We start from the raw sequence: 58,101 nt of genomic DNA on the forward strand, positions 1-58,101 counted from the left end.
TGTCATTTGCTCATTTTAAATGCAGAAGTTGCCAAAATCTTTTATGGTAAACCATTCTAAAAAAAGTGTTCTAAACCAAGTCTTTGGAACAAGAAACTCTAATTTGGGCACAGAAGCACTTCTCATATAAAACGCGGGCACACTGGAAGGAGCGACGCCGTTTGAGGGCAAACTTGGAAAATCACAATATAAAGCTTCGAAGGCCCCAACGGTTCTATCTTCTCCCATTCACATAACGTCTGTGAAGAATCTCACTCCAAAAGCTCGACGATTCTCTCTCATTCTCATTCAATCTCTCTCAAGATCGGTTGAAAGTGTTAGGAATCTTGCAAACATATCTCGCGCAAACCTTATTTTGCTAAAAAATCTCTCTCTTCTGCATCTCTTGTTCAAATTTGAAATTTTAGTGAAGAGGCATCGTTCATTAGAAGCACCATTGTTCAAATCGTCCAACTCCGTTAAGGTACTTTCTCTGCAACTCAGAAGTTCTAGTTTCATGGTTGAAGAAAATGAATGGAGGTGCTTGTATTTGTTATTCTATTCTGTCCATTTAACTCTAGCATGTTCTTCTACCATCTTCGTCCGTGGTTTGAGCTCCTACAGATCAAGTCAGGTTTGTTCATGGTTTTGACTTGAGCTAGAACTGGTTTGGGAGGTCATGGATTTTTGAGGATACTTGTCTGATGTGATCGTACAAATTCCGCCATTAATTGGTTCCCCAGAGAGACAGAGTAAGAGAGAGCTAGAGTGCATAGGGAGTGTTTGAATAAATGTCAGAATGAAATTTTTTGTGTTGGAATGTCTAATAGAACCTTTTGGTTTAAAAAAAAAAATATTCCACTAAATGTCATAATGAAAATTTGTGGTTTAGTGTAGATCCTTTGAATGCTTTTCTTGTCAATGGCAACCATGCTTGCTGTTGGAGTCAAACAGGACTTGAAATTATGTCTAGGAGTTGGTATTATTGAAATCTTGAATGTAGTAGTTGCCATCTGCTCCTGCCTCTATTAACCCAAATACAAGGCCACTTTCAGAAGATGAAAGGATTAACTCTCATTGTTGATGGAGATGTTGAGGTTGTAGAAGAGGTTAAATCTATTGCTCATGTCTCTGCTGGTGACAAGATTAGAGTTCCCAAAGATGGTTTGCCAAAAGAGAAAAAGATAAAGCTCTCGGAAGATCCTGTTGGTTGGGGAAGGAGATTTCTCATTCTCTACTTGTTTGGCCAAGGTTTTTACTTATGGTGGGAACATGGTTGCCACTTCTATGGATTCATAAGGTATTTTAGTTTACATTAAATCAAGATCATAATGATAGTTAATGTTGGTGCTTCTGTCCTGACTGTTATTGGGTTTGTATTTCAGATTTCTTGAAGAAAAACTACAGCATTTCATGTCTGGTTTGAAGCGTAGAGAGTGTGTGGTCCTTCATGAAGTTGATGTAACAAATATATTGTCCCATGATCAGTTCCTCAAGGACATGAGATTTGATCGGGTCGTCTTTAACTTCCCTTATGCTGAGTTTTTCAAAATGGGGCTCTGGCATGGAATGTTCAATGCATTTCCACCGAAGGCACTCCTCCCTTTTGAGGAAAAGAGAAATCAAATTGGTTGTTGATATAAAGCTTCATCATCAAGGGCTGTTTGGATCTTGCTGTGTATGTGATTCCAATCAACAAATGCTCTCATCAAAGCAAGCCTGTCAGAGGCTGAAAAACAGCCTTAGAAAAGAGGAAATTGAGAATGCAAGAAGCTGTTTGCTGGTGTTGCCTATTGGTGGGTGCATCTGATTGTAATACACCACTGTTTACCTTGTAGATTGCTAATATTGCTTTGCTGAGAAGTTCGCTAATATTGCTTTGCTGAAGAGTTCACCTTTTTTTTCACTTGGACTACATGAAGGAGTTTTTTTTAATTCAATATCTTATATTAATGATTCTCCATTGAATGGATTAATTTATCTTTCCTCCTCTCTTCTTTATTTTCTCATTTAATGTTTTTTTGAATGGCTGGATTAAATTCTCCATTGGTGTTTTAGTTCAATTCTCTAAAAAAAAAAAAAATATTTCCAAAATTTTATCCACTCTCGTGATTTAAGCTTCCTTCAAAATCTAAAATTTTATATGAAAAATTTCTTAAATCACGAGAGTGGATAAAATTTTGGAAATATTTTTTTTTAAAAGAAAATTGAACTAAAACACTAATGGAGAATTTATCCAAGAGAGAGAAAACGGTTCCTAAGTTGATTAAACTTGCTCTGATGCCATGTTAGAAAACAAGCATTAAATAATCAAAACAGCAGCTGAATTTGAACAAAGAAAAGAGAGAAGAAGAAGAAGAAGAAGAAGAAGAGAAGAGAGATGAAGAACTAGTAGAAGAGGCTCGTGATTCTTGCTTTAGAGTCTAGAATCATAGAGCCCTTTTATTTATAGCTTCCAATGAATCTAATACAACTTGAGAGACAAGTAATTGTCCTCTAGAGAAATGAAACAAAAAATTACAACTTTAGTAACTTCCTAGCTCCTAAAATAGAAAATTTTGAAAATAGAAACTACTACCAAAATAGAAACTATGCTTTCTAAAAACTCCCAAAACTTATGTAGCAAGACTCCAACATTAGAAATAGAAAGTAGAGTAGCATCACTAGCATATACTTTTCATGTAAACAGTAACACAGATTTTATTGTTCACGTGAACAGTACCGTGAACAGTAAAAACATATTTTTTACTGTTCACGTGAATAGTGTTGTGAACAGTAAATAGCCCAAGTGTATATATTTCAACACTCCCCCTCAAGCTGGAGTGTACACAGAGAAAACTTCAGCTTGCACAATAAGAATAAACTTGAAAAGTAACACCAATCTTGAATCGTGTAGCAATAGCAGATGTCGATAAACACTGAGAAAACTTCACCCAGGAGATAATCAACACCAACTTTAAAAAAACTTTAATTCTTCATGTCAATAGAACCATCCAATATTGAGAACAATCGACGATGTTGAAGACGAACAAAGTCCATAAGTATAGCAGGATCAAAGACACTATCCATATAATGCCAGTAGTAGTGAGAAATATCCACACTAGATCTTCAAAATTGTAACTCCAAAGTCCATATAAATGCTTCGCAAGAAGGCAAGTAACATATAAAGTATAGGTAGGTAAAAGGCAATATTGATTACTGTGAACCAAGTAGGTAGGTAAAAGACAATATAGGTTACTGTGGACCAAGTAGGTAAGGTAGTATGGGTTACTACGGACCAAGTAAGTAGGTAAAAGACAGTATGGGTTACTGCGGACCAAGTAGGTAGGGTAAAAGACAATATGGGTTATTGCGGACTGAGTAGGTAGGGTAAAAGACAATATGGGTTATTGCGAACCAAGTAGGTAAGGTAAAAGACAATATAGGTTACTGTAGACCAAGTAGGTAAGGTAGTATGGGTTACTACAGATCAAGTAGGTAGGTAAAAGGGCAATATATGTAAAGATAGGTAATGATTTCGTTGTAGAATGCCATAAGTTGAGGACAAAGATCTTTACAAATAATATCCATCAGCACATCTTGAATAGATATAGAATAAGGTACCATTCTCCCCCTCACGTGTAGCATTACACGTGGACAATTAATGATGACCAGTGACAAGCATCTTAAAGTATGAGCACAAAAGAAACCCAAGAAGGAAAAGTAGCAGCCACAGAGTAGTGTATTATTCACCAATAAAGCTGATCAAGCAGGTAAATCGTTTAACAGGACAAACTCGTGTTCACCAGGGGAAAAAAAAGTTCTAGACCACCACTAACCCTCAAATAGGGCAAAAGCAAATTAGATTAGGAGAAAATTACTGAACCAGCTTGGAATCTCAGAATTGCAGTTGTCGCTGTAGCAATCCACTCAGAAGAAGTGCAATAACAGTTGTTGCAGTAGCAGATAATATCGGATCTTGGACCATAGCAGCAAACTTCTGCTAGATTTGAAACTCTAACAGATCTCGATATGAAGGAAAAATAGTCCTCTAGGTCTTTGTAGAAGTATTAGATAAAAAGAAGGCTAAACTTGATTCTGAAATAAACAACGGAAGAAGTAGCAAAACAAAGAAGGTAGCAGCAGAATTTTTCAGAAGAGAGAAATTCAATGAAACAGGGGTACTAGTATACGACTTGCAACTAAACTTATAGCACAAACAATGGAAGACATTACTTAGGTCTTGCAATCCGAATTATGGGCATATCTTTGCAAGAATCAAGAGGAATCCCAAGACATCAGTATAGTGCAGATTGAACTTCAGATTTGCACAAAAAAAAAAAAATGTAGTAGCAGCCTCAGTTGAATCAAATAGGTAGACATATCCCTAGAAAGCTTAGGGTCTTTTTGAAGTATTAATATACATAGATACTTGGTGCTTCAAAAGTTAAAGAAGAAGGACAGCCATGCACAATTACTGCAGCGAAGGTTGGGGCTGCCCTAGATAAGAAAAAGGAAAAAAAAAAAAAGAAGAAAAAAACTAGGCAGCCAAGAGAGAGAAAACGGTCCCTAAGTTGATTAAACTTGCTCTGATACCATGTTAGAAAACAAGCATTAAATAATCAAAACAGCAGCTGAACTTGAACAAAGAAAAGAGAGATGAAGAAGAAGAGGAGAGATGAAGAACTAGTAGAAGAGGCTTGTGATTCTTGCTTAAGAGTCTAGAATCACAGAGCCCTTTTATTTATAGCTTCTAATGAATCTAATACAACTTGAGAGACAAGTAATTGTCCTCTAGAAAAAGGAAACAAAAAATTACAACTTTAGTAACTTCCTAGCTCCTAAAATAGAAAATTATGAAAATAGAAACTACTACCAAAATAGAAACTATGCTTTCTAAAAACTCCCAAAACTTATGTAGCAAGACTCTAACATTAGAAATAGAAAGTAGAGTAGCATCACTAGCATATACTGTTCATGTGAACAATAACACAGATTTTACTATTCACGTGAACAGTACCATGAACAGTAAAAACAGATTTTTTACTATTCACGTGAATAGTGTCGTGAACAGTAAATAGCCTAAGTGTATATACTTCAACACAATAATGCATTTCAGGTTAGTTTATATCCACAAATATTTTGAATATGCAAGAGTAGACTACATGCAGTAATTGATATGCCTTTTTAGTCTTGTTGCAATGCATTGGCAAGATTATCATGTTTACTTTTGCATAGAATAGGTTTCAGGTGGTAAAATAAGTAGTTATTTAATCATTTAGAGGTAAGATGATCATATTCACTTACAATGGTATCTTTGTGAATAGTTTTTTGAGATTTACTTGCTTGGATCAACAAAAATTTTGTTCATTCTTCAAGTAAGTATTTATTAAGGTTTATTTTTTATTTTTCATGTCAGTCTCTGATCTATCATTATTATTCTCACCTTTTATGATTTCTAAATCTTCTAAACCAATTAATCTTAACTTATTGTGATCAATTCAAGGATTATAGGATGGATTTTGTAGTAGTTGATTTGAAAGTTTATTCAATGATTTTCCTTTTCCACAAAGAATTGATTTGCATTCACATAAAATTCTTTATTATTACATGGATCTCACTTGAGATTCTTAATTGAAAAAGAATTTGGTTGCATCATCGAGGGCTCACACTAGAAAGTTAGCAAAACAGCTCATTCAACTTCCTTCAAATTCAGTTTATTGTATTCTTGGTTCTTTGCTTCTTCTCGGTGTTTCATAATATCATATGCATGTGTGGTAGAATTGGTTATTGTCATTATTGTTATTCTTGGTTATTTTCTGATGTAATTCACCATTTTCATGATTGTTTAAGGAAGTATCAGTTCTCTTGTTGATTGAGCATTAGGATGTGCTTAGTAAACTATCTAATCTCCATCACCAAAGACCCATGGCACTCCAAACAACCCACTTATTACCATGCTTAGAATATGATATAGCTATTGAAAGAACTAACCTACAAAGAGAGCAGTTTCTTTTATATCTAAGGCTTGCACAAGCTTATCTAGGTTCATGGATTCAACTATTGTAGACATGATGTGATGAAGCTTTCCCTCGTAGATATTTATTTGTTTTTGTTTGATTTATTTTTCTTGCTTGTTTTTATAATTTTTTCTTCTTTTGATGCCAGGTTTGGTTATTTTATTGGTATACTTCTTCAGGAAAGAGCTAACAAATTAGGCAAAATGTACGTACAACAACATAAATATCTATGATGGTGAGTGATTACGACCAAATCTGTGATTTTTGTGTGGAATGAAAACATTTTTTTGTTTCTTATTGGGATTAGGGAGGGGAGAATGATGGTTAATATTTTAGAGGAAAATTCTTTTAACTCTTCAGAATTACAACAAAAAGCATATACTTGCTTATTAGATAGTTGACTTGCAACATTAGATGCAAAATATTGAATAGAAATGGCAAAATAGCAATACAAAGTGAATTTCTATAAGGATGGCTGAATCTTCTACCAAATTATGTGCTAAATGGTAATTATTTTTAATAGATTAAGTTTAGCTATAAATATACAACAAATTTCAAAAATATTGACTATTGATAATGGAATTAAGTAGAATACTTCTAGATTACTAGAGGCACGATTTCATCATAAGTTGCTTGTGGGTTTCTTTTGGTAGAAATAGGGTATTTATAGTGATCAACTGTGAAAAATTAGTCAATGTAGGGTTGGTAGAGTGGTAAGATCCATATTTCTCAGTGGAGAGGTCATGGGTTCGATCCTTGTGGACAACAAAGCCCCCCCCCCCCCCCCGAGGATGAGGTGCGCATGCTGGCCCGGATGAACCTCAGATACAAAAAAAAAGAAGATTTTTTTTTCTTCTTCATTGTTTAGGGTTCAAATACAATACACATATAGTGATATTTTGACAAATTACTAGTATCATAAATACCTAAATTTTGACACAGTCATCAATCATTATCATACCTTGATCAAATAACAACTTTCTAAGTCAAATATTTAAATTTCAAAGTGTGTTAGCTTCATTTTTAGAGATTACTACACTCTAAATTTCGACGACAACAAGTATTACCCTTCAAAATGTGTACCCTGTAGCAAACAAATTTCTACATTATTGCTGAAAAACCAATTTAGTTTTAAAGTATTCAATATCTTTATTTGTTGCACACGTTAAAAAATATACGGGATCATGTGCAATTTGTAAGACCAAAGACCTAATCACATCAACTTTTGGTGTTAAGTTGACATCTGGTGAGTAACATATATATGCAACCCGACCTGCCATAAGTTCTGAAATTATGAACAATCAAATATATTAAAATAAACATGACAACTAATAAAGACTACTCATACTTAGATATACTCAATATATGAAGAATTGGCATAGGATTCCCTTAGCTGTAGACCAATTGATCAACTACCATTTAAAAGAGTAGAGACAACGACGTGCATTTGCACGTGTGAGGTTCTAATTAGCATATATATATATAGATTATATGAAGTATGAAGTATGATTGATTTCTTAGTATTTTTTAGTTTTAACAATTAAGGTGTTCGGACCAGCACACTTTGATATATTATTGAGGGATGAATTTTGATATTAAGAGATAAAAGTATCAAGGAGATTGGAATTTGCGGCCTCTTCACCCTCCACATGTCTATACGGTCACGTGTTTTCTCAAGCTATTTGTATGTCTCATGTGCTTCTATTTAGTTAGACACAAGTATTTAAGAATTGCATGCGAAAACTGCAAGATTTGCTCGTTGCAAAGTTTGTCGTTGAATTGTTTTTATTTAAATCTCTCATAACATGTTAGAGATTCCCTCTAAGAGAGTGACACCTCACCCTACTGGTGATCCATATATATTTAAGCCCTTATCCAATTGACATAATAGAAATTAATGTTCCCTTTGCTTAATCCGTCTCCAGCATTAATCTTTGCTAACTGATATTTGGATTTTGTGTAATGAAACCGAATTTGATAAACTATTCGTGACGGAACTAGAGAAAATGGCATTAGCAAATAACCAAACTTTCAAACTTATATTCAGTTTTGTAATTAACAGAATTAGTAAAATCTAGGATATTGGTTTGGCATGCATATAGAAATTATTCAAGGATACTCACATGCAGATGCTAGATCCCATTCTCCTAAGAAAATAATTTTCCTAAAAAAAGAAGTGTTTCCCCCACTGTATTGTTAGGTCACTTGTCTATGCTTTGTCTTCTAGCTAACCATCAAGTGAGATATGAAGATTTCACACAACTTGTCATCTTTGCCATATACAGTTTCTGCTCTAAATTTGTGTATAAATAGACTTGAGAGATGAAGAGTTGCAAACAGACAGGAGCCAAAAAAAATAGAGAATTCAGTGAGAGGGCAAGAGTCAAAAATGGAGCAAAAAATCTAGAAAGAGAGAGAGAGCAGCAACAGATTGCTAGAGAACTCTCATCATCACGAAGAGGAAGTAACCCCAAAACCCATAGGTAGACGGCATCTCCACCTTCATTTCCTACCAATGACAAGAAGCATTTCCAAGAACAACATGATGATCCTTCTTATGAGGTCTCTACTCTTAGCTACCCTTTCTTCTCTTTGAACTCTTTAATTTGCTCGCCGTTTTTAGGCAAGTTTTTTAAATGTTTCCAGTAACTGTACCAACTTTAATGAATAGAAACTTGGTTGGATAAAATTTCTTGCCTTTATTGGTCTTGGTTACCTTGGCTTATCTTGACCCGGGCAATTGTAAGTACCTCCCCCCCCTAAAGACACTCTCTCTTTGTCTCAATCTAATAGCATTGTTATTGTGCATGCAGTGGAAACTGATCTTCAAGCTGGAGCTAATTATAGATATAAGGTGATCATCTACAAATGACAAGTTTTAAGTTCTAAACTCAGTAGAGAAACTTAGCTAACAGCTCTTTGTCAAACGCTATCAGCTCTTATGGGTAATCCTTATTGGGTTAGTGTTTGCACTAATTATTCAATCCTTAGCTGCCAATCTTGGTGTAGCAACTGGTATGATCACAGCCAAAGAAATCTACCACTTCAACCTCTCCACTTTCCAGTTGCTACTACTAATTAAACAATCTTGTCCCTTTTAAATGGTTATTGCAGGTAAACATTTGGCGGAGCTATGCAAGCTAGAGTATCCAAAGTGTGTGAAATATTGCCTTTGGTTGTTAGCAGAGGTTGCAATTATTGCCGCAGATATTCCTAAAGGTTTTCTCTCTCTTCTCTTCTAATATTATCTGGAACTCAGATAAATTTAATTTCTAGAAGAGAAGACTGAAAGTGGGTTTGTCTCATTTTATTGACAGTAATTGGAAGCCTTTGCACTCAATATAATGTTCCACATTCCGGTATGCATTGGAGTTCTCTTAACTGGTTTTAAGCACTCTTCTCCTACTAGGTCTACACAAATATGGCGTAATTATTCCTACTCTGTTAATTGTTATTTCCTGTGTCATCATTTGAGATTGATCTGATCTCGAATTGCACTACTTGTACTTGTTAATGTCCATCGATCATCAACCTTATGGTAGGTCCGGAAGTTGGAATTCTTGATTGCTCTACTTGTATTTCTGATGGCTGCTTGTTATTTTGGGGAAATGAGTTATGTAAAACCATCTGCTTCAAAGGTATTAAAGGGAATGTTTGTTCCCAAGCTTAAAGGCCAAGGCGCCATTGCTAATGCCATTGCAACCATATTTAGAACAGGGTCCAAAAACGTGTTAATTTTTTTTGTTAAAACGGGTCATAAGATGGATCATTCTCACTTAAAAACTCAACCTTCTAATATGAACCATTTATTAAGAATAAACCACGTGTCAAATTTTAATGTTGCACTGGTGTGCACAATAGAGGTTTTTTTGAACCTCATAATAGGGGGTTTTTCTGGTGGGGCATACCTGGTCCCAGAAGAAGAAGCTCAGACAGAAAAAACAAGTTTTCTTGGTGACCATGATCGTTCCTTTTTCTGGTTTTTTTCCCTTGTTTCTTTGCAACTCGTTCTGAAGTTCAAGATTTGAGACATTTTTCCTCAATTTTTTTGATATGAGCTTTCGTTCTTGAAATTTAGATCTAAGATGTCATTCTTTGAGAATGAAAGAATCTATGCGAACAATCCTGGCATCAACAGAGATGAAGAGCTGCATTGGCCAATAGTGCAATGGCGTCAGCAGTAGTGGCTTTGCCTTTAAGCTTGGGAACAAACATTCCCTCTAATACCTTTGAAGCAGATGGTTTTACATAACTCATTTCCCCAAAATAACAAGCATCCATCAGAAATAAAAGTAGAACAATCAAGAATTCCAACTTTCGGACCTACCATAAGGTTGATGATCGATGGACATTAACAAATACAAGTAGTGCAATCCAGGATGAGATCAATCTCAAATGATGACACAGGAAAGAACAATTAACAGAGTAGGAATAATTACGCCATATTTCTGTAGGCCTAGTAGAAGAAGAATGCTTAAACTAATTCAAAGAACTCCAATCCATATCGGAATGTGGAACATTATATTGAGTGCAAAGGCTGTTCCAATTACTGTAACAATAAATGAGACAAACCCACTTTCAGTCTTCTCTTCTAGAAATTAAATTTCTTTGAGTTCCACATAATATAAGAAGAGAAGAGAGAGGAAACCTTTAGGAATATCTGCGGCAATAACTGCAACCTCCCTAACAACCAAAGGCAATATTTCACACACTTTGGATACTCTAGCTTGCATAGCTCCACCAAATGTTTACCTGCAATAACCATTTAAGAGAAGGAACAAGATTGTTTAATTAGTAATGGCAACTGGCAAGTGGAGAGGTTGAAGTGGTAGATTTCTTTGGACTGTGATCATACCAGTTGCTACACCAAAATTGACAGCTAGGGATTGAATAATTAGCTCAAACACCAACCCAATAAGGATTAACAAAGAGCTGTTAGCTAAGTTTCTCTACTGAGTTTAGAACTTAAAACTTGTCATTTGTAGATGATCACCTCATATCTATAATTAGCTCCAGCTTGAAGATCAGTTTCCACTACATGCACAATAACAATGCTATTAGATTGAGACAGAGGGAGTGTCTTTAGGGGGGGGAGGTACTTACAATTGCCCGGGTCAAGATAAGCCAAGGTAACCAAGACCAATAAAGGCAAGAAATTTTATCCAACCAGGTTTCTATTCATTAAAGTTGGTACAGTTACTGGAAACATTTAAAAAACTTGCCTAAAAACGGCGAGCAAATTAAAGAGTTCAAAGAGAAGAAAGGGTAGCTAAGAGTAGAGACCTCATAAGAAGGATCATCATGTTGTTCTTGGAAATGCTTCTTGTCATTGGTAGGAAATGAAGGTGGAGATGCCGTCTACCTATGGGTTTTGGGGTTACTTCCTCTTCGTGATGATGAGAGTTCTCTAGCAATCTGTTGCTGCTCTCTCTCTCTTTCTAGATTTTTTGCTCCATTTTTGACTCTTGCCCTCTCACTTGAATTCTCTATTTTTTTTGGCTCCTGTCTGTTTGCAACTCTTCATCTCTCAAGTCTATTTATACACAAATTTAGAGCAGAAACTGTATATGGCAAAGATGACAAGTTGTGTGAAATCTTCATATCTCACTTGATGGTTAGCTAGAAGACAAAGCATAGACAAGTGACCTAACAATACAGTGGGGGAAACACTTCTTTTTTTAGGAAAATTATTTTCTTAGGAGAATGGGATCTAGCATCTGCATGTGAGTATCCTTGAATAATTTCTATATGCATGCCAAACCAATATCCTAGATTTTACTAATTCTGTTAATTACAAAACTGAATATAAGTTTGAAAGTTTGGTTATTTGCTAATGCCATTTTCTCTAGTTCCGTCACGATTAGTTTATCAAATTCGGTTTCATTACACAAAATCCAAATATCAGTTAGCAAAGATTAATGCTGGAGACGGATTAAGCAAAGGGAACATTAATTTCTATTATGTCAATTGGATAAGGGCTTAAATATATATGGATCACCAGTAGGGTGAGGTGTCACTCTCTTAGAGGGAATCTCTAACATGTTATGAGAGATTTAAATAAAAACAATTCAACGACAAACTTTGCAACGAGCAAATCTTGCAGTTTTCGCATGCAATTCTTAAATACTTGTGTCTAACTAGATAGAAGCACATGAGACATACAAATAGCTTGAGAAAAACACGTGACCGTATAGGCAGGTGGAGGGTGAAGAGGCCGCGAACAATCTCCTTATACTTTTATCTCTTAATATCAAAATTCATCCCTCAATAATATATCCAAGTGTGCTGGTCCGAACACCTTAATTGTTAAAATTAAAAAATAATAAGAAATCAATCATACTTCATGCTTCATATATATATATATATACAATTTTTTTTCGCTAGAAGGATCATTTATATTAAAAAGAAAAATTACAAACATACAATTAAAGAGCCAACCCTCAAACTCGCAACATCAGTTGCCTCCAAATACACCCAACCTCACTAGATCCAACTCACATAATCATAGAACACAAATCAAAATCTGAAACAAGAACGACCAGAAGCCTCTAAATCAAGTTCATTCCTTATCAATGCTATCTAGGGTATATTAACAACTGATGAACCCCGTCTTGCTGCCTGATTTGCCAAGAAATCAGCCGTCTGATTGTTTTCCCTATAACAATGCGAAATTTTTCAAGGACGACTCGCAAGAAAAAAATCAACACCTCTCTAGCGCTGCAAGAAAAACCATGGAATCTTCCTTTGCTGAATTAAAACCACAACTGCCACTAAATTACATTCTATCCATAAACATTGAATATCTAACTTTATTGCCCACTCTACACCTTGCATTAGGGCCTCCATTTCATCCTCAAAATTATTTTTGATACTTAAATAGGTGCTGAAATTTAACAGAATAGTTAATGATTCATTTCTATCCTTCTCTTTTTTTTTAAAATACCTTTAGTCTTGTACCAAAATTTTTTTTCTGTACTTATTTTTTGTAGAGATATTTTTGACATTTTAGTTTTTAATAATAAAAATAAAATACTATGATTAATCATGTTTTAATGTCCCTCGATCTCTCTCAATCTCCTCTCACAACGTCTCTCTCAATTTCTCTCGATCTCTCACAATCTCTTCCTATGACGAATTGGTGACGAATTGGGAAGATTTAAACTCTTAAATCGATCAATCTCTCTTAAGCTCCTCTAACTCTCTCTCGATCTCTCTCAATCTCCTTTGATGAATTGGGAAGATGAAGCTAGGTATTCCAATCGATCTCTCTTAATCTCTCTCGATCAATCTTGACTACGGGAGCCAAGGTTGTTCAGTTCCTTCGTTTTCAAACATATTTAAGAATGCTGGTTTTAAGAATGAGTGATTGCCCTTCTCCGACCCTTACTACCCAACCGGAGAGCGGACAGCTAATGCGTTCCACTTATTGAACAGGGTTCTATGGTCAGTCCGTGACCCCTGGACATACGCTCGAATGACCCCTTCTTATAATAAGAATGTACATAACCCTATTCTGGTCTGGTTCGGTATGGAATGAACTTATAATCATGGAATCAACTCGATCATTAGATTATAAGTTCATAACCCCAGCCCATTCCCATTTTGGGCTTACAATCATTTTTTCTTCAACTGAAGGTAACTTTTTCTTCTTTTTTAGTTCTCTTAGTTAGATCCCTAATTCGTTTTCATACAGATTTTGTGATTTTGAAAAGTTTGGTTCGTATGTAACATCTCAATCATTTCATTCGACTGGTGTAGGTGTTTGCTTCTTTGAACCTTCTATCTATAAAGATTTCTCTAATATCTACGATGCAGCTTGTGTTCTTAATTCATGAAATTAGTTCTCGATGCTTCTTTGAATTTTACAACGGATCGGTTGCATTGTTTGATTGTCGGTTTCTTTTGGAACCTTAAATCTCTTTATTTCTTATTTTTCATTTCAATGTATTATGTTGTTCACCTATTGGTTCAGTTGTTACCTATATAAGTTTTTTAAAATTCGTCTGTGTCAGGATTTTCAATGTTCATATTGTTGATGTAGATTAGATATTCATTGAAGCTGTTCTCGTATATCTAGATGTTAAAGAGCTTATATGGAATTTAATATAGGAATTTGTGGATTAGTTTTATTGGGATCATAGTACATTCTGATATGGCCTGGTTTTCTGGTTGGATCTTATTTTGATTTTCAATCTCCCAAGTAAGAGATTTAAAACCTGAATACTACTGATTATCTTCTTTTTCTCCAAGTTTGTTTTGTTATTGTGGTTGAAGCTTTATCGAGGTCTTAGCCTTTCATGATTGGTCTGGGATTATTGACCGTTGTTTATGTAACTGCTTATGGTGAATTTGCTTTTCTGAGATTATAATCTAGGAAAGGACACTATGTCCTTACATAGTGACAAACAAGAATACATTGCACTGGGGTGAATGCAGTGAATAATATAGCACACAACAAAGAATAAAACAACAATGACATCAAGAAAAATAGAGAGAGGGGGCGGGGGAGAAAGTCAGTCACTATGTAACCAAAACTGATCAATTCAACAACATTCTTTCACTCCTATAAATTGGCATATTCTTTTTCTCTTTTTAGTTTTTCCATAACTAATAGTATAGATGTTATGTTGTAGAGGACTCACAACCAAACGAATAATGGTTTTTAAGCCAAAAGAAGTAGAAATCTTTGACTTTCTGAAGCATAAATAACTAAATTGTTCAATAAAAAAAGTCATATTAATCCTTATTGCAATTACTCTGGATGGCAACATTTATCCATTCTCCAGCACCCAATTTCTAGCTAGAGTATTCCAGCTGCACCTGCTCAAGTTCATCCAAAGACCACCATGACATGTTGAGGACATAATGACTGCAATTGTGAAAGACCCATGTAATCTAGCTATGTGGAACCAAATGACAGCGGCAGTCAACCAATTGCAATATTGGATATGAAAATTCAGTTTTAGTTGTCTCCCTTCAAACTCAAGCACTAACTCGACCTAAAATGGAGAAGAATCGCCAATTTTCAGGTCGATTATTGGACTCATAGTGGGCCATACTTGGGAGTTGGGCCCACACTAAGAGTGATTGAACCAGTGCTTCTATAAATTTTCGTTTTTCAAGCTGTCTTCATTTTTATTTTTTGGGTATTTGGAGCTCGTTCTTCATTTTTATTTTTATTTGGATTCCTAGCAAATCAAAGTCCAGGGTTCTTACTCAACTACTTTGGTTCTGTTTGCATGGGCCTCTCATGGAGTTACTTAGTGTTTAATATAATAAGTTGGAAGTGGTTGGTGTTCAATTCAATTTACTTCTTGTGGTGTGAAGCCAAGAGGTTGACTCAAGTTTGGTTTTACAACCTGTTCTGCCATTAGAAGATTTAGAAGATTTTCTTTAGTCGTCAATCCTTTCTACTGTAAGTTTCAAACTAGGAGAGTCAATTGGTTGGTTTGATCCAGTTTCACTAAGGTTGAACTGAATTTGTTCATGTTATATGCCAAACTAGAACCAATCAGTTGTTTGGTGCAGTTCAGTCTTTTATTCATTTGTTAATCAGATCTTATTAGTCTGTTATTGAGTTATTGCCGGTTTCATTTTGTTTTTCATATATATGAAGAAAAAAAAAATACTTACATAGAAAACTCAACTATTTAATCTCTGTCTGTTTATAATCTATTTAATCAGGTTTAAACATTCTAATCCAATGGTACTTATTAAATTTATCCTAACTTGTTATGTCAAAATTTTGATCCAAATGCATGTGGGTGGGCATTTGGAATGAATATTTTTGACTTGAAGGTGTGGAGAAAACGAGATATCACTAGGATATATCACCATTGGAAAGATTGGTAAGGAAGTGTCATTCTTCTGTTTTGGGCCTTTACTCCACTGTTTGTTTTCTTCCTACTCAGATGACACTTTTTATCCAAATTGCACTAATATCATTTGCACAAGTTGCCTATTGTCCACTTGTCTTCTTTAGCCTTTTCTATTTTGGGAACATTACCAAGAGTCATTCTTGGATGTTTCTGGTATTTCCAACAATAGAAAACTTTATATGAGGAAGAAGGATGTCTCAAAACAACTCTTGTATGCATTCCTATTCATAGGTGGGGTGTTTTGTCGAATTAGGAATTCTCTTTACAGGAATTGGAAGCATTTAGCTGTGGAGAACTATTCCTTACTTCAAAGTAATGAGGAAGAAAGAGAACTCCATTCCCCTGCCTCCTAAGAGAAAACCTTTCCATCTCACAAAGGACCTATGAAATAATTACTAATAGATTGATGAGGCATTGTAGAAGGTAGTTGTTGTAGGATACCTATTTAGATGTAATGAAGGATGCATTTCATGGTATAATTTAAATCTTCCCATCGATTAGTCATTTCACTCAAAAGAAGCTCTATGTAGTGCTTCCACATTGATGATCACTGATTCGTTGCACTCGTGCTTCCGTTCTTGTAACTCTTCATTGAACTTCTTAGTACTCATGCTGCTTGTTGATAGAGTTCAACTAATTCTATGCAGAATGAAGACCAAAAGCTTCGGAAGCTTGGTTCATTCCCACCTGGATTGATTACATTCTACAATTTGACACATCCTCTGGATTGGAGCTGGCATGTGTTGGGACTTGGATATGATCCAGCGCTTAACCAGACAGAGATAGAGAATGTTGCTGTCATTCATTACAATCGAAACTACAAGCCATGGCTCCCCCTGGTAGTCACCAAATATAGGTCCTACTGGTCCAGATATGTCCAATTTAACAGCACTTACCTCTAATTGTGCAACATTAGTGAATAACCATTTTTTCTTTCTCCAGGTGAATAGTGAATAGCCATTCTTTCTTTCTTATATTGTGTGTATGTGCTATTTTTCTCTCTGTGACTTTGTATAGTTAGGTGTGCCTGGTAAAGTTCAGAAATATCATATTTTTTCCTGTTGCTATCTTTGGATTTTCTCATCAACCTGTTGTCATGATCACATTCTTGTTGTGATCTTTGAGGGAGCTATAAAGATGAGCAACCTGCAAAACCAAGCAATTCAACCATATCATTTGAGATGATATGATATACAACAAACCATGCATGGAACTACTAACAGTCACATATGGATACTTTGGGTCACTACAAGAAAACGGTCCTACAGCGGCACTTTGAATAAGGATATATCGGCGTTTTCAGAAAACGCCGTAGTATATTGACATATAGCGGCGTTTCTTAAAAAACGCCGTTGTATGGCAACGTGTAGTGGTGTTTCTATAAAGTGCCGCTGTATGTCATTTTGCACGGCGTTTTATATGAACGCCGTCGTATGTTGCTTTGTTGTTCTCCCTCTATCGATCCGGTTATGTATCACTTTTTTAGCGGTATTTCAAAAAAATGACATAGTCGTCGTTGCTCTAATTCTATGTCATTTTTTTAGTGGCATTTCGAAAATGCTGCCGTTGCCCTAATTCTGTACATTTTAGTGACGTTTGAAGAGCCGTCGTAAGTCATTTTCACGTTTTATTTTTTTAGCGGCATTTCAAAGAAGTGCCGTCATTGTCTTAATACTATCATCTTTTAAGCGGCATTTCTAGGAAATGCCGTTGTATATCATTTTGTTACGACAGTTTCCCTGAAGTGCAATTGTATCTTACTTTGTAACGGTGTTTTCTAAAAACGCCATTGTATATGATTTTTAACGGCATTTTTGAAAAACGCTGTCGTATATCGTATATTTCTGTCACCCCTTCTATGGTCAGAGTCCAAATGTGGCATTTTGATGTATATTACTTTGTAATGGCGTTTTCTAAAAACGCCATTGTATATGATTTTTAACGGCGTTTTTGAAAAGCGCCTTTGTATATCATATATTTCTCTCACCCCTTGTATGGTCATAGTCCAAACGCGGCATTTTGATGTATATTACTTTGTAACGGCGTTTTCTAAAAACAGAAAACGCCGTTGTATATGGCCTTTTAACGGCGTTTTTCAAAATGCCGTCGTATATGGCCTTTAATGGCCGTCGTATATCGTATATTCCTCTCACGCATTGTATGGTAAAAGCCCAAACGCGGCATTTCTCTCGCGCATTGTATGGTTAGAGCCCTAACGCGGCATTTTTGATGAAACGCCCTCATAAGTTTCCTCCAAAATAGCCCCGCCCAATTTTTGGCTAAAAACACCGCGCTTTTCTCAGTTTGGAAGACGAAGTTACTTCTTAGATCATCTCTCTCGCTCCCTCGATTTCTTCTCTTCTCAGATCATCTCTCTCACTCTCTCCGTTCAGGGTTTTCTCCTTCTCTTCTCATATCGTCTCTCTCACTCCCTCAGTTTAGGGTTTTTTCCTTCTCAACTCAGATCGTCTCTCTTGCTCCATATTGTAGTCATTCGCGGCCTCTGCTCGCTGCAGAAACTACTCGTCTTTCGCTGCAGAAGCTGCTCGACTCTCCACCTTCAGTCAAGCTGTTCATGAAAAGCTCGATTTGTTGTAGAGGCGAAAAAATGATTGCCAGCCTTCCCGGTACCACGCCTCTCCCTCTCTCTCTCCGGCATTTGCAGGGAGTGAATGTTTTGTTTGGTTAGTATTTCTTGTTTTTCCTTCAATATGATTGCATTTGGACATTGTTTAATATGTGCTTTTAACTCATTATGAATGATTTTTTAACTTTTTACTCTAGATTCTGGGAAGTTTCTTGTTTGCAACTGAACTTATGTTTGAGTTGATTAGACATTTCACTTTTCTTCTCTAAATTTTTCATAAGCATGAATCATAAAGTGATTGGATGATGCGATGACATATCAGTCTTTCACATTACTATCTTGAAGATCGATGTCAACCATTATTATTTCTGGTATCTTTTCATACCAGTGCAGATTTAATTGAGGAAGCTTTTGAGACTTTGTCAATTTAACCATACCAATGGATATGTTAATTTACACACTTTAGACTTTATCTTTTCAACTGAGTATGTTCTCTGCTTCCACTCTCAAACTTACCAATTGAAGCCAATGAAAATGGGTCAATAGAAACAGTATCAATGCTAACTGTAAGATCTAAAGATATCAGATATTGTCTGCAGAAAGAATATCAGTTCAGAGTTCACAGAGAGAGAGAGAGAGAGATTGTATGCCTTTAAAGATTGGAGGAGGTTGAGTTGTAGGATGTTACAGCACGAAGGTCCATTGCTGGCCTAGGCTGCTCATGAGGAAGTCATACAATGTGGGGAAGAGAGTATATTTTGTGGGAGGCGATCCTGATTAGGAAGATACATGTGAGAGGCAAGAGAATCAACATTCCATTTTCTTGGTATGACAGGAGATGGTCTTTTTTTTCATTGTTCAAGGGAGGGGAACAAAGTTCATGAATTTTGAATCTCACATTTTGAATCTGATGGTTCAGAGCTCCCTGGAATGTGCTATTGCTAGCAATCTGTCTTGTACGTCGGAGAAATTGAAAGAAATGAAGAAACTCTTTTTTTTTTTTTGGAGTCAAAGATGAAGAAACTCTATGGGATAAAAACTGTGTTAGAGTGATGGAAAGGAATTGTATTTCTTTGATTTATGTGTCCATCAAATTCAGTCTCTTCTGGTGTGGTTCTTATCTTGCATTTATAGATTGTACATTTTTCTGAGTTGAAAGATTGATTCCTGCATCAGCAAATGTCCTTTTTGGTGTCTCAGACTCTCAGGGTGAAGGTTTCCCATTTAACAGTTCTTGTGGTCCCTAAGGAAAAATGAATTATTTCTATTTTTTTCAGCTGCAAGTTTAAGGGTAGGAGTGTTCTGGGTAACACCATTTGTTTTTTTCCCCTGTTTTTATATGTCCGGAGTGGCTTATCTAATCCATGCTACTCAGACCCATTTGAAGAACATTTTGCACTGTGGAAAAAGGCTACTAGGTTGCTGCAGTTGTTAGTGGGTGGGTGGTGTTCTTTTCCTGTTGTGCACCTGGTTAGTTGTAATTGGCTCTCAAGGGCCCTATTCAACCCCTATCATGGTCGGGTGAAGGACAGACGAATATTAGAATTATTGCCGTTTGCCAGTGCTGCTGCTGCTGCTGTTGATACCGCCTTCTCCATTGTGGGACTGGTTTTGTGTAATATCCAGACTGACTTGGTGAACAAATATCCAAGTAACACTCCTTGGTGGGTCACGGTTGAGTAACTTGACCACGTAGACAGTCCTCACTCCATCCTTCTCTCTTCCCTCTTCCCTCTTCTTTTTCCCCTTCTGGTTTACTGTTTACAGCTATCCATTTGAACCTTAGTTTATTAGCCTTGTTGGCCATTAGATTTTCCCCCAAACCCAGCAACCAATCCCCCTCACAGCAGACCAATACAAACCCCATACTAGTCCTAGTCTTTTGTAAAGTCCTAAACTCTAAGCTCCAACTGCCTAACACCTGCAAGTATGGTGTGGTCCCATTCTGTCCATCAAAACTTAATAAGCTTTTAAGGGAATCACCCTCCCTACTGTACCTACCATTGATCCAAAACCTAGCCCCTGAAAGCCCTTAGAACCCCCATTTACAAGTTCTATGTCATTCCTAAATCCTAATTCTAAAAGTTAGATTCTATTTTAGTTATTCGTGCATGTGGCTGGATTATAGAGTTTAGTAGTTTCATTACTCTTGGTTTCTAATTTCAGATCAGGAAGTTTCTATCTTTTATTGCTATTGACTGCTAAACCCAACGGCTGAAGGAACCTTGCTGTTGTGAGCTAAATTCACCTATATCTAACTCTCTTGTTCAAAATCCTGCTGTTACAGTTCCTGAGTTGCAGCTGATGCTGAGACTGGAAAACTAAGTTTAGTTCACTCAATCACTCTCAAATAACCAGTTATAGGCTTGCTGCTTATGCTCCAATCGAAACATCCCAGATCTTGTAATCCATCCATTGGAGCTGAACCAAATATGGAGCAGTATTTCTTCTCCTTGTTGACTACAAACTTACACTGCCTGATTGAACTTCTACAATCTGGTCTGGTAAAACTGTTTGGTTACTCGGAATATGAAAACTAATCTAACTGTTTGATTACTTGAACTAAATGAATTCCAGTCTTCTCTCAGTGCAACCATGTGTTTAGTAGTTCTCTTTCTACAATTCTGTTCTTTCAAATGATATCCAGAAACAAGTGAAGAAATTTGAAGAGGATTACAATCCCTTAATAAATTTGAAGAGGATTACCCCTACTGTTTGCTTTTTGTCTACTCTATCTCTGGTAGTCTGGCTGTGTGGTTGGTGAGGGAAGGAAATTTGTATTGGAGAAATATTCTAATGGGAATAGAAACATATTTTTTTTCTAACAGGGAGCAGTCATCTCTCACCTACCTTGTTAGGTTTTCCTGGTACCCACCATGATTGACCATTCTCCTATTTCTGCGAGGGAGTGGGACTTTCTGTTCTCTATCTTTTCCTTTTAGATAAACATAGTATTATTATAAACCCAATGGACTCTAGATAGTGTCTTTCCTCTTATGTTTCTTTTTTCTTCTTTCCTTCCTATCTTCTAGTGGATATTATTAAATCAAGATGTTGATTTACTGCTTTTTCCCCCACTTCTATGGTAATCCATTGAAATGGGGTGATTGTGTTTGATTCTTTCTTATTTTAGTTTTCTTCTCCTATTGTCTCTTGCTTTCCGTGGGTTCAAAATATGGAAGATGATCTTTAGCTCACAACTAACACCAGATCTTTTGAGCTTCCAGGATTTGTGAAGGGTAAAGAATAAGTAACATGGATATGAATTTATTTAGATTACTTGAAGAATAATTGATAAAATCTTTGTGGAGGATTACAAAAACAGCTTTGATTTATCTTGCTATTTTTTTTGGGGGGTGGTAGTCATGCTGGTAAGTGATCTACTTCATTAGCAGGTATAGTTCTTTTTGAAAATAAAAAACAAGGTTTCCCCCAAATGGTTGTACAAATCAACTGAAATCTCAGTCTAATAATGTTCAATCCCATGATTTGGAATAGTGGCCAACTGAAAACAGAAAATTATTAAGTTACTTACATGTGACAACAATCATGCAGCAGCATCTATCTATGATGCAGGGGTGGTGTCAATGAACAACAACCCAGTATTACCAAATATCCCCTAGGTTCTATGCTTTTGGCATTACCAGTTCTGTGGCCGGGATTGCTTATAGTTTTGGAATTGGTCTTTAATTAGGAATTCTGAAATTCACCAATTTCCCTTTTCACACTAGTTTCTTTTTGATCTCCTAAAACTGCAATAGATTAAGCTTGGGCTTCCCCAAGAAAAAAGAAAAGCATAATTCCTAGATGTGTTCGAGGATCATTTGTTACATCCATTGACAGAAAAACACACTTAACTCAAAATCAATAAAAGCTATATATCTAGTTCCTTAATTTCCAAGGTAACAAGGTCCTGCAAGGCCGAAGATATTCCTCTCAGAGGTCATTATCTATGTAGTTCTGCTGTTTCTCTTCCTGATTTCTCCACAGAATCTGCAACTAACTATTTCATTGGTATGATTGGTATGAGCAGGGCTGTAAAATTGGTTTTCCACAGAATCTGCAACTAAGTGTAGGAGTTACACTTACTAGTCGTCACTTCACTCAGAAAGACAATGAGATGCGATTGGAAAGAGAAAAAAGTCAGCGAAAAATTGAAGAGTTGGAGAATGAGATCAAAGACATCATACATGAAATAGTGGAGAAGACAAAAGATTATAGTGAACTTCAGCTTGAATTGATCCAATTAACTCAACTTGTAATGGATAGGTTTGGTTCACAAGGTTCAATTCACTTATGTGAGTGTGAAATGTCTTTATCAATTTTATTGGTTTCTTTATGTTATAAGTTATTGACATTTTATTTGTACAGTTGATAATGGAAGCCGTTGAGGTCCTTGTTAGAGTTGGACTGCGGAATCCATAGAATTTTGAAGGTTATTTGCATCTTCCTAAACTGATATGTTAATGCTTAGTATCTTAGTTTGTATATTAAATTTGAAGGTTATTAGCATCTTCCTAAACTGATTGTATTTCGTCATTTTGTTCTCTTGGATAACTGCTTTTCTGGTTTTATACATAACCTGTTTGGGTCCAAGTTACATAGTTTATCCTTTCTATTTTCCAAGTGATGCTTTGCGTGCAAAATTGCTTATAAGTTGCTTGTTTAAGTACCGTTTTTCTTTTTACAGGAAAAAAAACTCTGAATTTTCATTTTGATTCTTTGCATACAAAATTGCATAATATCTATAAGTTTGACATTGAGACATACTATCTGCTTCTCTAGAACTCAAGTTGTTCGTTTCATTTTATCTAATTAGATTGATAGTCTAGTAACGTATGAAGCATCCTATCTATTGCAGAGATTGAGAATAAAGTGAAGATGGTTATCAAGGATGTGGAAGAGGGGAACATGACCAGAGCGGTAGATCCATGGTGGGAGATCTCGCTTTCGAGCGAGATCTCGCTACCATGAAAAACCGAGATCTCGACCATCTCGGCAAGATCTCGGTCGAGATATGCCATTTTTTTGGCGTCAACTCGGTAGCCCATCTCGGTGGGTTTTAGGGTCCCAGTTAGGCTAAAACTTGGTATTTAGCCTATTTGATGCCTTTTAAACACACTAGTGGCCTTGGATTTGTGAGAAAACAGCCCTAAGTATGATTTCTAAGTCTACCCATATTGTGAAACCGAAATGCTGTAGGATTAGAGAATGCAAGGTTATATAACATATAATATAAAACCATTAATGCTGTAGGATTAGAGAATGCAAGGTTATATAACATATAATATAAAACCATTAATGCTGTAGGATTAGAGAATGCAAGGTTATATAACTTGTAATATAAAATCTTAGGGCATATAAATGAAAATCATGTGTATCAAATACATCAAATAACTTAAATGTCATCAATATAACATTCATATGAGTATTACAATCTTAATTTTCGAGAATAGAATGATAAAAGTATACAACCGTTAGAAGTTTTATATAATTCATTAATGCATAAGTTCATAAGACAAGTAGAGGATGATTGAGCTTTCTATGATGTTGTAGATGTGCTAAGAGTAGTTGCAAGTGAAACTTTGGCTGAAATCTACAAAAAATTTGGTAAAAATTGAGAGTTCCAGCGAGATATGGCGAGATTTGGGGCGAGATATGGCGAGATATGGCGAGATATAGCGAGATATGGCGAGATATGGCGAGATATGGCGAGATCTCGAGCGAGATATCCCATCTCGCAGATCTCGCCCTTGATCTCGTCTCGGTTTATGAAAAAACTGAGATATCTCGCGAGATCTCGCCGAGATCTCGCGAGATCTCCCACCATGGGTAGATCAAGTTGACGAACTCAGGGACTTACACAGATATTATGAATCATGCTACATATATTATGATCGTTGTGCTACAGAAACAAAGAAGAGATTATATGACCGCAAAAAGAAAAATGTAGAAATAAGCTTCAAAAGTTGGACGGAAGCTTTAAACAAGAACTTGAAGCTGTAAATGGCCAAGCTGTTGACCTGAAGCAGAAAGACGCATATGGAGAGAAAGAAGCTTCGGGAGTAGGCATCCACAAAGCTTTGAGTAGTGTAGATGAGGGAGGGGGGGGGGGAAGTGATCCTTTGAAGATCTGGAAATCAGAACTGATCAGTTGAAAGAGAAGAATTTGACATTGTGGGTTGAGAATGTGAGAGCTGCTGATTTGACTCAGGGACTGGGTTCTTCTCAGGTTTGATGTTTGAGTTTAAAAGGCTTGAGAAGGAGAATTGGTATAGATATGGTAGATTAGGAAAGATCAATGATTTGACAGTGAAACAACCAAATATAATGTTGCCTCTAGGATTAATATGCTAAATATTTTGAAGGTTATTTGCATCTTCCTAAACTTCTTCCTCTTGTCTCTTCTCTATACCTTAGTCTTTCAACTTCTTCCTCTTGTTTAAATCAAGTTGATGGTTTTGCAGTAGTATTTCCATGTTCTTTGCCTGCCATGGCTACTCCCACTCCACTGCCTCTGCAAGAGAGATTCCCTCCTAAAAACCCCCTAAAGAGAGCCACAGAACTCACCATGTTCTTCCTCCTCCTTGCTCTCCTCTGTTATCGCCTCCAATCCATTAACAACAATGGTGTGGCTTGGCAATTTGCATTCCTTTGCGAATCATGGTTCATCTTCTATTGGGCTCTCACCATGAATCTTAAATGGAACCCAGTTGAATACAGAACATATCCCCAACGCCTCTTAGACAGGTATAATCTCCATTCTCCACCGAACAAATCCATGCTTAAATCACTTATTTTCTTTCCATCTCTTACTCATTTCAAGCTGTTAATTCTCAGGGGTATAAAGCTTCCCACGGTGGATTTGTTTGTGACAATGGCAGACCCTGTTCTTGAACCTCCAATCATGATGGTCAATACTGTTCTTTCCTTGTTAGCTCTTGATTACCCAGCACACAAGCTCGCTTGTTATGTCTCTGATGATGGCGCTTTGCCTCTAACCTTCTATTCTCTTGTGGAAGCATTTGAGTTTGCAAAACTGTGGGTACCTTTTTGCAAGAAACATGATATTAAAATTAGAGCCCCTTTTATGTATTTCTCCAGCGACAACACCGACGACTACTCACCTGAATTTAGACAGGAATGGAGGAAGTATTTTCAGAAACTTTAAAATTTGCATAAGATCAAATTTGTTACTCTGAGAGCATTTCTTGACTGAATCTATAACAGCAGTGTTTGGTAGGTATCAAAATGAAACATGCACCTAACACATGTTTGTTAAGTTCTTGTCTTTTTCTTTTGTTAGAATGGATATGAACAACTCTGCCAGAGAATTCAAATGGCGGTTCAGAAAGGTGTCTCATATGAGTTGACTGGAGACTTGTCAGTCTTTTCAGGAATTGAAAAAAGAAACCATCCAAGCATAATTAAGGTAATCATGCTGTTTACAAACCCAAATCTTCATTTTCTTGAAAACTTCATGATTATGAATCTGATTTGCAGGTTATATGCGAGAACAAGGAAAATAACTCAGATGGTGTACCACATCTGGTATATTTGTCAAGAGAGAAGAGGCCTAAACACCCACATAATTACAAAGCAGGGGCAATGAATGTGTTGGTTAGTTGTTGAGATTCACTTCAAACACATGTTACCAATTAAGCTTGAGTTCTGTGTTAAGAGACTAGTTATATGAAAATTGTTTTCATATGATCAGACTAGGGTATTAGGAGTGATGACAAACTCTCCTTTCAAGTGTGCTTCATGCGATGTCTCCTGCTTGGCTTTGAGAAGGAACCTGAAAGTGGGTTTGTTCAGTATCCACAGAAGTTCTATGGAGGTCTTAAGGATGACCCTTTTGGTAATCAATATGAAGTTGCAGCAGAAGTTAGTTACTAAACACTGAAGAATCATTTGTAGAAGAATCAGATTCTCTCTTTCTCAGTCTCTAACTCACTCAGGTACATATGTTTTGTTCTTTGAAATCAGAATTATGGAGTACTTCATCAAATTGATCAAGAAGAAGCATGGGAAAGACATCAGCAAGGACAATAGGGCAATTGAAAGCTCAGGAGGGAGGCTGAACGTGCCAAGAGGGCCTTGAGTAGCCAGCAGCAAGTCTGTGTGGAAATTGAATCTCTCTATGATGGCATGGATTTCTCTGAACCATTGACGCGTGCTCGGTTTGAGGAACTGAACAGTGATCTTTTCTGGAAAACAATGGGACCAGTGAAGAAGGCAATGGACGATGCAGGATTGCAAAAGAACCAGATTGATGAGATTGTTCTTGTTGGTGGAAGCACCAGGATTCCCAAGGTCCAACAACTTTTGAAGGATTACTTTGATGGGAAGGAACCTAACAAGGGTGTGAATCCAGATGAGGCTGTTGCTTATGGTGTTGCTGTACAAGGAAGTATTCTGAGTGGTGAGGGTGGTGAAGAAGCAAAAGGAAAATATCCGTACATTTTGGATTGTTGATTACATGATTCAACTATACGTTTTGGATTGTTGGTATATGTATAATGGAAAGTGGCACGTTTACATTTGTAAAATTGAATTTGGATTGATGGAATTGGATATTCATTTATAAAATAGAATTTGGCTTTTTGGAAACATTTTTTTTTAATAAAAAAAACCTATCCCGACTATTTACAAATGCCGGCATAAGTATTATATGCCGGCGTTTATTGAAAAATGCCGGCGTAAGTAACATATGACGGCGTTTATTAAAAATGCCGGCATAAGTAAAAACGACGGTAATAAAGTAGTCTACAGTGGCGTTTCATAAGCGCCGCAATAAACATTTTAGGCAATAATATGGCACTTCCACTCCCAACACTTGATAAATGCCACAAATAGAACCCTATAACAACACTTCTTAAACGCCTGTAAATGTGCCGATAAGATTGGTCGTAGATGATTTTGATTTATAAGCTATGGAACATATCTGATCATCAGCTGCACTATGTGGATAAAGAGTGAAATTTTCATGGAAAGTTACTGTAGAAAAATAAAAGGATAAATTGCTGTTGCCTCCATGCTTTAATTTTATTACTAGTTTATTTCCAATGTTTTTTAAAATTAAAAATCTAATCATTAACTTTATCCACAATTTTTTTTATTATTATTTTTTTATCTGAGGGTCATCGCGTTAGCTTGTGCTAGCCATGATGTATTAAATGTATACTTATATATGCCGTGGTGCAAACCCACGACCTCCCCGTGGGAAGGCGGGTCTTTTACCGCTAGACTAACCCTTCATTGGCACTTTGTCCACGACCTCCCCGTGGGAAGGCGGGTCTTTTACTGCTAGACTAACCCTTCATTGGCACTTTGTCCACAATTACTAATGCCCCCTACCATTAAACTCTGCTAGTTTACTAATGATGTGGCATATATGTTTTGTTTTTTTTTTTTGTTTTTAATTCTAAAAATAACATTGCAGTTATTTCTTTACTTATTTACCCTTTTGTCAAGTTATAACACTATCCTTAATTAATTATGGGAAAAATTAACCTTCAATCCATTTTCTTCGCTAAAATGAAATCAGCAAATAAAAGAAAGATGTGATTTTTTATTCTCTAAAAAGAAACTACCAAATAGAAAGTGGAAGTCTCCGTCTGGTTTTCTCTTCCACATCATGCTGCCTGGTGGATGTCCACCAAGCAACCACAACTTCCAACCTGCTGAGTCTACTCACAACAATGCTGCAAATCCACCTAAACAACCATCATGGGTGAACCTCTTTAAGGGAGGGACGGTTATGAATGGTTCCACTGTACTACCATACATTGAACACACCATTGAAGATGATGAGATCATTGCAGACTGCATTGATGATGAAGTTATTGCAGAGGAAGAACGATGGGATTCTACTCTCATTGGATATGTTTTTGGTGCGAAACCATCTTACACTAGCATGCTCAACTATGTGGATCTCCACTGGAAACATGTTGGAGAGGCGGTTGTTCACGGCCTCAACAACGATATGTTCGTGTTTGAGTTCAAGGAGAAACGAACAAGCAATCAAATAATGGCCGAAGGACCATGGACGTTTGGCACCAAACCATTAGTACTACGACTATGGTCGGCCACTGGTTCAATAGAAAAAATGGAAGAAACTGAACTACCCATACTGATTTGTCTGTATGGCCTCAACCTTCATCTATGGGGCTTGAAAATGTTAGAACGTATTGCCAACACACTCGGTACTCCTCTTTGCACTGATCAATTTACCATGCGCAAGGATTATCTTTCATTTGTGCGATTATGTGTATCGGTGAAGGCGGCGAGAGGCTTACCTAGTAGCGTCACTATTTGTTTACGAGGTGGCATGAAATACCGACAGCCTTTGGTCTATGAGTGGGTGCCAACTACAATGCTCATCATGCAAAATTTTTGGACACTTAATTGAAGCATGCACTCAAAATCAAACCCAACAAACCCCCAAAACGCACCCGAGCAGCCAATAAGTGTGATGCAAATCACTGAGGAATGGAAGCAACCCAACTGGCGTCAATGGGGGAGGTGTTCATAGCCGCCAGTGGAGAACATTGAGTCCGAACAGGGTACAACGTTGAAGAATACCAGGACTCTACCTCATGTAGACTTGCCAGCCAACGGATCTTTTCCAGATAGGATTGCTGTACCAATTGCATCCAATCAGGAATCAAGGAGATTAAATGAGATAGAGTTAGATGGTGGATCCAACTCCAACTCTCAATCTCTAGAAGATGGGAACCATGTTCTTATTATGGTGGCCCACTTTGACCAACCTAATAAAAAACAGAATCCAAATGTATATCAAAGACTCCATGTTGGACTCATGGTACATTGTGGCCGCGATATATCGCCGACACAGAGCGATATATCACCGAGTCACTGGGGGGCGACATGACTCTCCCCAGCGACACAAATTCTGCAAAAATTCGGCGAAATATCGTCGAAATGTCGACATTTTGGCGATATATCGCCCAATTCACATATTTAATAAAGATTTATTCGGGTTTTCACCGATTTTTCGTTCAATTTTTGCCAAAGTGATGTAGGACCTCTACAGGCTCCGGGGCACCTTGCCCACACATCCCGCTGGGGCGGCTTCCCCGGACCCCCGCTGGCTCATCAGGGAGCGGGACCCCCCGTGTCTGTCGACAACAAAATGTGAAGCATGAACCATACTCAACATAATTATATAATGAATTGTAAACTTTAATATATATATTCACTAGTTGCGCATTGTGTTCTCTTTGCATTGTTTACATTAGTTTATATGAATTTTCCAAACTTCCAGTTTTGCCTGCATATAGCTAGACATGTGCCAATCAAAATTTTAGATTAAGTGATGTTTCAGACCAAAAATAATGTTCCCAATGTATTTATTGGCCTCAAATTAGGTTACACGTCAAATGACCTGAAATACCCTTCGAAACACGGGTTCGATTTTTCATTGAACCCCAACCAAAAGTCGGCGACATGTCGCCCGAGTCGCCAGGGTCCGACACGGCGACACGGGCCGACATGTCGAACCTTGTCCAAAACCCAACATTTTTTCTACCAAATCCCACTTTTTTTTCTTCTTTATTGATCTTGACTTCCGTTTCTCTCTATTGGCCACCTCGGCTTCTATTTTGTTCCCTTAATCTAGGGGTGTCAACGGTTCGGGCTGAGCCGGTTTTGGACTGGGCCTAACGGTTTCGGGCTGAAAAACACTCGGCCCAAATACGATCCATTAGGAAAATAATGGTTTTGGGCCAGTGTGGTTTGGGTTCGGCTAATAGTTTAGAATTGGGTTTACTAACGGTATGTTTTGTGTACTTTGCTGATGTGTGGAATTTATCAAGAGCATGGGAACACATATAAACATTAAATTCTCTCCAAATCTTAGATTTGAAAGATAGTGAGAGTGGGGAAGTGCTTTTTTTTTTTTTTTTTTTTGCATAGTTGTCCCTGGTTAGCATCGGAGTCCACTTGCCACCACTCTAATCAAAAACCCATATGAGTTCTACTGTACTGTTCCTTCCCAGCAAAGTGCTTCTATGCTTTTGGTTTGATGCTTACATGAAATCATCTAATGGTCTTCTAATATATGATATCATTTAGAATTTTTTACATGAGCCCCCTCCATTTCCATTGGAAACTCAGTGCACCCCCCCCTCCATATTTGACACTGTTAGGTTTTTGTCAGTTTTAATTTTAATTTGATAATTTTACCCTCATTTGAATAAATTTATTTAAAATCCTAATTTTTTTTATATGAGCCCCTTCCATTTCGATTGGAAACACTCAACACTTCCCCAAAATCAAAATCTTCACACCGTCTATTTCCTTTTAACCGTGATATTAAGGGTGTCAACGGTGCGGTTTGGGGCGGTTTCGGGCCGGTTTCGGTTTGGTGCGGTTTGGGTTCGGGCTAACTAACGGTGTAGGCTAACGGTTTAAATTCGAGTTGACTAACGGTTTATGGTGTGTAAGAAAAAGAACAAAAATAAACAATTGAGCATCCTACAACAAAAGCAAAAATTATATGGAAAGAAAAGTTGCTATCGATCAATTTCCATTAAAAAAAAAACCCACCTATTCTATAGAAATCAATAACCTAGATATTAAGTAGTAAAATGACTATTTGATCTTTGAATTCGTGCTTAATTTTCTTAATTGTCTATACCAACTACCTAATGGTAATATATTGATTTAAATATTATTTAATGTAAAATTACAAAACGGGTTGTATAACGGGTTGCGGTTCGGTTTTGGGTTGGTGCGGGCTCCACAACCCTCAGCCCAATTAAGGCCCATTAAGGTTCGGTTCGGGCCGGTTTGGGCTATAACGGGCCGGTGCGGTTTGGTTTTAACGGTTTGAGCTATAAATTGACACCCCTACGTGATATGATTTTACTTTTTCACCCACACTTGATAAATTCATATAAAATCATAAATAATATTTTTAATATTCATTTTAAAATCCTACACAATATTTTTTGATGTCACAATATTACCCCAAATTATAAGACCAAAATTTCCCTCAAATTAAAAAAAACTCTTGCATGATTATTTTATCACTCTATGGCCAATGTGGTTATATAAACAAATTAATTTGACTTTAATCAGTTTACTGCGTACCTCTACTAATGGTGTGAAGTGCGAAGGTGTCTTGTAAGGTTTTGATTTTGGAGGGGATGCGCCATGTTTCCAATGGAAATGAAGGGGACTTATGTAAAAAAAATTCTTACAAATATTATCTAATATTTTAAATAAATTTATAAAATGAAGGTAAAATTGTAAAAGCAAATACAAAAGGAAACTTAACAGTGTTAAATGTGGAGGGGGGGGGCTTTGTAAGGTTTCAATTTTGAGGGGGTGCGCTGAGTTTTCAATTGAAATGGAGGGGGTTCATGTAAAAAACTCTATCATTTAATTACACTTTATTCACATTGTCTATTGTGTTGTGTGTTCAAAACCAAAAGCTTTCTTTCTACAAAGAAGTGAAAAAAAAACATATAACTAATATACAAAAGAAAGCTGGCATCTTGATGAATTTTAGTGGGTTGTTTTCTGTTTATTCTCCTCTCCCTTCCTGACACCTGTAAATATGGGTCAAAATAAAACATTAAAAGATTTTCAAATGATAATACACTTGCTAAATATTTACTAAGCCCATCTTCCAAATGATGAAGGCTTTGATAGGCTTGATGTTTGCATATTCCAAAGCAAAACAAAGGGATACTTGGGGTTTTGCCTGTCTTTTACATTTAAATTATTTTATTTTATTTATTTATAACGGGTTTAACGAGCTGGTTTGAGTTTGGGCTAAACGGTTTAGGCTAGCGGGCCACACACAGGCTGGCCTAGACCAGCCCAAACCAGTTCGGGCTGAGGTTGTTCATCCCAAACACGGCCCATTAAGCTTTGGTTCGGGCTTGTTCGGGTTATAATGAGCTGGTTCGGTCCGGTTTCAACGGTTCGGGTTAGGTTTTGATACCTTTACCTTAATCACATCCTCACAAATCACTTACTTTAAGTAGAAAATATATCTCCCCAATCCTCTTTCCATATAGGTGAGAATCAATAAAAAACAACCCTGCAAATCTCCATTTTTGGTAAGAAAGAGATTTATTTATAAGGAGAATCCTTTATTACAACCTAGTCCTAGAATATTAAACAAAAGAAACTAGAAAAGATGAGGAGGTGGGGAAATGATAGTTAGGAAGGCATCTTGGGAGAGAGCACTATCCTTAGCTAGAGCATTTGCCAACATATTAGCCTCGCAAAGAACATGCCTAAAGGATATAGATTCGAATGAAGCCGAGAGATGTAAGATATCAACTATAATTGGGAAGATCTTCCACGATGCTTCATTTTGATGATTTTTCAGGATGTTAAAGAGAGCTTGGTTGTCAGACTCTACGACAATCTTAGGCAAGTTAAAGTCAATACCCACAATATAGCTTGTCTGATCGCCAAAGCTTCTACAGTTAGGATGTCATGTGCGTCAATGCCCCGTCCAAAGCAAAAGAGCATACATCCCCGGTGACCCTTGCAATTCCTCCATAGCCAGCGACCCTTCGATCTTTAAAAAGGGATCCGTCGACATTCAATTTAATATGGGAAAGAGTTGGAGCTATCCATTTGATGTGATTGCCGGTATTGTGAATCTGCACTTTCTTGGGGTTCTAGCTATAGAAAAGAAGGCCTTTCCAAATTTAAAATTTCACCATGCAAATTTCCTAACAATTCTCTATGATTTAATCTGTCCACATGGAGGTTCCCTATAATATTCTTGATCAGAATAGGTTGTTAGCCGTGTGAGATAGTTAATGAATATGTACACGTGGAGAATTATAAGGATATATATAGAATTTGGATCCTAACCCGTCAGTCATACATCCACACTTACATGAGTGTGGGACTCACATTCACAGGGTCTTCTCGGGTTAGGACAGGATACTATGGCAAGCGGAGAATTGAAGGGAATACTTGTTGGGATCGACAAGTTTCAAGAAACCAAAGAGGTCTACTTAGATTTCTCAATACGCATTAGAATTCATGTGGTTTCTGGAGTTGAATTTTCAAGTTCTCTTCGATAGTTTATCTGATGGAATAAGTGGGAGGACGGGTTCGTTGATCGAACAGTAGAATACAACATAAAATCACAAGAGAACTAATGTTTATTTATTTCGGTGGAGCTGGATTGTGGAGGTGCATGCCAGGAGGTTAAAAGATTGACAATTTCGCTTCTGCCATCAACCTGTGAGGAGGGTTTCTTCAATTTTGCTTCCTAGGCCATTGAGTTGTGAAGAGGGTTTCATCAGCAGACTGGAGCACATCTGAGGAAAAATAATTAAAAATAATGAAACAGTCGATTGAGAAAGAGGCCTGGATGAACGATAAATTCCAATCCATCTTTTAGAAGCCTAGTACAATACTACGTGCATTTGACGTTTTGTATGTTTTTTTTTCTAATTATAGTTTAAATATTTGGCAGACAAAATATTGGTTTTTTTTTCCCCCTTTCTTCAGTTCTTCCCTTCTTAGAGACATTTCTTGATTTTTTTAGAAGTGTCAGCTGATATGTGGTGAAGAAATGTGAAAAAAGCACATACTTCTACCTTGACAAATAAACAGTCCAAACTTTATTTTTACAACCAAATAAAAGTTAGTGCCTGCATTTCTTTTGCCTTTTCTGACATCATTGTTTAGTTGTTGTTGTTTTTTCTTTTTTCCGTAAATTAAAGCCCTTCATTTTCAGTTTGTTGGTAAAGGTTCTTCTTATTTATTTCATTTTACCTCTGTGCTATCTCTAGCGTCCGATAAGGCTGCGTTTGTTTGCTGGAATAAAGTTGGGGTGGGAAAAAAGGGGTGGGAAAATTCTTGGAAAATGTGTAAATTTCTTACTTTTCCTTTAAATCCTAAAATGGTAGAGTGTTTGGTTGCTTGGGGTGGGAAAGTGGGAAACAAGGTTCCTTGAATCAAGGAACCTTGTCTGCTGATGTGGCAGTTCAACTTTCCCACCCCATGCTATTTTAAAACCCCACATATTTGGTGGGATTTTGTGGGAAAGTTGAGAAAAGTAAAAAAGTGGGACCCACCGATCACTTTTCCACAAAACCCTTTCCTTTCCTTTTCTTCTCCCTCACCCCACTACATGTGGGACCCACATGTTTTTTTTTCCCACCCCCTTTTTTCCCACCCCACCTTGGCAAACAAACGCAGCCTAATTGTTTTTTTTCACAAGGTTGTGAAATATATAGGGAGTTTTTTAATGAACACATGTAATATATTTTTTTGTCCCATCATTGTTTAATTGTCTCTTTAATTGTTTTTTCCACAATCTGAAATATCTGGAAAGTTTTTGAATGAACACATGTAATTCCAATTCAATAATTCTTCCGTCCCATCATTGTTTTATTGTCTCCTTCATTTTTCTTTAATATCTGGGGAGTGTGTTTCTTTATTCATTATAGAGATTTTCCCCCATTTCTCACTGTTCAGAAAGCTGAATGAAAACCAGAAACTTGCCAAATCATTAGAGAAGAAAATGTCAGAAGGTGGTAATAGTAAATACTAACTTAAATACTCAATTTACAGAAATTAGTAATTCTAAAATGGATTCACATGAACCTATTAATAGAACAAATAAGATTTCATAGAAATAAGCAATGTATTTTATTCTCACCATTGGGACATACGTAGAGAGTAAGCGCACTGATGTACAAGTGCATAAGTGAAGACAAGATACCAAATGATTTTAAAATCATCCCTAGCAAGTGCTAGCGTGATCCCTACCATATTTTCCTCTGTCAAAAGTGATGCAGATGAAGGAACACAACAGTGTCCAGAGGCATGTATGAAAGGGATTTCATGGATGAGTTCAACTTTTCTCTGGAAACATAGACTGTAAATCTTCAGTATCTTTATAGTTTCATCATAACTTTGAATATAATCCAACGATTTTCCCAATAATCTAGACAGAGAAGTAAGTTGACATTCCTTACCCTTCAGAAGACGGCAGAATCGATCCCTTAAAGTGCTGACTTTTTTTTTTTTTTTTGGGTAGAATCTTGAAGTACTGACTTGAGTGCCCTTGCTGTAGTAGCACCTATACATTAAAAGGCCAAATAGATGGAAACTTGGGTCACCCTGTCAGAACATAAGGAAAGCATATAACAGAAAATTGTAAATACTTCCCAGGCTCCAATGTTTGTTTAGAGATTAATTTTTTGTAAACTTTCCCGTTTGTGGACATTCACAAGTAGAGACGACTCCTGACCGTTGAAGCATCCAGAATCAACTGAAAGGCAATAGTTACTATAAAAGTTAATTTCTCATCTATTGAGGAATATCTATCAAAAAGGTACTTTGCAATAGGGATGGATATTATTATAGTCCACTAAAAGAAAATAACATAAATTGTGTTTGTATTTTTAAATTAAATAATTGTATGATATGATTTATATAGTTGTATGATATTGTGGGATTGGATGGGTATGAAGAGCTGGAAGGGTGCGGTCGTTTGATTCCGGGTTTTTTTGAGAAGGTTCATGGCTAATTTAGGAGGGGTATTTTGGTCTAAGAAAATACGTGCCACAAGTGTTGGAAGTTTTCCTTTTATATAGTAGTATGATTGGAGGAGAGAAGTAGATGGTAGGGTTGATTTTAGTATTTGAGAATATATATATATATATATATATATATGATAGTTCAATGGTTCAAGTAATAAATTTGAACTAGATAATGTAAACTGACTCAACTTGAATGAGAGACATTGTGTTGAGAAAAATAGAGGAGTAATTTGGGTATTTAAACATATCAAGGGAGAACAAGAGGTGAGAGTTTGGATTCTTAGGACAATAGATGTGAAAGTTTTAGTAGGGAAATTTTAGTAAATAGAGAGTCCAAGTACAGGGGAATGATAGAAATTTTCTCTTTAAATATTAAATATTAAACGTGGGATATTAAATTGCTCATAGTTGGGACTGGTTGCCAAGAAGCATTGCATATCTTATCTTCATCAGATTTGGCTCCAGTATTGGTGGGTCAAATAGTCTCAGATATCAAGCATCTTAAGAATTATTTTGAGGCTTGTAATTTTGCTTTTATTCCTAGGGTGAGTAATACCATGGCTGACCACTTGGCTTGGAAGGCCTCGACTGTTTCTAGTAGGACGTCTTGGTCACATTCAACTCCTTGGCTATTGGACCTATGTTAGTTTGATGCCTAGTGTTCTTCCAGTGTTGCTCAATAAAGTTTGGTTTACCAAAAAAATAGAAAAAAAGGGGGAAGGGGGGGGGGGGGTTAATCTCATTAATCTAAGGTTACTAACTGTTAGAATTGGTGGCTAAAGAGAGAGACCAAGAGAGAACCCTAAAGTTTACGTGGTTTAGTTGAATGCAACTTACGTCGAAGAGAGTTTAAGATATTTTATACTATATTTGAATGAAATGTTTACATACTCTTTCACAAAGGATCAGAGTCCTTGTTCATCAGTCGTCTAAGACTCTAATAGTTGTGATCTTGTGAAGTCCTTATATTACAAGTCTTGTAGAGCTTGAGATTACATGAAACATTGGATAAGAGTTTGAGATTACATAAAATATTGACCACACTTCTACAAGAATTGTGCATGATCAGCTTCGAACATTACTTTGGATAAGGTAGAGTCCATAATCACTTTTATGTGCAACTGCGGATAAGATAGAATCCTTAAATAAGATAGACTTCTTGTATAATTCAGAGTTGGCAACGGTTAGAGTTTTAGAAGAAATCCCGACTGCATAAGCCTAAAGAGAAATGACAACTAGGGTTTGGGAGGCTATGGCAGGAATATCTAATACTAACATAACACAACATCATCACTAAAATGCCTACAACTCCCACGGTTAATGATCTCATAAATAATGATTCTGCCTTACCCAAGATTGATTGATCTCTTACTAATAATGCATCGGCTTTTTGCCCTTTTTTTGCAAATGTAAAATTTGGATTCGCTTTAATGTGATTTGTATTCATTACTTGCTTTTATGGAATCAACACATCATGTGTGAGCCAGTGGAGGAGTAGTAGGATGGTTAGGAACTTGCTTCTCGGTGGAGAGGTCATGGGTTCAACTCCTGCCGGCGGCATATGTAATATCGCTATCCCTATATATAAAAGTGCCTTTGTACCAAAAAAAAATAAAAATATATCATGTGTGGTGGTAGTACCTAAGTCTACCCACTACCCGGCCCTTCTTCTTATATGACATGATGGCATTGCCTTTTTTTGATATCACTTGATGGCATTTTTCGCCTTTTTCTTGTATCCACCGACAAGGATTTGATGCTCTAGGCTGCTTTGGGAGTCGTGTTTTGTGACATGTTTTATCTCCGTCTTTATGGCATGTCTATGTCTTGTCAGTTTTTGTGGTGGACATGTATATCACTATATCATATCTGTACTTGATTGGTTACAATCTTATTCTAAGGGTTTATTGGACTCGATTCATCCCTTACCTTAAATGACCTAGTCTATTGGATGTATGACAGTTTGGTTAATTTCCACTCATTGGTTTGAATCGAACCTTGTGATTTCATGCTTCTATCTTTTATAATTTTATTTATTTATTATTTTTATTATTTTTTTAAGTTTATGAATAAAGTCTTTTAACTTCTTACCAAAAAACAAGACTGGTTGGGGGAGAACCTAATATAATTGTCCTTTTGGTTATAAAATAATAATTAAGATTGGCGCATGTGATGCTTTTTTTCTGCTGGATAATTATTCAATATTATCTTGATATTTTGTTTTATTCCTGCTTTTGTGGAAGCAAAATCCTACATTGGTACGCGAAATACAAATAAGTAAAAGCTAAGTGGAACCTGAAGGATGTGACTCAGGTTAATAGGTTGAACAAATGACTTATTCTAATGACTAATCGACACTCATTGGGGTTTACATTTTTTATAATTCCCTGTAATTTTGTGGCACGTCGCAGTTAAGTTAATTATTCGAGAGTCAGAATTAGAATTAAATTAGGATCTGAATTTAATATATTCTTAAATTTTCTCCTAATTTTTTTTAAGGCTTATTTTTAGGAAATTATTAGATTCAGATCTTAATTGGGTTCTAATTCCAACCCTTGAATAATTAATTGCCACATGTCATAATTTTAGATAGGAATTACAGGGAATTATAGGGGTGAGAATTGTAGAGGATGTGAACCGGATTCACATCCTCTGTAATTCCTTTCCCTACAATTCCCTGTAATTCTCTCCTAGAATTGTGCCACGTGGCATTTAAGTAATCCAACGGTCACCCAACAAACTAGAGTTTAAATAAAATCCAAATTTATGGTTGGGTGACCGTTGGATTACTTAAATGCCACGTGGCACAATTCTAGGAGAGAATTACAGGGAATTGTAGGGAAAAGAATTATAGAGGATGTGAATCCATGTGAACCCCACTCATTGAGGCTTTTCTAAATCCGGGAGCTCTTCCGATTGTTGCATTAATTATTAAAGAAGGCATCCACTTGGATTATTCAAGCCCCTAGGAGAATTTCCCAATGACAATGAATCTTGATTACATGATTCAGGAATTTGCTTAAGCACTGAGCTGTCTAAGGTCTAGATCTAAAGTGTTGGTCGAGATAAAAGTAACCTTCACTAATGACAGCGCAGTGCTACATATAATCCAAGCATGGCGGGGTCACACATTTCTTTATAAACACTATGCACATCACTAGCAGCAACCTCAGTTGCATATCCTTGAAGAGATATATAAGCTGCAGTGAAGTTGGAGCCACTTCTTCATTAGTGATTAAGCAGAGGAACGAGAGATATGGGAAGCACCGGAGGAACCATCGATCCTAGCCAGTCTCAGAAGAGCCTAGCTACAGTATTGGCCATTGGCACAGCAAATCCATCCCAGATAGTCTACCAGACTGACTTTCCTGATTTCTACTTCAGAGTTACAGGAAGTGAGCATGAGACTGAACTGAAGGAGAAACTCAGACGAATGTGTAAATAAAAAATATATTTACATTGCAATCCAACATGCTTACTTCAGTTATAGGCTCACGTAGCCTTCTGCATCTAATTAATGTATGCACTTCTTCGGTGAAATTTATACTTAACATGTTCTTGTTGTTTCCATTATGTTGTTAATGTAGGTGATAGATCAATGATCCGAAAACGGCATATCTACCTAACAGAGGGTTTACTCAAGGAAAACCCCAGCATGATTAACTCCATGACCCCATCACTCAATGCCCGCCTAGATATTTTGGTTTCCGAGGTACCTAAGTTGGCCAAGGAAGCCGCAACCAAGGCCATCAACGAGTGGGGGCAACCCAAATCGGACGTCACTCACCTTATATTCTGTACCACTTCAGGCATTGATGCGCCGGGTGCTGACTTTCAACTTATCAAGCTCCTTGGCCTTTCCCCTACTGTTAGACGTGTAATGTTGTATCAGCAAGGTTGCATCGGTGGTGCCACTGTCCTCCGCGTGGCCAAAGACCTTGCTGAGAACAACAACGATGCACGAATCCTTGTTGTTTGCTCAGAGTTAAACTCAGTTAATGCTTTCCGTGAACCTACAGACGCAGACTTGGAGTCTCTGTTAGGGATGGGAATATTTGGTGATGGTGCTGCGGCTCTCATAATTGGTGCAAACCCAAATCCGTCTCTCGAACAGCCGTTGTTTCAACTTGTATCCACAGCTTCTACGCTTATTCCAAATTCTGGAGATATGGTTGCAGCACACTTGCGTGAAGAAGGTCTAGTGATCAGCTTGTCTAAGGATGTGGCATGGACTATCTCTGAGAATATTGAGAACTGCTTGCTACAGGTGTTCAATCAAGTTGGTATTAATGACTGGAACTCCATCTTTTGGGTTACTCACCCTGGGGGACCAGCGATTCTAGACAAAATACAAGCAAAGCTCAATTTAAGAAAGGAGAAATTGTTTGTAACAAGGAAGGTGTTAGACGATTTTGGTAACATGTCAAGCCCAACACTGCTGTTTATTTTGCATGAGATGAGGAAAACATCTCTTGAAGAAGGGAAAAACACAACAGGTGAAGGGTTTGACTGGGGTGTGTTGTTAGGATTTGGACCAGGTATGACCGTGGAAACGATTGTGTTGCGTAGTTGCTCCCTATAATATCATATGATTGAACAGTGAATCGTTGACTTCTAGCAGCCAGAGTAATCTATGGTAAATCTCTCTCTCAATGGTGTATGTCCTAGTGAAATAAGATGAGGTGTTGCCTTTTGCAGTCTGGGTAATATGTGAGAAGTCTCTTGTTCTCCATTTACTAGCTCGATGGGGCTTTACCACTTCAGAATGGTGTATGTCCTATGAAATATTGCAAGGTGCAATTACGATTTTAAAATAAAGGTTGGTTTGCTTTTTTCTTTTTTGGGTAAAGAAGGTTGGTTTGTTTGTAACTAAATCTTTAGAATGCATGGTGTGTACCCTAGTGAAAGATTGTAAGGTGTTGTTTTTGTGTTTGAAACTAAATCAACTAGACTTTGTACTCTCTTCATATAATCACTCTTTGGTTCATATTCGGTAAATATGTGTATTAATACGTGTATCCGAATGTATAATCGATAAAATGACATTTTTTCATACATTAAGCAAGCACTTAATGCCGTACCTGACTTCTAAAGATAGTTGTATTGATTTACTTCTTAATTTTTGTTTTAATTGACGTATTAATTGGCATATTAATTGGTTTTATAATTTTATAATAAAAATATATAAATATAAATAATAGAAAATATAAATCCAAAAGGATTATGAAAAATCCCAAATTCCTATTCCCTACATGTATATTCATGGAACCCTCATTCAGTCATTTGACTCATTCCCATTGTTTTTCCCCCCCTTTTTTTGTTTTTTCTTCGCTAATAATTCATAACACTTAAAACCCACAATTTGCTTATTGTAATCGTAACCTTTGTTGGTAAGTAACTTACTTCCTCTTTCATAAACTGTATATATAGAGTATCTTGGATTTTTATTGTATACTATAAACTCCTTCATAACCTTTTTTTTAGTGTTTGTATCATAAGAATCATTCTAATAGAAAGAATTCAAAACATCAAGATATATTAGAATTGATTCAGACATACAGATCAAATTTAATCTCTAAGTATGTCTTCTAAACATGTTTTGACTTGCTGATGTTATTTCCAAAAGCAATAATTCCTATTGAAATGACAAAGCAAACCTCAACGGACTGAGCAATGCCAGTGAGAAATTAGGTTGAAAGAGATGACTCTCTTTCTTTCTTTATATTTATAAATAGCATGCATCTTTAGAAGTATTTAGGTGCCTTTTTAAGAAAAATAATTAGAATAAAAAAAAAGATTTACCCCAAAAAAACAAAAAATCAGAATAAAAGATGGGCTACACATGCATTCACTTTATTTTCATGACGTTGATACTCCAATCTACAGTAGTACTTTGAGTCAGATATTATTATCTCTAGTACTTATTTCACATATGATTCTGAGACACAAGCAACATCTAGGCATGGTTCACTGTGTCGGCGACATATCGCCGACATAGGGCGATATGTCGCCATGTCGCTGGGGGGCGACACGACTTCCCCCAGCGACACGATATATACCAAATATCGGCGACATATCGCCCTGTGTCGGCGATATGTCGCCGACAAGTCGATATTTCGGGGATATATCGCTACATTCGCCATATATAACAGCCTTTCGTTTGTTTTTCGCCCATTTTTCGTTCGCTTTTTTCCAAAGTGAGCGGGACCCCGTGTCCGTCGGCAACAATATGTGAAGTATGAGCCATACTTAACATAATTGTATAATGAATTGTAAACTTTAGTACATCTCTTTATTAATTGTGTATTTGTGTTCTCTTTGCATATTTACATTAGTTTATATGAATTTTCCAAACTTTCTGTTTTGCCCGCATATAGTCGAACATGTGCTAATTAAAAACTTTAGGTTAGATGATGTTTTAGGTCAAAATAACACTTCCAATGTGTTTATTGACCTCAAATTAGGTTACACGTCAAATTTCATGTCAAAATGACCTGAAATACCTTTCGAAACAAGGGTTCGATTTTTCATCGAACCCCTGCCAAAAGTCGACCGACTTTTGGCGACATGTTGCCCAAGTCGCCGTGTCGCCAGGGTCCGACACGGCGACATGGGCCGACATGTCGGACCTTGAGTATAAGTAGTTAGATTTTTGAGCAAATTGCACAGGCACCCCAAAATGGCGGCTTTAAAGCATTGACACCCCACTTTATGTTTGAAAAACACAGACACCCAATTCATTAAACATGGTAGTCCATTCTGTTATTGAAACCATTAGTCCACTATTTATTTTTCTGAAATTTCAAAAATGCCCTTATGGAGAAAAAAAATGGCCAAATGTATTCTCTCTATTCACTCGGCTCTCCACCTTCGACTCCGGCAACAACACCGCCAACACCCTCTTCAACTCTGGCCAAAAATTTCATGGCTAAGTCGTGAGTTTATTCGATATTTTTCCATTCTAGGCCTCTCTTTCTTGATATCTTTATGTACCTAAATCAGCAAAGTCAGGCTCAGGGAGAGTAGAGATCAGCGATATTTCGCATGACCTGTAGTTGGGTATTGAGACACTTTATATAATGAGCAGTTTCATCAAGCAAATTGCAGAAATCCATGGCTCCACCACCAGGGACTAGTTGCCGGAGTCGATCGGCACGGCTCAATTCTGAACCTTGTTGCTTATTACCCATATGATGATGATCATTTCTGATCTTCTTTCTCTTCAAACCATTCACTCTAGAGACCAGATCAAAGATCTTTATCTTGTACGGTTCCGAAGCTTCCAAGCATGACACGGCTCCGGGCTCTCCTAGGCCCAACTGCAGAAGCCACTGCTGCAATCTTTATTCCTTTAAGATTTCTACAACCCTGTCGGAGACTGTTTTCAGCAAATCGGGCCCGGGCCAATCCCTAGAAGACTCATTAGAGTGATGAACATTTCGAAACTTGAAGAAATCATATGCAGTTAGAGAACATGAAGACATTATTTGATAAATACATACCCTTTGCAAGAATTAAAGGAGATGCCAACTCTGGCCTTGGCCATCTCAAGTGCCCAAGAAAACCTATGGAACTGCTTGGGTTTTTCTGTATTGGGTGATAAGTTGCTGAACCCAGTGATAAATCGAGTCCAGAATGTTTGAAGCGGCTAGATCAACAATGAATCGAAGCGTTGTGTTTTTGAGCTTTGGAAGCAGGAGAGTTTTTTTTCCGATGGAACAGATAACAGAGAGAGCTGATGAGTTTGAGAATAGTGGTGTGAAATCCTCCACCGGAGAGTGCCAAAGGATCTTCGTAATCCTCGATGGAAGATTTTGATCTTGCCCTCGTGTTGCCTGATGGGTTTCTTCTATCTTCTGTGATATTTCTTCTCGGAAGATTCCAATCTCGCCAAATCTCTCTATTGAAGAGGGTGTCGGCGGTGTTGCGGCCGGAGCCGAAGGTGGAGACCCGAGTGAAGAGAGAGAATACATTTGGCCATTTTTTCTCCAAAAGGGTATTTTTGGAATTTAAAAAAAATAAACAGTGGACTAATGGTTTGAATAATAGAATGGACTACCATGTTTAATGAATTGGGTGTTTATGTTTTTTAAACATAAAGTGGGGTGTCAATGCTTTAAAGCTGCCATTTTGGGGTGCCTGTGCAATTTGCTCTAGATTTTTTGTTTTTTTATTAGAAAAGACAATATTTTGTCGATAAAAAGGGTTATGTTATTTAAGAGACAAATGATTTTTATTTTTATTATTTGCTTTTTGCTTTATATTACGCTTTTTGGTTTTGATGAATTATGTGACAAATGTTTTTTGTATATTTGCCTTGTTTATCTTAGATTTAGAGATCTAGAAGAGTGAAAAATGGTCTCAAATTAGGTTTTTGTCTATTGTTTTTGGTATGAAAGGTTGTTTTTTCGTTTATGGTAGCATAAAATTTTTGAATTAATTGCAAAAAATCAATTTGCTATTGATTTTTATAGACAAAACACTCCTCCTCCCCCGTATATTTGCTCTCATACTTCTTTAAGGGCCTGTTTGGTTACATGAGTCTAGAGATTTCAAATATCTAGAAATTTCAAATCTATAGATTTCAAATCTATGGAGTCATATTTCAAAAAATTAACTGTTTGGTTAATTGAACATGTGGAATGAAATATGTGGATTTATCAATAATTTTTGTGAATACACAAATGTTTAACATTTTTATAGTAGGGATGAAATCTCTGCATTTCACTTCATACTCATAAATCTACAGATTCATGTTTTTAGTGTAAAAAGATGAATCTTTAGATTTCATGAATCCATAGATTTCCACGACCAAATGGGTATAAATCTCGTATTCATGAATCCAGAGATTTCAAATCTTTGGATTCATGTAACCAAACAGGCCCTAAATCAGTCGTAAAACCATGTATTATACATGTAAAGCATGATTGGAGTACACAACTTATTGAGCCAATTTATTGAAGACGTACTATTTGCGTATGGGCTGATAATTGTTGTACGTATCCATACCTTAACTATTGCCATAGCCCAACTTACTAACTAAGCTCTATTTTGAGTTCTCTCTTTGCAAAGAATGCTAACCAATTACGTTGTTCTTACTCTATAACTTGACTGCTAGTGAGATAAAAAGAGTTCCCCCAATAAACTATGGTTTGGTCTGTATTATTAATGCCTAAATTGACTCATGGTATATAGAACAAGTAGTATTCTTTTTTCCAAGATCTAAAGTATTGGTATCGAGTATCATATCGGTCAAGTGATTATAAGAGATGTATCATCTTGTATTTGCCAATACATTTTTGTGTAATCAAATGCCTGTCCTTTAATAACATTAATAAAAAAAAAATAAAAAAAAAATAAAAAATTATCAATATGTATCGAATCAAATGCCTGTCCTTTAATAAGATTAAAAAAAGAAAAAACCCTTATTAGTATGTATTGTATCAGTTGTATCTAATATGAATGCGTACCTATTGATATTGCATGATATTTTGGGATACTTTAAACCTTGCTTTTGTCCTTATCTTTTAAAGAAAACAAATCATATTGTTATTATAAAAGAATGAACTCAAGGGATATGGCTACATTTCCATTTTATCTATTCAATCATTTAGACCTTTAAGTATAAATGATGTCTAAAACTGTATTTTCTATTCATAAGTATAATAATAATTGTTATTAATAAATAATATAAATTGAATTAAAAGTTATTAAGCTCTGAATAATTATAATAATTATACAATAATAATTATTACATGTAAATGCATAAATTTTTTTTTCCGCTAAAAGGGTCATTTTTATTAAAAAGTGAAAAGAAAAATAAAAACATACTATCAAAGTGTCATCCCTCAAACCAGCAACATCAGTTGCCCCCAAATACACCCAACCTCACTGGATCCAACTCACATAATCATAGATAACGAATCAAAATCTAAAACGAGAGCAACCAACATCCTCTAAATCAAATTCTCTCCTTATTAATGTTGTCTAGGGTATATTAACATCAGTTTGCTCTAACCTTCTTATTTTTCCTTGGGCGACCAGTGCTTACGACGGAGAGAGCCACCATCCACTTGATCAGGAAGAGAGCTTGAAGGAAGAACGACTTCCAAAAGTTGCTGCTCATACATATTGTAGTGAATGACCAAAGAAGAGCCTTCCAAATCATCCGAATTTTGTTGGGCCCCACCTAATCCCACTTGATGCTCAACTAATGACTCATTATCCGAGTTTTGCTGGACCAACAGATCATTAACTCCATCCGAATTTTGATAGGCCCCACATGGTCCCACGTGATGCTCAACCAACTGATCATTATCTCCATTCAAATTTCATTGGGACCCACTTGTTCCAGCAAAGCAATCCACGTTACTTGAAGGAGTTGGCCAACAAACCATTATCTCCAACCGAATATTGTTGGGCCCCCACATGGTTCCACTTGATGTCCAAGCAATTGATCATGATCTCCATTCAAATTTTGCTGGGCCCCACTTGTTCCAGCAGAGCAGTCCACGCTAGTTGAAAGAGTTGTAACCAACCTCGAATTGAATTCCGAAAATTGTTTGGTCAACTGATCATTATCTCCAACTGAATTTTGTTGGGCCCCACATGGTCCCACTTGATGCTCAACCAACTGATCATTATCTCCATTCAAATTTTGTTGGGCCCCACTTGTTCCAACAAAGCAGTCCACGCTACTTGAAGGACTTGTAACCAACTTCGAATTCAATTCCTTATTCAAAATCTTTTGAATTTGAAAAGGATCCGTTCCAAGAGAGAGAGAAAGATTAGGGGAGGAACTCTTACCCGACTCAACTACTACCTCAAAAGGAACCACTCTATTGGATTTGAGTTTTGAATTCAAATTAGAAATTGAATCAACCGAATCTTTATTGGATGAATTTGCCGAATCCTCCAAACCTGCCTCTTCTAAAGCCACATGGATGGGTTGTTGAAGTGAACTAGGAGTCTGCATTCGCACACCTACAATAGGAATCCCATCCACAGTAGGAATTTCTGCCGGAACGCTTGAAGGCTGCACCTGCAACTCATCCACCTTTGAAGAGAACTTACAATGAAGACCCAAATGGCCTTCCCGATTACACAGAGAACACCGCTGAATACCATCCTCAAAAATCACCTTCTGAAGAAAACTAAAAACTCGAACAGTCCTTGGTTCAAGACGCTCGATTTGAACCTCATTCGCACGAATAGCATCAATCTCCAATTCGATCAAAACTCTAGCATAGTGACCAACAGATCCTTGACGAGTACGTCTATCAAGAGAAATAGGGCGACCCACAGACTTTGCAATCGAAAGAAGCACTTTCTCATGCCAATACTCAAGAGGTAAATTAGGGAAGCGAACCCAGACCAACTTACCCGCAGGTTGAGGAGAATGGATATTAAAATCCGACCACCATCGCTGAAAATGAATGTATTGGTTACCCACATTCTAGAATCCTTTGTGCTGCACCTCAGCCATATTTGCCTCACTATGAAACTGAAAGATGATAAATCATTTCCCCAATGAATGCAAGATTACCCCCTTAGACAATTTCCAAGCACCCCTAGCAATATCTCGCAATTCACCCATGGTTGTGATGCGAAAATTTGCTCGGTCAATCAAAGAAAACCGGAATTGATTTCGTTGTAATTCGTATTCTTGTTGTGGGATTACGATCCTACGAAACTTTCCCTTTGTATAGGAGAAGGGAGGGAATCAATCTCGGGTAGCACAGAGGTCCCTACTACTCTTGCATAAGAAATTTTCCCACCTGCAGTGGAACCAACACCATTGACATGCACTTCAAGAGGCTTCAACCGCAAGAAGACAGATTCCCTAGGCACGACCGAATTCCCCAGAGCTTCGCTCTCCTCCATCAAAATCTCCCCATCACTTCATAAACATTAAGCTAATACCAAAGTATATGTAGAAGATATGACGAAATACAGTTGTTGATTGCTGTACTTGTAGAAGTTTATTTCTACTGTGTGATCTACCATAAATGCATAAATTTGACCTTTGTATAGGGACTATTTGTATCTGCAGAGGAATCATAAACAAGAAATTTAGTTCTCTTCGGGGTAAAATTCTGTATAACTAATTTCTACAGAATTTAACATCCCAAAATAGGAAAATACCTCCATATTCTCTAAAAGTTCAACAGTCTTTTTTTCCAATCCAACGTTTTTTCCCATAACCGTTGTCTTCTATTTTAGTTTTGAAAATGTAAGTGTTGGTTTTTCCGTCCACCTAGGACTACTATAGCTAACACACTTTCCCCATTTAAAACCATGGGGCTAACCCTTGCTGCTCATAGGAAGAGGCAAAAACAACTTCCGAAGAAGTAAATATTTGATCGAGTGGTGGCCCTTTTGCTTGAGTTTGAGGCAAAAGCAGACGTTGTTCTTACAAGAAAGAAGATTGATATTCAGAAACCTACAAATATCTCGATAGGGTTGCAGTGGCTTGTGAAATTCCCTAGAATCCTAACCTGACAACCCATCATTGCAAATCCAAGAACCTGGAGTGCCAGAAGAAGATAATTTTGGACCGTTCGACTCGAGATCGGGAGTTCAGAAGTTGAACCTATGGACATGGACAAGATGGGAGATGACCCGGCCACCATGAATGATTTTGGAAGGAGAGAGAAAGCCAACCCGGATGGCTTGGAAATGTGGATTTGGCACCTATGAAAATCGAGGTTGGAAGACCCCAATGCCAAGGTTAATGTTACCATTGAGTATAAAATGTTTACAAGAGTCCCTCAACCAATGCCCGACGGAAACCGCTTTCAGGCAAAGAAGTATTAGGGGCGGAACGACCTCTTGATCTACTTACTGCAGCCCAGGCTTATTGAACGTCATCTAGGCCTTCCCTCTTGCTCCAATCTCCCCTACGCCTAGGACGTTGTCTGGGCCAAGAGCCATAGTTAGTTGCTGTTTCCATTTGGTTGTTTTTTCTCGTTGTTGATACCGGCAAGACCCAGCCAGATGATGTCTGCTGGTTGGTAGTGAGAGGACTCTTAGTACCCGCATACCCAAAAGGGGACGCTGGTTTAAAAATTAAAACCACAACTGCCACTAAATCGCATTCTATCCATAAACGTTGAATATCTAACTTTACTGCCCACTCTATACCTTGCATCAGGGCCTCCATTTCAGTTTCAAAATTAATTTTGATACTTAAATAGATACTGAAATTTAACAGAACAGCTGATGATTCATCCCTAAACAAACCACTTGAACCAGCAATATCGGGATTGTCCAACGAACAACCATCAACATTTAACTTAACCCACCCTACGAAGGAAAAACCCGGGAAAACTTCTTGAGGAGGAGAAGTGTTTTTAATAGAAATTTTCAGACCCACCACTCGCGATTGAGCAAACACCATTGGACAAACCTTTACGCTAGCAAGAACATAATCATGACAACCGAGATCAAAGAAGACCGATGCAAAACCCAATCTTTAGACAAACACACCTCCTCATATCGATATTTGTTACGAGCAAACCACAGATAATATAATATCAAGAAGCAGCCATGAAACCACATATTACCCAAAGGCAAAGACTTACCTTGCAGACACCACCACTTATAACTATCTTGAAGAGAAAAGGAAGGCTTCCAACTGAAACCGAATGAAGAACACAAAGCCTCCCAATAGCTGCGAGCAAAAGAGCAAAGAAGAAAAATATGAGGAATATCTTCAGAAGCCTCTAAACACATACCACATCGTGAAACCAAAGAGATTCCTTTGGACATAACAATTGCATTAACAGGTGATACAGAGCAAATTATACCGAACCCATCGAACCGGGTTCAGGCTCTATGTCCCGGTTGGACCACGATCAGGACCCATCTTGACCTAATCTTCACGTTCGTATAAGAGGCGCCGCATTACGGTTACAAGCCACGAACGATATCCCGAATCTTGTGGGATACAGAGCCGGGTTATAGGAAGTAACTACCGATGAGGCAGAGAGGGAATTGTGCTAAGGTTGGTAACTACCCGCAAATCCCGAATTTCTAGGGCAAAACCCTACGATTGGACGGTCACCTGTGGAGATCACCAACTCACCCAACGGTCGAGAGTTGAAAGTAAAATTTATATAAACGAGTGTCTTACTCACTCCAGAGATATCTGATTCTTTTCCCTTATACTTGTACTCAAATTTCTGCTCTGCAACTAGCCATGGTATTGTGATCAGTTCCTTAACTGACTTATCCTTCGGAGGTGGCCTCCGGACCCCCACAATTGGGTCACATCTGACATTCTTTTGCAGGTCATTCATCAGGGATCTAAGGGCTGAGCATATTTTGGACGCATCAACAGGGATCTTCCAATGGAAAACCCACCAACAAAAATATGCTGCCTAGGAAATAACTTCAATTTCCAAATCTTCTTCGGGTAGTGAAAATGATTGGGGACTCAAATTCCCAAAGATCTTCACGTATTCATAGTTAAAGTTTTTGCATTGATTAATATATTTAATTTAAATTAGGTTTTCTTGAATTCACTCTTAGTAACTTAGCCTTTTAGTTCCCCATAGTTCCAACACGTACTTTCTGCTAGCTAGATTAGTATAGGATTTAATTTTTTATTGGTTAGCGACACAATCAAACTCTACAATTGGTACTCGCAAAGACACTAGGCAACCCAAAGGAGAGTTTGATACTGAGTGGTACAAAATCCTAATCAATATTTTATGTTATCTAAAACACTATAGTCCTAGCACCATAGCTACAAGACTCCTAGAACTCTATAGAGAAGGACTCCTAAAACACTAAGAAGAAGGACTCTCTTTCTATATAAAGCTATGTACTAAATCATTGTAAAATTAATGTGAATATTATTATTGTGCTCTCTCACACGCACACTCTCTCTCTCTCTCTCTCTCTCTCTCTCTCTCTCTCTCTCTCTCTCTCTCTCTCTCTCTCTCTCTTCTCTTCTCTCTTGCTCTCTTCAACTATTATTATTTTAAAATGGGACAAATACTAATCCTAGGCCTGCCCTTGATCCTAGTTGAGAGTCAGAATATTTTGGCATTGATTCGCCCTCAGGGCTAAAATCTTAAGCCTAGGCCCTATTAGGGCTCAGGGTGGGTCAGGGCCTCCAGGGGCCAAACTTGCACCCTAATTCTTAGTGTGACACCCAGCCCAAATCTAGCCCGGAAACCCGATCTGTTTTGCGTGAAGTCGGGTTTTATTTAATGTTGACTTTGAAGTTTGACCGTGATTTCAGTTTTTCTATCTTTGAAAATATTAGGAAGATGTCTTTGTGGGCCATCTCAGTAGAAGATATGGTGTTTGACCCAAAACCCATGGATATTGATGATGGTGTTTCCTTATGGAAACCTTACTTGATTTGGTGTTGAACTATTTATTTGTGAAGAAGAACTTGGTTGATGGACCTAAAGCTTAGTTGGACCTGGTTTGAAGACTTCCCTCCATACTAGGTAAGTAGTACGATGTATTGAAAGAAGCCCATCCAAAAATATTGAAGTTTAGCCCATTAAATCCCTATTTTTGAATAAGTTTGTCAGAGCAGTGGCATTTTGGTAAATATCTGTTTTGAAGGTTTTCAAAAGCTTTATTTCTTTTAATTTCGTGGTAAACTATTTCCATTATGTTTCTAAACCTTTAGATAGTGTGGGATCGACCTTTGAACTTCCTCTTTGGCAACCAATCAACCAACAACGGGGTCGGTTTGGTCGGTTTGGTGAAACCCTAGTAACTCTTGAACTCTTTGTGCTATTTAAAAGGGGGAACTCCATGTGTTTCACTCTCAATCTGTTTCTAAGCCTTGGGAGAACGTGGGAAGATCCCTAGAACCTCTCCTTCGAAGCCAAGAAGGATCCCCAAGCATCTGTTCTGATTTCTTCATCGGTTTCTCTTCTAAAAGGTTGGTATTCAATTCGCTTCTTCTTTAATTCATTCTTTCTTCTCTACTTCTGAGTTTCTGATCATGAGAAGGGTATTACACTACTGTAATGACCTCTTCTTTAATTCTTTTAACCCTAAAGTGAATCCCCTAATTCACTCTATGATCTTGAAGCCATATGGCGATGATCCTTGAATTTGATTCCACCAAAGCTCTTAATGATACTTTCCCTAATTTCCTACCTATCTTTATTATTGTGGGGAAGGTCTCATATTATTACCATGACCTTCCCTTGTGTCCTCATGAATGAGGAGTTGATCCTTGTTTTTCTTTGGAACAATTGGCAACCCTTTTATTTTCTATTAATTCATTGGACTCTCCCCAAAACCTTTCTTGATTGTAAATTCTGTGCCCTAAGGGTGAATCTTTATTCTCCCTAGTCTTTTAAATGGGATACACGGATTCTTGTTAGTAAATCCCTAATTGTATGATTTGAATTTGTTTCCCTTCACTTTAATTGAGAACCTTATTTTCTCTCATTAGTAGACCCTTCCTAATTCCATCCTTTATTTTGAAATACTAATGAGATATTCCTTTATCTATCTTGGGTTGTTTGTGTGAGAATTAATTATGGGTAACTCTCATGAGAGGTAACCAACTCTTATGAGAGGTAACCATATATGAAACCCTATTGTTCTTTTATCTGTTGGAAACTCCCCAACACCTTTTTCAGATTGTGCATTCGTTGTTTCTCTTTCCCTTGGGTGATATTTGTGTTAACCTAAACTTGATCACTATATTTTATTCATGATCCATGTTTAACCTAATTAGGATTTCTAATTATTCTTTCTTCGTTCTTGTTCTTGTTTGAGATCAGGAAGAAGATGATGCATTCTTGCAACCATCTATTCCATGATCTCATTCTATTCTTTGAGATCTATGATCATCATCATGATCTTAACCCTAGCCAAATAAATTCCTTGAAACCCTAACCCTTGAATGATCTTTTGGAAACCTCTTGTAACCTTCCATGTGAGGGAAACCTCATGGGTAATGTTTCTGTTAACATAAACTAGATTTCCTATGATTTCTTGCTATTTTCTTGATAACAATCATTCCCTCTCTTTCCGTGATCATAACCTTTTCATGAGCCATATGTTATGATGAAACCCTAACCTCTTTGTTACAAACCTATTATGATTGATTTTTCGGACTATGATCTCCCCCATGTCTTCATTTGGGTTTGGTTGTACTTGGTCTTCAACCCCATGAGCAAAGCACCCTTGTATGACAAATTTCATGGGGGCGGTTACTAGTGGCGGTCGCTTAACCTAAGCGACCGGCCCAAGCTTCTCCCCGGTCTGTTTCGGGGGATTTTGCCCTATTTTGCCCCAGAGACTTCTATAAAAGGCAAACTCCGTCTCTTTAACGATTACTTTATTCGTTATTTCTTATTTGGGAGTTAAGACGGCTGCGCGGGAAGATCCGAAAGAGTCTGCGGAGTGCGAAAGTGGTTTGGAGGATCAGTTCTCTTCTTCTCTGGCTTTCTGGTGTGAGGTATTGAACTAACCCTTTGTTCTCTACTCTTTTATCTCCGTTAGTTTGGTTTTACCCTTTTTCCTCGTCACTGTGATTACCCCTTGGTTATTCTTTACCCTTTTTTTATCTGCGTGAGATGGAATAACCATAAACAGAACCACCTTCGTGAGATGGAAAATTCAATAAAGGAGAGGGTTAGGGATAATCCACTGATGATAGGGGATTGCTTTCTCTTACCCTTTTGTCTTTGGGAGTGTTTAATTCGAGACTTAGGATGAGATTACTCGAAAACCGGATTGAAATCGAGTAATCAGAAGCCTGAGTTTCGGATTGAAGCTCACTGTTTTTGGGGCGGTCACTAGTGGCGGTCGCTTAACCTAAGCGACCGGCACAAGCGACCGGTCGGTAAATATGATGACCAAATAGATTTCGGTTTTGATTCAATTTGGTTTATGTGACTTATACATTCTTGTAACCCTATGCCTAGGTGTTCTCTGTTTCAAATAAAAGTCTTATAATAGTTTTTGGATTGCAAGTTAGAGGACTTCTACTAAATTACAGGTAAGGACATGCATTCTTATTTATATGCAATTACATATACATGATGATTCTGTTGTTCTATTTACTATTCTTTGATCATGTAACTTGCTGTAATTGTATAAAGCATGTGAATCTTATTGTACGCTTGTTGTTTGTGGTATTCCTTGATGTACTTCATCTTTTATGATATTGCACAACTGTTCATGATATGATAAAGAGTGATGTAGTGGGATTGTGATGGAAGGGGTATTCCATTGGGATATCTTGGCTTGGGATATCAGAAGGCTGTGGAATGGGACACATGCCTGCTGATGTCTCCAGCACTATCATGATTACTTGATGACATACTTAGGGAGTCTAGAATTGCATGGCTAGGTACCCCACATGCTATTACCCTTTCGGCGGGGGAATTGAAGCCGGGTGACCCGTGACAATGGTGACGTGACTATGTTTCATCCAACAGCGGTAACCAGTCCGTGCGGAGACTCAGTGGTCCACTATTGGTCATGTAATGGTAGGGTTGCATATGTTAGGGTTGGGCTCATGGACGTCCAAGGAGCGGACCGGGTGTCGCGAGGAGTCATGAGAGCATCCGCCCCAATAATATGTGGATGACCATAGGGTTAAGGAGTGGAGTCCAACAGAGGTAGCCGATCCGTGAGGATTCTTACTCCTAGGTTGCGAAGGATACTTGAACCGAGTTGGTTGGTGCCATAGGGGAAGTATCTGGACTTCATATAGTATGTTACCATTATGACCTTGCATTGGATTAGAAACCCCGACATGCGCCAGTACTCATTGCCAATGGTCGTGGTGAGAGAGTGTTGACTTAACCCCCGACCACGGTTTTGAGAGCCAGGTGTGGACTTACCCCTTTGCCCGGGATCCCTACGAGAGGTAACCGGTCCTTGCCGGATCGAGTGATGAGACTTACCCAAAGGAGGGCTGGTGTATATCTTAAAGCATGTCAGCCATTAGAGACTTGCATAGTTAGATCTTAGTAGCATTCATATTTCGCATATCATCCATATCATTTCATATGTGCATTCGTGGATTGTATTGACATATATATGAGAATTGCTTGTTCCTTTGCGAGTTCGTTGGAACTCATTCCTTTCATTGTATGTATTATATAAACTGTCTGAGATGGTTGCACAACGTCGGAAGTTGGAGATGATTCGTATGAAAGAGCCTTCTTGTTTGAAGCCGATGTGGCACGAGACAACACTATACATGAACTTGCGAGCATGAAGCCTCCTGAAGATGAAGACTATTTAGTTACTTATTTTGCTTCCGCTGAACTTCGATATTACTTTTGATTCTTGATCTTCCTTCTTTGATTATTTCTTGGATATTTATCGGAGTATTTGGACTCCTGTAACCTGTTTATTAACTATTGCACTATTCTTGCTCTTGATTATCTGTATTTGTATTTATTATTATTGATAGACTAAAACCATGGATCTTGTGACGGTTCACATCCGCGGGTTGTCGGGCGGTTAACGGGGGGGGGGGGGGGGGGGGGGGCGGTTTATTTTTTTTAAATTTTTTTTTTTTTTTTTTTTTTTTTTTATTTTTTTTTTTGGTTTTCTTTGGGTTTAAAAGTGAGGTGGGGTGGTTTGTTTGTTTGTTTGGGGGGGGGGGGGGGGTGGGGGGGGGGGGGGTGGTTGTGGGGTGGGGGGGGGTAAAAAAAAAAAATAAATAAAAAAAAAAGTTCTCTTTCTTCTTCAAGAGGATTATCATCAATTTGGACCCAAGCCTCTAACAACCCAACCATTATATATGGGAGAATGCTCGACCGCTACTCCACTTAAAGACTTTGAGGTGAGAACGAAAGAGGACAAGGAATTTAATACGAACATAAAGCTCTCAATGAATTATATTCCTGAGAAATTTAAGCTTTCCTACTTTGATGGGACTTCTGGGCATTCAAGTTGATACACGCCCCCAATAGACTTTATGCTTTCTCTTTTCTCTTGTCAAGATTCAATCCATGCCTATGGCATTAGATCTCTCCCTTGCCTAGCTATCTTGACCTCCCTTGCCTAGCTATCTTGACCTCACGAGTAAGAAAAAAAAAAAAAATATATATATATATATATATATATATATATATATATATATATATATATATATATATATATATATATATATATATATAATATATTCACAATTTCACAACACAAAAATGATTCACAGACATCTGTCACCAAAAAGTTTACATCAGACAGGAAGATTCATAGCAACTTGGTAAGGCTGCTTTATATTTCTTCAGATGAAGGATCGAATTCAATATAGACGATAAATTAGGTAGATTCAAGGTTAAACAAGCTTCACATTCCCTTTGAGGACCTTCTCCTCCTTTCCTAGTACGATAGGAAGCAAACAAAGTCATACACTGGAGTAATAGTTGATACCAAAACAACATTTACTCCCATAAACACCAAGAGAGCAATGATAGGCCGTGTTCTACGTGGCAACTTTAACCGACAAATGTCGTAGAAGAAATGCAATAATAGAGGATATTGTTGAATTTGAGTCATACACAAATATAAATTAGGTATTTGAGTAATACCCAAGGTATATTCATATATAGGCCATTGGATTAGTTAAGATCCAACGGTATAATGAACCTTTGTAAGAGAGTTTAATTAACTATAGAACTTAGTGTTGTCTTATAAATATTATCTGAAAACAACGGTCTAGGTATTCCAAACTAGATACTCAGGGTGTAATGCTTTAAGTAACATTATGCTTAAACTCTAAACTTTAACAATCTTAAAGCATTATGAATTTCTATTCGGTAGAATTTTGAAAGGTGATCGGATGCTGCCTGAAGTTATTTACGATTCAATTAATCTGTAAGTGGTTCTTTCGAATGGGTCAGTTGCTCCCTCCCTCTCTATTGAATTTTTTTTTTGTTTCGTTTTGAAGAATAATATAGTTCAGATAAAATTCTTGCTCTTTAGTTGGGATTAAAAAAAAAAAAAAATCGTAGGCAGAGAATATTGATCATCAAATTTGATAATCCCACTTCACTCGTTTTTTTGAGAATTTATTTTTGGTTCAATGTTTTGATCCAAACGTTTTCATTATCACTTTGAAAAAAAGGATGCCTTCATGAGAATTGGTTATCTTTTATTCGTTTTAATCAAATGATTACTTTAATTTGGTTTCTCTCCGTAACTTTCTGACTTGGTTATTTTTTATTCGTTTTAAACAAATGATTATTTTAAGTTGGTTTCTCTCTGTAACTTTCTGACAAGTCATATTCCTTTATTACTCAAACCCGTTTTCATTCTAACAATACTATGATATAATGAGTTTATTTATTTTATATTATGATTTTGACCGGATTACTTTATTCTTCAAACCCGTTTTGAGGGTGCAATTGCATTACTTTATTTTAATAGTATGTCATAATTATTCTATTTTCTTTTAACCTTGCATTGGTTAAAGTGATTTAATTACAATAAACTGATTAGAAAACAAATTGGTTACAACGAATTGGTTAGAATGAATTACATGGTGTACTTATCTTTAGGCTTATTATTTATCTGATAAACATTACTTAATTAAATTCCTCATTGATTAATAGTGTCTAGGATTATAAATGGATACCGTTCCAATTGATATGATCAAACTACAAACTTTTAATAGATTTGAGTTTAATATCTAGAAGAGAAAAAACGTAATAAATTTCTAAATGTGTTATATACGGTTCAAACATCTTTTGAAGATACTATTGAGAATGTTGATGAAATATAATAGACAAGAGATGATGATTTCTATAGGGATTACTTACTGAATCTCTGCCCAGATAGACTTGTAGAAACCTATAGCAATTGTAAGACTGTTAGAAAATATGAAATAATCTAGATGCTCTATACAAGAAAGAAGAAGAATTGTCCAAAACTCATCTAGTGGACAAATTCATTGACTTCAGATTTGTTGAAGATACAGAAATACTCCCTTAAGTTATAGATCTAGAAAACCTAAGATCCAAACTAGTAACCAAAAAATACATGTTTGTGATCAGTTTTTTGTTAGGGTAATTATTTATAAGTTACCATCGACTGATACTTATTTAGGACTGAGATATATCAAAAAAATGTACAGGTAGGGTTGGATG

General features: G+C 37.1%; 2 protein-coding genes across 8 annotated transcripts; both read left to right on the top strand.

Annotated features, from left to right (window-relative positions):
- The first annotated feature begins 213 nt into the window (after positions 1-213).
- On the top strand, positions 214-27,040 carry LOC149028348 (uncharacterized). Of its 7 annotated transcripts, none has more exons than XM_089136022.1 (9): positions 214-1,279; positions 1,365-1,775; positions 6,127-6,213; positions 16,504-16,695; positions 22,477-22,741; positions 22,815-22,878; positions 23,305-25,875; positions 25,947-26,330; positions 26,433-27,040. In XM_089136022.1, exons 3-6 carry the CDS (start codon positions 6,208-6,210, stop codon positions 22,832-22,834), a joined length of 483 nt encoding a protein of 160 aa, XP_088992148.1. In that variant the 5' UTR covers positions 214-1,279; positions 1,365-1,775; positions 6,127-6,207; the 3' UTR covers positions 22,835-22,878; positions 23,305-25,875; positions 25,947-26,330; positions 26,433-27,040. The 7 variants fall into 7 exon arrangements, 5 of the variants coding, with proteins under 5 accessions (XP_088992148.1, XP_088992138.1, XP_088992135.1 ...); XM_089136012.1 differs by lacking the exon at positions 16,504-16,695 and having other exon boundaries at positions 25,750-25,875; positions 25,947-26,063; positions 26,161-26,330; XR_016169966.1 differs by lacking the exon at positions 16,504-16,695 and having other exon boundaries at positions 22,477-22,878; positions 23,305-25,193; positions 25,284-25,875.
- A 12,223-nt stretch (positions 27,041-39,263) lies between these two features.
- LOC149028349 (chalcone synthase 2-like) lies at positions 39,264-40,814 on the top strand. The gene is made up of 2 exons (XM_089148230.1): positions 39,264-39,438; positions 39,589-40,814. The coding sequence occupies exons 1-2, from the start codon at positions 39,435-39,437 to the stop codon at positions 40,581-40,583; spliced, it is 999 nt and encodes a 332-aa protein (XP_089004356.1). The 5' UTR covers positions 39,264-39,434; the 3' UTR covers positions 40,584-40,814.
- The last annotated feature ends 17,287 nt before the right edge of the window (positions 40,815-58,101 follow it).

The sequence above is a fragment of the Hakea prostrata genome, chromosome 1 (assembly GCF_041222555.1).
Source record: "Hakea prostrata isolate BN-2017 chromosome 1, UWA_Hpros_2, whole genome shotgun sequence".
In the NCBI taxonomy this organism is placed as follows: Eukaryota; Viridiplantae; Streptophyta; class Magnoliopsida; order Proteales; family Proteaceae; genus Hakea; species Hakea prostrata.

What these genes read in the sequence shown, in the direction of transcription:
- LOC149028348 (XM_089136009.1), top strand. Translation starts at nt 25,783, where the DNA reads ATGGCGGTTCAGAAAGGTGTCTCATATGAGTTGACTGGAGACTTGTCA. An exon ending in ACCATCCAAGCATAATTAAG is followed by an intron (nt 25,876 to 25,946) that starts GTAATCATGCTG and finishes TCTGATTTGCAG; the next exon opens with GTTATATGCGAGAACAAGGA. An exon ending in CAGGGGCAATGAATGTGTTG is followed by an intron (nt 26,064 to 26,160) that starts GTTAGTTGTTGA and finishes TCATATGATCAG; the next exon opens with ACTAGGGTATTAGGAGTGAT.